Source organism: Sminthopsis crassicaudata, chromosome 1, assembly GCF_048593235.1.
Source record: "Sminthopsis crassicaudata isolate SCR6 chromosome 1, ASM4859323v1, whole genome shotgun sequence".
Classification (NCBI taxonomy): Eukaryota; Metazoa; Chordata; class Mammalia; order Dasyuromorphia; family Dasyuridae; genus Sminthopsis; species Sminthopsis crassicaudata.
In genome coordinates, this window is record NC_133617.1 from 494,602,166 (window position 1) to 494,674,254 (window position 72,089).

The following is a 72,089-nucleotide window of genomic DNA, read 5'->3' on the forward strand; positions in this document are numbered from 1 at the left end:
CATGCCTAGAAATTTAAATCATAGTGGCTTATTTTGATTGCATTTACAAGTACCTGATGAAAATGTGCAAATCAGGCATGTAGGAGTTGAAGACTTCCTGTTGATTGTGTGACAAAGTTTTGGAGCACATAATGCATTTGTTTTACAGCACAATATGATGAACTCAGAGTGCTTTACCTTCAGAACACCAAGTCTTAATTTGTACTTCAAGAAACAGTCTGTTTTCAGCAGGTTAGGAGCTTCTGTCAATCAGGAAATTCTACATAGTGTTATTGAAAGCTGTGGCTGAAAATTTTGTTACTCTGAATCCAATCTTCTGGTTATCAGCCTCTCCATATCAGAATAAGCCAGTATTCAATTGACAGACACATTCTATTATCTTCCCTTATGACTTTATTCATAGTCTTTTCAACTTGGTAGGAAACCTACTAGACTTTGAAGGAAAACTACTAGAATTTATTTGTTAAGAAACATTTGTTAAGAATCTAGGATCACCTCACTAAAATGAAGCAAAACAGGAGAACTTTAATAAGAAGGTTTTGATACAAAAATTATTTTTCCAAGTCATAATTTAGTCATTTTAAAAGTTAATCATTCTTAAGGGCAGAGCCAACATAATGGAGAGTAGAGGCAAATCTATCTGACCTCCTCCAAGCTTTACTCAAATTAACAGCAGATTAAGCCTCTGAACTGGTTTTGGAGTGACAGAACCCACAAATATTTGGAGTACAACATATTTCCAGAAGAAAATACTTTGGAAAACTTCAGAAAAGGTCTGTTTCAATTGGGCAGGGGAGAGGCTGACAAACCCAGACTGCAGTATAGGGATACTAAAGCAAGAAGCTGGAATAGGGAGCCAGGGCATTCCAGCATCCCCCACACTGGAGAATCTACCACAAGGCTCTTGTAACCTCTGTCCTGGTTACAAGACAGTGGATCAGCATATTAGCTGTAAGACACCCAAAGCAACCACAAAAGACAAATTGTGAGCCCCTGAACCCCAGAACATGGGACCTGGCCATGTCTACACAGCACCAGAAGTCAGAGAAAAACTTAAGCAACTGTCGCCCCTTTGCCTTAAGAGCAGCTCTCAACTTTTTAAAAAATGCTCAAAAAAAAAAAAAAAAATTCTGAACACAGAGAGCTTTTATGGAGAAAGAGAATGAACCTCACACCCTGAGGATACGAAAAGGCAAATCATCTCAAGAAGAAGCCCCAAAAGGTGATATGAGTTGGTCCCCATTTCACAAGGCTCTCTTGGAAGAATTCAAAAAGTATATTAAAAAATAGTTAGAGGGGCAGCTAGGTGGTGCAGTGGATAGAGCACCAGCCTTGAATTCAGGAGGGCCCAAGTTCAAATCTGGTCTCACACACTTAACACTTCCTAGCTGGGTGACCCTGGGCAAGTCACTTAACCCCAGCCTCCAAAAAAAAAAAAAAAAAAAGAAAAGAAAAAAGAAAAAAGAGAAAAAGAGTTAGAAGAAAAATGGGAAAAAGAAATGACATCTTTGCAAGAGGAAATGGACAAGGAAAAACAGAAATCATCTGAAGAAAACTTACAAAATAGATTTGATGAAATAGAAAAAACACTTAACTCTTTACAAAGTAGATATGAAAAAGAAACTAATTCATTGAAAAACAAAATTTGTGAAATGGAAAAAATGCAATGAACAAAACACCTCAATTGGCCAAATGCAAAAAAAAAAAAAAAAAAAAAAAAAAAAAAAAAAAAAAAAAAAAAGCCTGACTAAAGAAAATAATTCACTAAAATTTAGAATTGAAAAAATGGAAATGAATGACTCAATGAGACTTCAAGAACCAGTCAGATAAAATGAAAAAAAAAATGAAAAAATAGAAGAAAATGGAAAATATCTATCTCATTGGAAAAACAACTGACCTGGAAAATAGACCTAGGAAAGGCAATCTAAGAATTATTGGACTTCCTGAAATCCATGATGAAAAAAAGAGCCTAGACATCATCATAATTCAGGAAATCATCAAGGAAAACCAGATGTCCTATAACCAGAGTGTAAATTAAACACTGAAAGAATTCACCAATCACCTCCTAAAAGATACCCCAAAATGAAAACTCCAAGGAACATCATAGATAAATTTCAGAATTATCAAATCAAGGAGAAAATATTGCAAGCAGCCAGAAGGAAACAATTCAAATAGTTAAGAGCCACAATCAGGATTACCCAGGACCTAGAAGCTTCTCTCCCCCCCCCCCCCAGGCTGGGGTTAAGTGACTTGCCCAGAGTCACACAGCTAGGAAGTGTTAAGTGTCTGAGGTCCGACTTGAACTCGGGTCCTCCTGAATTCAAGGCTGGTGCTCTATCCACTGCACCACCTAGCTGCCTCCCAATCTAGAAGCTTCTACTTTAAAAGATCAAAGGGCATGGAATCTGATATTCCATAAGGCAAAGGAACTTGGACTGCAGCCAAGAATCAATATCCAGCAAAACTGAGCATTATCTTTCAGGGGGTAAAACAGACATTCAATGAAACAGATAAATTTCATCTATTTCTGATGAAAAGACCAGAGCTGAATAAAAATTTTGATTTTCAAATACAAAACTAAAGAGCAGCATAAAATGGTAAAAAGGAAATAAAAAATAACTTTCTTTTAAAAGTTAAAAAACATATCCCTATATAGTAAGATGATATGTTTAATTCTTGAGATCTGTATCTCTATTATGGGTATATTTTAGAGGGTGCAGATATAATTTGATTTTATTGTGATGATTTAAAAAGGAAAGTAGAGGAGGAAAAGTGATTCTATTGGAAGAAGAGGAAAATGGAGTCAAAATGGGATAAATTACATCTCATGTAATAGAAGAAAGGGAGGTAAGGGGGATGAGCATAGTGTGAATTTTACTCTCATCAGATTTGGCTCAAAGAGAGAATAACAGACACATTTAGCTTCACAGAGAAGCTTGTTTCACTTTATAGGGAAGTAAGAGGGGAAGGGGAAAAGGAACAGAGCAGGCTAACAAAAGGGAGAACAAAAATAGAAAGGGAAAGGTATAAGAAAGGTAGAGAGGTTACAAAAGAGGAGAGTTTTTGAGAGAGGGGTTGATCAGTGACAAAATACTGGGGAGGAGGGAAAGGAGGAAAGGAAAGAGAAAAATATAATTAGGGATAAACAAGATGGCAGGAAATACAAAATTAATAATTTTATCTGGGAATGTGAATGGGATGGACTCTCCCATAAAATGGAAGTGGATAGCAGACTGAATTAAAAGCCAGAATCCAAAATTTGTTATTTACAAAAAACTCATTTACAGTAAAGATAAAAGGCTAAAGTAGAATCTATTATGCTTCAAATGAATAAAAAGCAGGGGTAGCAATCCTGATCTCAGATCAAGCAAAAGCAAAAATAGATCTAATTAAAATAGATAAGGAAGGAAACTACATTCTACTTAAAGGTGCCATAAATAATGAAATAATATCAATACTAAATATATATGCATCAAGTGGTATAGCATCCAAATTCCTAGAGGAGAAGTTAAGAAAACTTCAAGAACAATTACACAGCAAAATTATATTGGTGGGGATCTCAACCTTGCTTTCTCAAGATAAATCAAACCATAAAATAAATAAGAAAGAAGTTAAGGAGTTAAAAGAATTCTAGAAACATTAGGGATGATAGAGCTTTAGAGAAAATTGAATAGAGACAGAAAAGAATATACTTTTTTTTTCTTGGCAGTACATGGAATCTATACAAAAATTGACCATGTATTAGGGCATAAAAACCTCACAATCAAATGCAGAAAGGCAAAAATAGTAAATGCATTTTTCTCAGATCATGATGCAATAAAAATCCCAAAGATCCCAGCTTTGGGGATAAGTACTCACTCTTTGACAAAAACTGCTGGGAAAATTGAAAACTAGTATGGCAGAAATTAGGCACTGATCTATACCATATACCAATACCATACAGCATATACTAACACCATATACCAAGATAAATTAGACATGGATTCATGATTTTGACATAAAAATTTTTGTGCGGACCCAATTAATGCAGACAAGATTAGAAGGGAAGCAATAAACTGGGAAAATATTTTTACATTTAAGGATTCTGATAAAGGCCTCATTTCTAAAATATATAGAGAACTGACTCAAATTTATAAGTATTCAAGCCTTTCTCCAAATGATAAATGGTCAAAGGGTATGATCAGGCAATTTTCAGAAGAAGAAATTGAAATCATTTTAGTCATATGAAAAGGTGCTCCAAATCAGTACTGATCAGAGAAATGCAAATTAAGACAATGCTTGAGATATTACGACACACCTGTCAGATTGGCTAAGATGACAGGAAAAGATAATGATGAATGTTGGAGGAGATGAGATGTGGGAAAACTGGAAAACTAATTCATTGTTGGTGAAGTTGTGAATAGATCTATTTATTTTGAAAAGCAATTTGGAACTATGCTCAAAAAGTTATCAAACTGTACATACCCCTTTGATCCAGCAATGTTTCTACTGGGCTTATATCCCAAACAGATCTTAAAGGAGGGAAGGGGACCCACATGTGCAAAAATGTTTGTGGCAGCCCTTTTTGTAGTGGCAAGAAACTGAAAACTGAGTAAAATGCCCATCAATTAGAGAATGGCTGAAATAAGTTATGGCGTATGAATGTTATGGAATATTATTATTCTACAAGAAACAATCAGCAGGATGATTTCAGAAAGACCAAGAGAGATCTACAAAAACTGATGCTAAGTGAAATGAGCAGAACCAAATCTTTGTACACAAGAAGATTATATGATGATTAATTCTGATGGATGTGGCTCTTTTCAACAATGAGATAATTGAGACCAGCTCCAACGATCTTGTGATGAAGACAGCCATCTACACCCAGAAAGAAGACTGTGGGAACTGAATGTGAATCAAAAGATAGCATTTTCAGTCTTTCTATTGCTGTTTGTTTGCATTTTGTTTTCTTTCTCATTTTTTTTCTTTTTGATTTGATTTTTCTTGTGCAGCAAGATAATTGTATGACTATATGTTCATATAGTGAATTTAACATATATTTTTGCCATGTTTAACATATATTGGATTACTTGCAGTCTAGGAGAGGGAGTTGAGGGGGAAGGAGGGAGAAATTGAAATACAAATTTTGCAAGGGTTAATGTTAAAAAGTTAGCCATGCATATGTTTTGAAAATAAAAAGCTTTAATAACAAAATTAATCATTCTCAAATAGTAAAAATCAAATTGGAAATATATCAATACACAAAGAATTTATCATTTGGTCGACATATAGAATTCCTTGTATGGGAACTCTTTTCTACCACGGCAGATTACAGCCCCTTTCTGAATTAGTGATTAATTCTAGGCAATTGCTTGTGATACAAAGGTTAATTAATTTGTTTTAGTTTAATTGTAATTACTCACTTCAAAATAAAAGAAATTATATTTATATTCCATTGTCTTTGCAGAATTTCACAGTAGGAATTGACTCTAAATTCTGTCTATCCCAACTCAATCATAAGACCTCTCAATACAATCAATCAAATGGATACTATAATGCCTATCATTGATTTTATTGGGTGAGAATACTAAGAACTTGAATTAAATTTCTATAATAAAGTTTTATAAACTCTGAGAAATTGTATGATAAATCCCAAAGGCCCATTATTGCACATTCTTGTGATAGAAAGTTTCAAGCAACCTAACCTCTGTCCCTTACTCACTCTTCTAGCTAAATCGTATACTTAATGAGTATCAGTGTATCCTTGCAATATTTTCTGTTAGTCATGATGTTATATTAAGTTATTAGGCCCTATACATTTTATATTCTTTTTGCAAAACCTCAGTACTCAATTACAATGAGATAAGCTTTTAAACAGTGACCTGAAATTAAGAACTAGCACCAATAAATCTTCATAAGACAAATGAAAAGGAATACTAAGCATTATGCTAAGTGAGTTTTACAAATCTTCACAATTCTGAAGGTAGGTGCGATTTTTATCCCCATTTTAAAGTTGAGGAAAAGATGTTAAATGACTTGCCCAGACTCACACAGCTATTAATTGTTTGAATCCTAATTTGAATTCAGGTCTTCCTGATTTCAGACCCAGAGCTCCATTCATTGCTACAACAGCTTCCTATTCAGTGAAAGACAAATAAACTCTCAAAATGAAGCATGCAGGAGACAAAAGAGGAAAAGAAAATCTACAAGAGATGTTAAGACTTAAAACATAGTTTCCACCATGCTGGGTAATTGCTTTTCATTGGGTTTTTTTAAGCAGAAGTTATGGATCCATAATATGCTAATGAACATTCACATTCACAGCATGTGTTGTAATGACTCTGGTGGAGAACAAACAGAATCTGCTCAATTTTCCACAGGCCCAATGAGATGATACCTGGTCTGAGAGAGTCATGGATTTGGAGGTGTTTTGGTAAGGATGCAGTCATTCTTTTAAAAATATCAATGAAAAGAAAATTAACCAGAGGAAAAAATGTCTTCAGGGTTCATTGTGATACTATCTAGAATTTCAAAAAATGTAAAGGTTAATTTTTTTAAAAAGGATAGATCAGGGGCTAAATGAAAAGAGCAGGCTAAGCTCTGGTTTTATTGTTATTGACAGCTATCAGAAATTTAAAAACAGGTGGTGAATTGTAGGGAAAGCAGTTCAAAATATAGCAACAAAAAACATTATCTTCTTATTTGAAAAATAGCAAATAAAAGGGAAAAGGTTGAAAGAGGTTTCAATCAAGGGTAGTAGAATCATAGAATCACAGAATTTAAGAGTTGAAAGAAATCTTAGTATCCATTTAGTACAATATAAGCAATACTAGAATGCCCAAGATAACACACTTAACAAGTTAGCTAACCACCAACCATCCAAAATTGGTACAAATCTTCCATAAAGAACATAGACTTCTTATATCTCCCAGGCAAAAAAATATAGTGGTCTCTACAATCGCTTCATTTCACATTTTAGGTTTTCCTTTGTCTTTGCTTTGTGACTGTGATATCTTCATTAGGGGGTATTCCAAGAGAAAAAAATCTTTATGATAATGCACATTAGCACCCTGATACCATCTCTCCCCTGAAATCTATGGTATTAAAAAAGGTTGATTGGCTATATTGTTAACAAGGAAATGAAGTAAATAATAATATTTGTAAAACCAAGGCTATAAATATTTAGAAAGCTAATTGCCAACACCAAAAGATTAGGTATCACTTTTTTTTAATTCAGGGTAAAATGGATACCCATGTTGACTGATGGGTGGGAAAAAGGAAGGCAACTGATGCTTTGAGCCTCTTAGAGCTCATTTAGGCAAATGCCCACCCAAAATGGAACCCAAAATAACTTGTTCGCACTTCTTGTGTCCTCACTGGGACAAGGAGTATTTTTGAACTTAAAGAGTATAGGGAGTCAATTATAAGGAGGAATGACCATTGTGTTGGCATAGTAACCATGTTGCCATGGTAGCAACCACTAAAGAGTGACAGCCACCACAGGAGTGACATCATTTCCCTCTTGTTGCTCTCAGTCAATAGCCAACAAGAAAATTCAGTTACCAACACAGAGAGCAGGTGAGAGCATGTTTTAACTCCTGAACAAAGCCACTCATGTTATCTCTCTGAATTGTTGACAGTTTTCTATGCCAGCAGCCTATCAGGGACAAAAAAATTGATGAGGACTGAATTGTGTATGAATCCTTACTACCCACACATAAGTGTACCTTAAATGTCTATGTTTAAAAACATTAAATATCTGTACAAGTTAAAATATTTGTGACAATGAATTCTATTCATAACCATCATTGCCAAAGGCATGGAATATATGTCATTTTAGCAAAGGGAACCCTGTCAAATACACTTTTAATTTCTTTATTTACTGTTAGTAGTGATCTCTTATAAAATAATCATTTTTAAAATCTCTTTTCTCAGACATTTCCTACACTCCATATGCCACACCTAAGAACTAGTAGAATAGCTATTAGATTTCTCCTTCCAAGAATTTGTTAGAAACCAACAATTTCTATAACAACAACAAAAAAAAAAAAAATCAGCAACATCAGCAACAACCAAAAGGATGGGTCTTTATAAGAAAAAAACAAAAATACAATAAAATCTCAAAAGTTTTACATTCCATTTATGGTACTTATAATTCTGCTTTCTGATATATTCATCTGTGGGCTCATCTTAGACAATTTGCTAGGTTGTAAGCTTCCTGAAGGGAAGGAGTAAATCATAACGATTATGTATCTAAAAAGAGAGGACCTTTGAAGTCATCTAGTTCTATCCCACAGATGAAGAAATAAACCTAGGGAAAGGAATTAACTGACCCAAGTTTAGAGAGATACTGTGAGAGATAGAATTTTAATGCAAATCCTTTAACTATGGAGTCTGTGTGCTTTCTGTATTATTATCTCTGTGTTTCACATAAGACAATGGTATAGAAAATAATATTTCAGTAAATATTTGCAAAATTGAATTGACAGTCTAAAGAGTGAAAAAGTCTTAGTAACTAATATTTTTAATAAATAAGTTTTTTAAACACAATAATAATTCAAACAGGGCTAACAAAATTTTACCTCTAAGTGATTAAGGGATTTCTAATGATTTGATAAGAATGATCTGTATAGTATTTCTGTAAATTCATAAAAATGGATTCTTCTAAAAAACAAAAGTCTTTTCATCAGACTAAACATTATATCTAAAAATCTGTTTTCTCTAGTTAATAGTTATAATTCATTGGCAAACAGAACAATGACACAAAACCTTCTACATACTTTTATGGTAAAACATTTCTTCAGAGTAATCACTTCATAATCTATTGGGTTTACTTCCTTATCCCTACATCAGAATTAGCTCTCTTAAATATAGGGAATTATTCCTATTATACAAATTTCATAGCATAGTATAGTCTATTTTTTATGTAGCACTAATTAAGAGCTCTTCATCCCCACCATTCCCATCTTATCTACAGAGGATAATTTATTCACAGTTAGTTTTGCTTCTCCTCACCCAGAAATGTCAGGATCCTGTAATAAGTAAAAGAAAGCATCCATTTGGTTAAACCAATCTAGTAATACTAAGTAAATGGACTTCTCTGAAAAGAACAACATGATTATATACTCACCCCGATCATTTCAATCTTTTTTCCTCCTGCATGGTAATAATTTCAAGTAACACAAAATGGACTAAAATTTTTGACATTATATTTCCCCATCTCACAACCTCTCAAAAAAAAATCTTGCAATTATAGTGATAGGCAAATGTCAATGAATTGATTTCATGGGAAAAATTAAGACAGCACCTTTAAAACCATGATTCTTCTAATCAAAAGTACTAGACAGCAGGCAAATGCCAAGAAATAATAGCCTGATGTCTGCCCTTTCCAGAATACTTCTATTAAAGAGCATGTTAATTTTTAAAAGTAGTCAGACAACAATATCCTTATCAAAGGTCCATGATTCATATTGAGTCTGTTATGAAGATTTTTCTTACTAACACTTAGATTCATAGATTTAAAACTAAAAAGAACTTTAAGGAACACCTAGTTAAAACCTCTGATATTACATTAGAAAAATCTGAAAGGTAAAATAACTTGTTCTATTTCATACATCTAATAATTAATGTAACTGGATTTTGAACTCAGGTTCCTCAGACTAAAACTGGTGCTTTCTCTACTACATTTAAAAAGGTTAAATATTATAAGAGAAAACTTCTCTTCTAGAATCCATCTGAGAAGGACTCTTCTTCCAGAATTATTTTAAGACTTTTATAAACAATAATTATCAATAAATATTTATAGATAAAATACCCAAAAGCATTATATTTGAAAAAAGGGACTTCCATTATGCTTGTTTTTTAAGTATATTAAATTTAACAAAATAATAATAAACTTTTTTCCTCTTTGCATCCTCTTTTTTCTCATATTCTAAAGTTTTGTCATTTCTTTTTTTTTTAATTTCCCTATTCATCCTACCCCTAAATAGAAGCCCTTCTTATAACAAGTAAGTATTAAAAAGCAAAATATTTTGGCTATGATTTAAAATGTATGCCTCATTCTGTACTTGTAATTTATCAACCTTCTTAAAAAAAGACAGGAAAGATACTCAATCCTCACATACTGCCATTGGTTATGATGTTGACTTGAAACACATCAAAGCTGTTCTTTGCATTGTTGTGATCATCATGTAAACAATATTCATTTTACATTATATCGTTTCATAGACGCTTTCCTGAGTTTCTCTGATTTCTTCATAGTCATCCCAGGATAATATAAGATAATATGATATATTAATAAGTAAGTGTTAAGTAATCTTACTAGAAAGCACTCATTTGCTTTTGATTTAAATAAACTATTAACCCTCCATTCTTACCAATAACAATTTAGAAACAATGTGATCTTCAATTAGCACTGAAACCCTATGTTCTTTACTATGAGTCTAAGTAGTGTAGCTTAAAGGCAGAGATTCCTAGAATTTTAGAGATAGAAATTATTTTAAAGGTGGATTTTCTTCTTTTTATATATTATTTTAATGCATATATTTATTTAAAATTTAAATACACTATAGAAAAAAGAAGAAAAATGTTATGTCCATGGCAGAACATAGAGAAGATTTAAAATATGGAAAAAAAAATTTCCATTTCGAGAAAGTGAATAATAGAAGACATTGTATTCAGAATTATCCATCTTTTCTTTGCTTCCTTATAAGTTTTATTTTGTGCTCTTCTGTGTACTTTTTTACTTTATTCTTTTATTCCCTTTCCCTCTCCTCTCTCCTCAAGCAGGCTACAGGTAAGTACAAATATATCTATGTATGCATACATATGCATGCCCCTACAGACATAGTCACACATATACTTATACACATATATCGAATACAATAGATTAATATGACTGATACTGCTCTCCCACCTCCATCAAGCAGGGTACAGTTAAGTATGAGTTGGAGATTGATAGATAGATTGATAGATAGATAGATAGATAGATAGATGATTATTTTTGGGGTTTCAAAATTTATCAATGATGGTCCTGTATGTTTTCCTTATAGGATCTCTTTCAGGTGTTCATCAGTGGATTTTTTTTTTATTTTATTTTACTCTCTTGTTTAATCACTTCAGGACAATTTAATTTTTCTTGTATTATTATATCAAGGTTCTTTTTTTTGTTTTCAGCTTTCAGCTACAACAATTGTTCTTATGTTTTCTCTTCCTGATATTTCTCCAGATTTCTTGTTTTTTTATTAAATATCTCACATTCCTTTTTATTTTTCATTATTTATATTTTGTTTTATTGGTCTCATCACTTCACTGACTTCTCCTTGCCCAATTCTAATTTTCAAAGTATCACTTTCTTCCTTAAGCTCTATATCTCCTTTTCTAGTTGGTTGACTTTCTTTTCATGAGCTTGTTGTTCTTGGATTGTTCTTTTATTTTTAAGGGTTTTCTTTTTAGTTTTTCCTCAAACTCATTTTTGAAGTCTTTTTTAGTTCTTCTATGAATTCTTTTGAGAAAGATGACCATTTAACATTACACTTTGAATAGGAGAGACTTTATTTTTAACTTCAGCATCCTCCTCTGAAGATGACCTCTGGTATTTATTATTCCCATATAACTTTCAATGGTTGGGCTCTTTCTCATTTATCTGGTCATTTTATTTTATGCTTTTAATAAGAGTCTGTTAGTGTAATTCCCTTTTATCCAGGAGTTATGGAGGAAGGGGAGTATGTTTCTGGCTTCAGATCTTCCTTCAGTTCTCCCCGCTAACCTGGAATCTCAAACCCCAAAAGTGCTTAAATCCAGAAGCTTCCTGCCCCACTGCTTTTGCACTCACTCTGTATTAGTTCCTTCTCACATAGTCCACATCTCAGCAACCTGTCATTTCTTATCAGCAGAAATTCCTTCAATATTCTCAGATTCAGACTTCTGACTCCCCATACTGTAAGGATGTTGAAAATTCCTGTGGTTAAAGCTAAGGCTACCTCTGAACTAATTAACTCCAGGACTTTCCACTTGCTGTTTCAATGCCTACTATATTTAAAGTTGTCAAAGTCTACTGGACCTTTTAATCTGAGCTATAATGGCCCTTTCTCCAGATTCTTACTTAATTCCCTCATTCAAAATTTATTTTGCTTCTTCCAACATCAAATGGTGCTTTGTATCATTTCCATCTTTCTAGTCTTCCTACATATTGCTTTCCTCAATGAACTCTCTGATACATCCATTGGACTATTTACTGTTCCTTGCACATTATATTCTATTTCTTGATTCCCTAGCTTAGCATTTGTTGTTCCGCCTATATAGAATGCACTCCTTCCTCATATCCACCTCTCAGTATGTATAATGTCCCTTTAAGCCTCAATATTTTACATGAAAGGGCTTTTTCCCTGATTCCCCCAAATACCAGTATGGTCTTTCCCCAAACTATTTCATATATATTTTGTGAGTATATTCCCTATACATACATATATATACTTGTTATCTTGTTATTTTACTAAGGACATAAGCTCCTTGGGAACAGATTTTTGCTTTCTTTTTTCTTTGACTATTTAAGAACTTGGAAGAAAAGAGACATTTAATAAGTGCTCATTGTTTGATAATGTTTTATTTTGAATCATAGTCACAATGCAGCTAATATATTACTTGGTGACTGTTAGTCCTCTTTCTTGTTTTAAATTCCATTAAATAACTTTTTACTTCCCTCAGTGATAATGACTTGCAATTTCTTAAAGAGCAATTAATTCATCTTTTCCTTGATCCCAGAAGTATCAAAGGTGGGAGCCCACGTTATACAGAATTGGATTAGATAACAATCATTGACTTTCAAGATGAAATAAATTTCCTGATGAGATAGTGTATTTCCTATTTCTTAAAGTATTCAAGTTTAGGCTGGAGGCCCAATGTATTATTCTGTTAGAGTTCCTGACTAAGTATGAATTAAAATACAGAACCCCTGAATGCAATAACTACCCTAAGAATTGAAAGAAGTCACAGTAAATGAAGAAAGTTTAAATAATATAGATAAGTTGACTTACCTTCGCAGCATATTTTCCAGGGATGTTCACATAGATGATGAGGTTGATGCATGCATTTCCAAATCTAGTTTGAAATTTCAGAGATGCTGAGAGTAAGAATGGGAGAAAAGTAATGTTAGGCTGCATACTGCTGACTTCACTTTTTTTTAAAAAATGGAACATTAATTTTTATTTTTTTAAATTTAATAATAGTTTTTTTCCAACATGCATGCAAAGATAGTTTTCAACATTCACCCTTGCATAACCTTGTGTTCCAGATTTTTCTCCCTCCTTTTCCCCCTCCCCTAGACAGCAAGATTGAATATGTGCAATTCTTCTAAATATATTTCCACATTTATCGCGCTGCATAAGAAAAAATCAGATCAAAAAGGGGTGGGGAATGAGAAAGAAAATAAAAGCAGGCAAAAGACAACAAAGGTGAAAAAACTATGTTGTGATCCATATTCAATCCCCATAGTCCTTTTTCTAGATGCAGATGGCTTTCTCTATAACAAGTCCATTGTAATTGTCCTGAATCACCTTATTGTTGAAAGAGTCAAATCCATCAGAGTTGACCATCATATAATCTTGTTCTATTGGTTCTACTAACTTCACTTAGCATCAATTCATGTAAGTTTCTCCAGGCCTTTCTGAAATCACTCCATTGATCATTTCTTACAGAACAATAATATTCCATTACCTTCATATACCATAACTTATTCAACCATTCTGCAACTGAAAGACATCTATTCAGTCTCCAGTTCCTTGCCACCTACAAAAAAGAGCTGCTATAAACATTTTTGCACAAGGGGGACCTTTTCCCTTTTTAATGATCTCTTTGGGATACAGACCCAACTAGAGACACTGTAGGATTAAAGGGTATGCACAAATTCATAACCCTTTGAACATAGTTCCAAATCAATCTCCAGAGTGATTGAATCAGTTCACAATTCCACCAACACTGCATTAGTGTCCCAGCTTTCCCACATCCCTTCCAACATTTATCATTATCTTTTCCTGTTATTTTAGCCAATCTGAAAAGTGTATAGTGATACCTTAGAATTCTGACTTCAGTTAGTTTTGTATGCCTGTGAACCTGGATATTCTGTCATCTCCAAACAAAACAATTAATTGTTTGCATCTGAATTGTCTTAGGAATATTCTGAAGACCTCCTGGCAAGATAAGGTACAGAGCACAAAGACCTTCTCTTAAGTAGAGCTATCATGCATTCATACTTTGCTACAGAAAGCACAACTCCAATGCTTTGGCCACATAGCCCAAATGCCAAAAGTACACATACCTAAAAGTCTATTTTGCAGAGTAAATGTACAAAGCAAGCATTCATACAATGATCAGAATAAGCATACAAGAATATATTCAAGGTCTCTTTAAAAGAGAATTTTAAAAGAACTTTAATATTTATTATGCAATATCATAGATGATTGCACAGGGCCACTCAATATAGCATGCCCATTTCAAAGAATGTTCTTTACTCCAAAAACAAAGCAGAATCATAACAGCACAAAGCAAAAGATGAGGAACACAAATCTAAACAAATCTCCATCTTAAATATTCTAACAGATTACTTTTGTCCAACATGTGGTACAGCCTTTTAAATTCATATTGGACACTATACCCAGACCTCAACATCATAATGTCATTGGTCTGCTTCAAAAAGCAAAACAATAACAAGAAAAATAAGACAGACTGAATTCATTGATTAATTTCAAATCAGCCAAGTATTCTGAGAATATGATGTCTCCTTGATATCAACTGATATCAATTTTGTCTAAGAGAATTAGAGAATAAAAGAACATTAAACCCATTATAAATGTGTATTGCTCTATTCTTCATACATATCTACAAAATTCCCCAGATATCTTTTTTATGCCCTATATACCATTTCATGCATCTTCTCTAGAATATAGCTGCTAAAACAGGTATCACATGCTGAGATCAATTGAAATAAATGTTGGAAAATCCTAAGAAAAAGTCCTTCCATTTTAACAAGCCAGATACTTCCATTATTAAGATTGAACTTTTGGAAGCTACAATCAGTGTTTTAAGTGATTATGTAGCAAGTAAAATGAAAAAGCAATAATTCATCAAACAAAGGTTTAAAATTGTTCCACATAATTAGTTTGCAAACTAAATTTATTTTAATATACATCAATGATGCATGATAAATGGGGAAACTTCTAAAATACAATTTAGGATGATCTCAAAATAAGTGGAAAAGGGGTAATCTATAAAGTGATAATCTAATTTTAACATTTGTATTAATTCTGCTACCCCAGAGTTCTTAATCTTATATATATCCTTGAAAAACAAGATTTGCTAAAACTCATGACAGTTATCCACTATTTATATATTTCTGTTATATGCATAGCATAATAAGAGATAAAGATGTTTAAAAGACCACTTATTCTTGAGTTTACAAACATAATTTAATTTTATTTATAAGATTTGTAATTTTGTAATTATACATTTAGAGAGTTTATAATTTAAAGAGATGCCATACATGGAAACAGTTAAATAATTATGCATAATTGATATATCATTAGTGCATATAATAAGTAATTTAAAGGTTTAAAAAATGTAGAGAACTGTGTGATACATTTATCAAGAAATACCTCATGGAAGTAAGACAAGCTTAATTTAAAAGAATGGATAAAATATTTAAGGAGGTGAAAAGGAAAGAAAAAAAATTAAAGTAGTACTTTAGCAAAAAAAAAAAAAAGTTTTAAGACAGGTTAAAAGACATCATTTAAAGGGCAAAAGATAGTTTCAAGATAGATGGACATAGATTGCTATATAATAAAGATGAAGTGGATAAAGAAAAAGTAATGTATGTCATCAGAGAGGGGCAGAAATTGAAAAACTGTAGAACAACTTTATGAGCAAGAGCTAAATGATGGGTAATCCATATATTCCATTGCTGTCCCTGGTGTCCAAAAGTCACAGCAATTAGAGAAAGCCCCAGAATGCATTGGATCATCATCATAACTAGCAAACTTATGAGAAGAAATGCATGTGTGTCATATAAGATGAATAAGTGTGAATGAAGTGTGATTCACATCATGGAGAAATTTCCATCCTAATTATATTACCTATATATTAAAGGCAGAAATCAGTCCATAAAAGGCCTTAAATTCTATATTAAGGAGTTAGGATGTTATCTTGTAGGAAACTTGGAAGCACTGAAAATTTATAAGGAAATTCAATATGAAGTTTTTATGATAAATCTGATACTAGTATGTAGATCGAACAAAGAAGAAAGACAGGGAAACCAGTTGAAAAACTATTGGGGGAAAATGGGGGAAAAGTAACAAGGATCTAAACCAATATTGGGGTGATGTAATGAAAAACATTATACAGAGAGAATCAACAAAACATAGTTACTGATTGGATATTAAATTGAAAGCATGGGTCATGTAACTCAATCTACCATTTTGACATGCGTCACTGAGGAAATGATGTCATTATAGAAATAAATAAGACGGGGGAGTTTAGAGAAGATAATTCCATTCCATCCACTTAAAATTTTACTTCATCTGCCCTCAGTCAAAGATGATTTGAAGTAGTTTGTAAAACAAAACAACCAAAAGCAGGGAAATTAAGAATAAAAACAATGTGTAAAACCAAGACAATAGATAATAACTGGCAGATAAAATAAACTGAACATTATAATTGGACACTGAATTTGGATCTGTTTCCTAACAGCTAAAGCAAAAGGGACAAAATTGACCAACATAGCTTTTTATCTTGTGTCAAAAGAAAGCCTACAGGTTTAACTGCGGATAAACTTTTTTTCTTCAAATTTATCTTGAGCAGAAACAGATTACATGGGTCATTGTACAAAGAATGTTGTACAGAATAGGAGCTACCTTCAAGTATAGTCTGCAAAGGATTAGCAATATTGTTAAAGTGGACTATTCTTACATAGACTCTTTATAAAGGTTGAAGGGTCTAACATTAAATCATAACTCAATGAAGGCATTTCTGCAGGGGGCTGAAATAATATGGTCCAGGCACTTTGCTTTCTGATGATCTAACTTAGTAGAGGGATAAGACTTATAGAATGTACAAAAATGTATACTTAACACATCCAATAGATTCTCTCACTAAAATATCAGATGCCTAAAAACTGAGATTTTGACAATTACTAAATCAAAGATGATTAATGATTGCATTTTCTAATGAGTACCTGTAGTGCATATCTTCTGTGTTGTTAGTTTAGGTGAAAGCCCATGCTTTAGTTAATAAGAACAAGAGAATTTGATTTTATCAGGAGAGGTTAAGCACAGAATTTGTTCAGTTTCAATGTGACTTGGGCAGCAGAGATTAAAGATCACATATTTAGAGACTGAAGGGAACAGAGTTCACCTACTCTACCATTTCACATTTTTAAAATGAGGAAAAAGAAAATGTTGTCTAAGGTCAATGACTCCAAATCTAGTGATCTTTTTGTTGTACTAGGATACCTCTTCAGATATGATGAGATTAGAAATAGTAACAATATTAAAATAATAATATTTGTAACTTTTTTAGAACAATGAAATTAGGTATTAAAAAGGAAATCAGAGTTTTTTACATTGAGATTTGGTAGTCATCAATCAAAAGGTAATAGTTGAAGTCACAAGGGGGGGGGGTTGATAAACTGTTTAAAGAGAAAAAATGATTGGAGTTCTTAACTTTTTTGTGTGTAATGGATCTTTCAGCAAGTCTGGCTAAGTATATAGCTCAGTTCCCAGAATAATAGTTTTAAATACATAATATGAAATACATAGGATTACAGAGGAAACCAATTATGTTAAAGTATAGTTGTATAGTCCCCACATACATTATAACAAAACTGTGAAAGAAAGTGGAAACAAAGTAGAAGCTCATCCAGTTGTAATAAAATAAGGTTATGGAATTATAAGAAACAATGACTATGATAAATACAGAAATACATGCAAAGACCTATGTTAAATAAGTGAAATAAACAAAGCCAAAAATATACCTAGTGACAATAATAATGCAAAGCATAAGCAGAAAGATAATCTGAAGTGAATAAAACAAAATTGTAAATCACAAGAAGAGATATGAGAAGTCACTTTCATATCTTTGCAGAATTTAGAGGTCCACAAGTGCTACATACTGCATGTATTTCCAGACTTTTTCAGTATGTTGATTATCTATGATGATATTTTTTCCTTTACTATTTCTTTATTTGTGTACTTTTTTTAAAAAGCTGTATTATGTGGAATGATTCTGTAGGCATAAAAGAGGGAAAATTATTAGGGAAAATTGTGGTAATGTTAAAAAAATAAACAAAATAAAGAACTATAAACTGTTTTTAAAAACATTTAAAAATAAATACAATACATATACATGCATGCATATCTATGTATACATGTCACAAGAATCATATGATTTTATGGAGGCCAAGAGAAGAATTAAAAAAAAAAAAAAAAAGGTTCAACAGTGTCACAGAGTTGTTAAGAAAAATTGGAACTGAAAAAGGATGTTGGAGCAAATTCTAGAAACACAATGCTATTTTATCTTAAAATATGCTATCCTGTCTTTGAAATTTTTTCCTAGATTTGAGTAACATTGAACATGAATTTTCTCTTAAACTCCTTCTATTGAATTTTTAGTAATTTCTGTATTTTCCAAAATATATTTAAACTATTTTCATTTGGATACTGACCCACTCAGAAAAGAAAAATACATGTCTTCCTTAAAATTTATACATTCAAGGAAATGTTAGACTCAAGATTCTTGATTTACTGTTGGAAAAGTTAAATTTTAAAACTAAATGGACCTTAAAGTAACACAAAATTCTAGATCCAGTTTTTATATTTAGAAAGAATCTTAAAAATCAAGTCCAACCTATTAATTTTATAGGTAAGAAAAGTGAGACAGTTTGAGATCACATAGGCAATTAATGGAAGAGCCATGATTTGAAACTAATTCCATTGAAGTAAAAAAAAAAAAAAAATTAAAAAGCAATCTCCTCAGAAACTAACAAAAAAAAAAAAACCTCAAACACATAAATAATCTAGTTTTTAAAAACCATGCCAGTGTATGCATATATTGTACTTAACTTATACTTTAACATATTTAACATATATTGGCCAACCTGCCATCTGAGGGAAGGGGTGGGGGGAAGGAGGGGGAAAGTTGGAACAAAAGATTTTACAATTGTCAATGCTGAAAAATTACCCATGCATAGCATATATTTTGTAAATAAAAAACTATAATAAAAAAGAACTAAAAAAATAAAAATCATGTCAGAACATTTGGGAATATTAATAGTTAAAATGTTTTTGTTGTTCTAATCTTGATTGCATTGGTTGAAGATTTGTCTATTATAAAAATGCTTAAGGGGACAGCTAGATGATGCAGTGGATAGAGCACTAGCCCTGAAGTCAGGAAGACCTGAGTTCAAATCAGGTGTCAGACACTTAACACTTCCTAGATGTGTGACCCTGGGCAAGTCACTTAACCCCAACTGCCTCAGGGGGAAAAAAAAGCTTAAGGACACTAAAAAATAAGTAACTTAAAACCATGCAACCAGTCTTGCAAAAATCAGGACTTAAACCTAGATATTTCTAACTAAATGAGTAGCACTCAATTAGAGCAGAAACAAGCAGCATCATACAAATCAATAAACATAGGAGTCTCACTCTGATCCATGTCACTGAATAGCACTGTAGTTGAGGAAGTGTTATCACAAAGACTTCCAGACATAGAACTCCTTGATAAAGACCAAGTTGGTTCTACTTTATCATAGAATTGACATTGTTATATATCTACAGAACAATCCCAGCAATAGAATTTGAAAAAAAATCAAAGAAAATATTTTTTGCTTTATACTAAAATGATTGGGGTCTCAGGAACTCCATCATTGACCCAAAACTGTAAGTCTTTACATACGAGTATCACTGCTGTGTGTGAGCATAAATTATGTATTACATATACATGATACATAATGTGTATGGATGAATTAAAGAAAAAGACCAGTTTAAATACTGGTCTTTCATATATTTCATATAAATACTGGTCTTTCATAATACAAAGGAAATTGACTTTCCTTTGTAGGAGGGTCCTTATCATGGGAGGAAAGTGGAGATAAAAGGAGGATATATGAGAACAGAGAATTGAAACTTAGCCTATTATATCATTGGAAAATATGCATGTGAAAATGTTTTTAACAATGCAGTTCTTCTTCTTCTCTCCAATTTGTAATCTTAGAGATTGGTCCAGAGCTCTGTGATTTGTAATTTGTCCATAGATAGATATAAAGCAAGTATGTGTCAGAGGCAGTACTTAAACACAGAGCTTCTGTGTTTCCCAAAACTAATTCTCTATCAACATATATATATATGTATATATATATACATATATATATATTTTATATATAGGGATATGTGCTGTGTATATGTATGCACATGTGTATGCATGCATTTATATATTAAGTGGGTATTTGAAGGGTGACTAAGTTACAAAATGGGAATATATTCATATGTATTTTGTACCATGAGATGATAAATTTAGAGCTGGAAAATATCTTAGCACTGACCTAGAATTATTATTACATATTACAAATGAAGGAACTGACAAGCAGAGAGACTAGGATGCAAAGAAGAAATAAAGGGTGAGAGAGACAGACAAACAGAGACAGTCAGAAAGAGAAGAGAGAGAGGGAGAAAGGGAGGGAGGCTAAAGGAGAAGGGAGGAAGAGTTTGGCATCTATTTAAGTCATACAGTTGTAGAAGTTGGAAGTTGTTATTTCCTAAACAAATATACTATAAACTGCTTGCAATTTCTCCCAGTTGAAATAATTTCACTATCCTATTTCAAAATTATATAATTTCATATTCACAATGAGTTTATATTTACTTACCAGTGGTCTCAAATCCAATAAGATTTTTAACTAATTTAAGCAATTAGTGGGAGCAATTCCATGTATATACATGTGCATATATATGTATGTATGTATCCATTCAAAACATGTCATGTTTTGAATTAATTATATGCATTAATTACTTGCACAAATATTATGTGCAAAAAAGTCGCCTAGATGATGGCTGAATGAGTCACTTTTTTAAATTTTAAAATCATAGCTGTTCACTTCCTCCATATAGACATTTCCTAAATGTTTCATAAGTTGTTGTTTTTTTGTTTTTGCTGAGGCAATTGGGGTTAAGTGACTTGCCCCCAGGGTCACACAGCTAGGAAGTGTTAAGTCTCTGAGGTCATATTTGAACTCAGGTCTTCCTGACTTCAGGGATAGTTCTCTATCTATTATATCACTTAGCTGCCCCATTAGTTCTTAAATAATATTGCTCCATGTGACATACTGCTTTGATATCTATCTATAACTTTGAATGCTATCCATTTTTTAAAAATTATAGCAATTTTAGAGGAAAGTAGTAATTTCTTAAGTCAGAGTATTGTGATACTACTTCATTTATGAGATTCCACAAAATAATTATTTCTGATTGCTGGTGGATTCATCAGTATTGCTATTGTTCTTAGTTGTTTTCTTCTTCTTTGTTTTGTTTCTTCCTTCTACTTTTCTTTTCCTCTTTCTCTCCCTTCTCTCCTTGCCTCTTTCTGTTTTTCTTTCATTTCCCCTCTTTCACTCCTTTCCTTCCTCCTTTTCTCATAATCTCCCTCATTTCTTTCTGTATATAGACAATCAGTGATAAATTTAATAGTTTGCACAATTATTTATTTACTTCTATGTTTATAAACATGGGGAAATCATTTAGTAAGATCCACTTAGTAATCTATCAATGAATTATTAGATAAATCTTAAAAAGTTGCCTTAGGGAAAATAGTTTTGTTCTTATGCAAAATTCTACCCCAGGTCTCTGAACTCAGCACTCTACCCATACTGCTGCATTGCCTCTACAAAACACTTGTTAGATTGAATAAGAAATATTCTCTGCTCTTTTAATGCCTATGTCATTTTATGACATTTTAGGATGAGATTACATAAATACTAACCTACACAGATAATAAACACATGCATTAAACACGCACACACACACACACACACACATACACACACACACACACACATATATATATATATATATATATATATATATATATATATATATATATATATATATATATATAATTTAAAAGGCTAAGGGAACTAGTACAGAAGAAAATAATCATTCAAGAAGAATAACTTAGGCTTCAGAGATGAGGCATTATTTGAGCTGGGCTTTAAAGGATGTGCTGAGATGCAAAACATAATGTTTATTTTATAGAGAAGAGAAAAGGGTTGTTTTTTTTTTTTTTATTGGGGCTGGAATTCATTCTTCAGATTGTCTCTCAAACAATACCTGACTGATAATACATAACACAATGCTTCTCCATTTCATTCTTTTTGGCTAGCTGGATGGTGCTGTAGATGAATAGAATATTAGGTTTAAAGTCAGGAAGACTCATCTTCCTGAGTGCAAATTCAACCTAAGACACTTACTAGTTGTGTGACTGAGCAAATCACTTAACACTGTGTCACTTAACACTGTTTGCTACAGTTCGTCTGTTAAATAAGCTAGAGAAGGAAATGGCAAACCATGCTAGTATCTCTATCATGAAAACTTCAAGTGTCATGAAGAGTTGGGTTTTGTGTTTCTGAGCTTCTACTTGTTGGTAGAGTGAACGTGTTTAACTAGATGATTTTGATTGTCCCTTCCAGTTCCAAACCTAAGATCCCTTAAGAATCCTTGCCCCTACTCAAGCAATTATTGAATATAACCTGAATAATCAGAAACATACATAATAATAATGATTTATTTTTTGATACTTTATTTTAAAAATTATTGCTATTATTGTTATTAAGACCATTATCTGTAATGGTCTTTTAAGACCATTAAATCTGGAGAGGTAATATTTTGATAAAATGAAGATCTAATTTTTGGAAGCAACACAGAAACAAAAGAGCTTGGAATTAGGGGGCCCTTATGGATCTTTCCATAATGCAGATAAAACTTCTTGATATATTTAAATCCTTTTCTGCAAACATTTCTCTGATTTGTTGCCAAGGAGTCACTGAATTTAGTAATCCAGACAGATTACCATAGCGCTTCTATTTTTAGGGCCCCGTCTGTTCCTGTGGCAGTTGCAGCTGATCGGATTACTGCTATATCCTACCCATGTAAAATGCATTGATGCTACAAGAGATGCTTCACTCCACTTCTGCTATTGCAATGTCAACTAGTCACTGGATATTTACCGCAGGATTTATTTGGATGTTCCATTCCTACTGAATCAGTCCTTAATTTACAATAATGAGTATTATCTTAAATGTGGTGCTTGTCTTCCAAGACTATCAGTTTTCATTTCAGGTGTTAGTACGGGGGATCTATAAAACACCTCAAGTTTCAAGTACTTTAGAAGACTCCTCTCTCTGTCTCTGTCTCTATCTCTCTGTATCTCTGTCACACACACACACACACACACACACACACATTTTTCTACATATATGCATAAGTATGTATATGTATACATACACATATATGTATACATATACATATATACCCTGAGATAACATTTTCTCTAGCAAATGCCAACAGCTACATCTAGTGGGAAGAGAGAATAAAAATTTTTCACAGCTGTCTTATTTCTCAGGAAATCTACAACATACATTCATTTTCTTAAAGCCCTCTATGTTCAGGAAATGAAAGTATCCCTTTAAGAAGGGAAGACACCAGTTTAATCAATTTGGACCTGATCCTGAAACTTTTACGGGGGCAAAAAAAAAAAAAATCCATTGACCTTAGTAGTAGTCTGGGTTGGCAGAGGGAGGTTGTTTCATCCTCTTAACACAAAAAGCTTTCATCGTTGCTTCTTTCATGACCTTGAAAATTATTGAAAATAGGAAATAGAAACATTAAAAAGTGGAAATTAAGTGATTACTTTTTTCTCATAAGTGAGACATAAGCTTGATAAAAGTTTAATGCTCAAAGAAACTAAATACTATGAAATTTAAAAGAAAATATCTTATTCTCCATAAATTTCTTTCTTTTCATTGACAGAAATGATTATATTCATACATGAAATGGCTTATCATATGCATTCCCTCTATTGGGACTTCTTGTTTATCTTGCTTATTGGAAGGAAGTGAGGAAGGGGACAAATATTTATTAAGCATCTATTATATGAGTTTCAAGCACTATGCTAAATGCTTTAAAATATTATCTCATTTGATTTTCAAAACAACCCTATATGGTAAAGTGTTATCATTGTCTCCATTTTAGAGTTGAGGAAACTAAAGCAACCAAATGTTGACTTACCCTGAGTCATAAAGCTAATAAAAGTCTCAAATGGGATTTGAACTCATCTATCTAATGTCTCCTATACTTTATGCATTATATATATATGTGTATATATATATATATATATATATATATATATATATATATATATATATATATATATATATATATAGCCATTTTAGAATTTGAGTTTGACCAGATGGTATTTAAGATCTATCTGGCTCTAAACCTATGATCCAACTTACTGCCTGGATTTTGGCTTTTGTGATATCTCCGTATCTCATTTACTAACCCCCCTTTTTTCAGTTTAAACCCTAATTGATTAGAATTATAATGCACTAGTCAAATAGTCTTGCCAGTATTTGGTAAGTATTAATCATCTAGGGGACTGTCACATATATTTTAAGGCATGATCCCAGACATAAATATACCATTCTTAGTTTCTATTTTCATAACCATCTGTTCACTTCATAAATCTGCTTTTCTTTTCTGTGCCCTTTGCCTTCAGCAGGCATGTGACCAAAAATTACCTCCACATAAGGTCCTCAGTTTTTCAATGAGGACTTTATAATGTTTGGCAATGCTATATAGTTTCCTTTTAGCAGTATCTTTTGATGCCATGTGAATATCCAGGGTAGTTAATACTCACCTGTTTTAACTGTTCTTAGATCATTTTCTGTCACACCCTATAAGCTAAATTCCTCTGAAAAACTGCCTATTGTTATAAGGTCACCAAATAGTTGACACAACAAGGAGAAATCCACCAATTATTCTACTCTTCCTTCTATGACTGTACAGGATGATCAATCATCTGACAACACCTAGGGATCTACTTTATCATTCCTTAGCAGGGCTCCTTAAACATTTCCACTTGTGACCCTTTATCGCTCAAGAAATTTCTTTGTGATCTCAGATATATAGGTATATAAAAATACCTATATACCTATATAGATATATATAGGCAGATAAACATTTACTGATAATAAATCATAATTCTGCAACCTCCACCTTCAATTATGAGACTCCATATGGAATCACAACCTACAGTTTAAGAAGCAGGATCTTAGAGGGTAAACAGTTGCTTTCTTTTATGACCATCTAACTATTTTCTCTTTCAAGAGTCTTAATTTTGGTTTTGGCTTTGTTTGCTTTTAGCTACAAGTTTTCAGTGATCTTGCATTCATTCACTGCTTGACATTTTCCTACTATACACCTTCCTGACCCACAACTTTCCTCAGCTTTTTTAGATCCTTTTACTTCTTTCTTTTAAGATTACATATCTAACACTTCAATGTTGTATGAAGATGTATTCTGATGGAGGTGGATATCTTCAACATGGAGAAGATCCAACTCACTTCCAGTTGATCAATGATGGACAGAGACAACTACACCCAGAGAAGGAACATTGGGAAGTGAATGTAAATTGTTAGCACTACTGTCTACCTCCCCAGGTTACTTACACCTTCAGAATCTAATAACGTGCAACAAGAAAATGGTATTTACACATATATATTGTATCTAGGTTATATTGTAACACATGTAAAATTTATAGGATTGCCTGTCATCAGGGAGACGGGGTGGAGGGAGGAAGGGGATAATTTGGAAAAATGAATACAAGTGATAATTTTATTTTAAAAATTTACTCATGCATATATAATGTCAAAAAAAATTATAAATAAATAAAATTTAAACAAAAAAAAAAAAAAAAACTCTTCACTGGCCTCTACTTCGTAGGTACTCTTCAGGTTCTGTCAACATCTTTTCTAGAAGGAAGATAACCTTTACTTGAAGCATACATCAAAACCACTTAGGAAAGGCAGAAAAAAACAAGCATTGAATAATCAGTGCAATTCCATTGCAAGATTTAATGAGTTCCCCACTATAGCACAGATCTTCAGTTATTATGTTTCAAAATATTTGTGGACAAACTTAAATCACCTCAATGCTACCTTTTGACATTCAAAACATCTTTATCAATTTCTTTTTCAGACATAATTCTTTAAGATCTTATTTGGGGCAAAGATACTGGAGTAATTTAACATCTTCGGCTCATTTTATAAATGAGGAAATTGAGGCAGATAGCGTGAACATAGTTGCCTGGGGTCACACAGCTAGTAAGTGTCTGAGACCTGATTTGAATTCAGGATGAGGAGTCTTCTTGACTCCAGACCTGGTACCTTCTCCATTGCACCACTGAGGACACTTGGTCTTACATTTCCTGCTCCTCTTGCTCTTATTAATCTTTTATTCTGTCTTACCAATTTGTTTTATTAAGATTTTTAAACATCTTTTCTTTTACAATAAGTGTATTTTAAAATTCTTTTCCTCCTTCAGTTAAATTAGTTTTCCTTAAACCTCTCTTTGAGTTCTCCCAAGTTTTTTAAACCTGCAAGTTCTGTCAACTATTTTCTTCAACATTACAAAATTAAAAACCCTCTATATTACCTCTACAATTTCACACACACACACACACACACACACACACACACACACACACACACACACATACACACACACACACACACACACACACACACACACATATACCACGTATGTCACAACTGTTATTGTTAAGTTATTTCAGTTGTGTTGAATTCTCTATGACTCCATTTTGGGGGTATTCTTGGCAAAGATGTTAGAATAGTTTGTAATTTCCTTCCTTAGCTTATTTTACAGATAAATGTCAGACAAACAGGGTTAAGTGACTTGCCCAAGCTAACACAGCTTGTAAGTTTCTGAATCTCAACTTGAAGATCAGTGATTTTGATTCCAAACCTCTTCTTGATTCCAAGCCCAATGCTGTATCTATTGTATCTCCCAGATGCACCTTCTCACATCAGGAAACCTGAATGGAAACTATAGAATTTGGCAGTTGAGTTTGATGATGATTTACAGATTCTTGGGTCAATTGTCAGGAAGTGACTTCATAAATTTTCCAACAGAAGTAAAAAATTACTCCATATAAAAAACCATAACATCAGCCACTAAATAGGAAAAAAATTTGGTTATATTCATATTAGAAGTTCTTCTAGAATTTCTGGATAAGATATACCAATTGATTCTCATGAAAGTAAAGAATTTTTTTTCATTTTACTAAAATTAGCTAGTAAGGCAGTTAGTATAGTCAGGTTAAGCACTGAGTTTGTGTGTGTGTATGTGTGTGTGTGTGTGTGTGTGTATACATACATATATAATTATTTATATATATATATGCACACACATATATATATATATCTGTGGGTGTTTGTTATATATGTAAATGTGTAGATATGAACACATATGTATATGCAAACACACCTCTATATTATACTATTTTATATTATGTATATTGAATTATAACATTTATAGAATTATATATATTATAATTATCTTTATATTTATGAATTACTTAACTTTAATTCATGTTTATATTTCATGAAGAAAATTTCGTGACTATTAATGTAACAAAGACTCCTTTGGCAATTAGTCACAATTAATGAAAAATGAGTGCAATCTATTTTTAATTATTTTATTTGGCTACAAAAGTAATATTATTTTGTAGCCACACCTCAGTTTTTAATATTAAAACAGCCTGATAATGAAGCAATTTCAGAGATGGCTAACAGCAATCCTATTTCCCAGTTCTTTCAGTACTTAAGATATAGTTTGTCTATGTTTAGTGACTTTACCTTATAGGACGTAACCAGCTAGCTTCTTAGTACCTTCTCAGCCATATGATGACATATGTGAAGAGCACCTTAGAGTCATCTACTTAAAAGTAGCTAAGATCTAATTTCAGGAGCCTAGATTTTTTTGAATTAAGTATGGAAATTCTGTGTTGGTCTAACAGATAGTTGGAAACATACTTCTTTCCACTGACCTTGTTGCTTGAACTAACTGCCTCTTTAAAACAGTCTCAATGAGTATGATCAAGAAGCTTTTTCTACATTCTCATTTAAGAGTGAAAGATTTACTCACTGTTCCCCAGTTACTCAAAGTGGTAAGGGAGGAGAAATGAGGAACTCTGTCTTTCACTATCACATATTCTCCCTTACTCCACATGGCCCCACGAAACTGACTTTTGCTATTCTATTCCAGAGTTTCTTAAACTTTTTCTATTCATGACCCATTTTCGCTCGAGAAATTTTTACACAATGCCAGGTATAGAAGTATGTAAAATAGTATATAAATTAAACATTTACTGATAATTGTAAGGAAATTTATCTTAAAACAATTCTTTGGTATACATATGATTTTACCATTTATTCAAGATGAAAACAAATTTGCATACTAAGAAGATGGATATGGTTGTTTCTTTTTACATAAAGAATTACATTTTGGTGGAATATCTGATCTACTGATATAGAGCACTATTGCCAATTTTTTAGGACCTCCACATTCAGTTACATGACCTCATATGGAGTTATGACCAACAATTTAAGTATACATACATATATAACATAAATGTATATGTGCATATACATGTGTATACATATTGATTGTTGGTTGGGTTATTTCGGTAATTTTTTTTCTTCCTGCATTGCACCAAAATGGCATCTCTTTGTTGGAATTAAGGTACAATTATGTCCAACTGGAGCTGATCAGACTAATAGGAATTCAGAAGACTACCATAAGTCAGACACAAATAGTCTATACAAACATTTGGAAAGAAGATGTCTCTAAATTTTTGCATCTCACATTGCTTTTGAGATAGTGCAATTCTGCTTCGCTCATAGAGCATGGTGCCTTCTTTGATGCAGGTGCGCTATGCTGGGCAGTCCTGTGTTAGTGTCTCCCATATCATGCAATCTATTCCAAAGTATACATAAGTGAGTTGATAGACATACAAATCTACCCAATTCTCTTTTTTCTATCTATAATACCAACAAATAGGATTATAGGATTTTAGAGTTAGAAGGTATCTTTACAATCTTAGGATTATAGTATTAGATTCAAAAGGGGCCTTACAGTTTGCCTAGACTAACCCCTTATTTTATAAATAAGGAAATGCAGGTCCTGAAAGAGAAATCACATTTTCTAAGGTTTTTTAAGTATAAAAAAGACTCAGGATCTAAACTCATGTCTTCTAAATCTACTTTTAACATCCTATGTTTCTAAAACTCTTGTTTTTTGTTCTTCAGCAGATAGATATCTATACAATTTTCACTGAGACAATTTCTACTTTTGTGTCTTACTTGGAGGCAGTGTGGCATAATGTCTAAAGAGTTGATCTGGATCTATATCTGGTATTTATCGTTTGACTCAGGGGAAATCACACAACCACTCAGTGCTCTAGGCTACTCTTTAAGGTTATAAATTGCAAAGAAAGTGTCAATCTTCTTTGAAATCCAGAGTTTCTTCATGAGAAATTTCCCTAGTATGAGGAAATAAGTCTATTTCCCTATCCTATATGATAGAGAAGTAATTTTTAATGTACACATAAAATATTTTTCATAAATATTCTGGTAACTGTTTGGGGTAAAAGCATAATGTCATTTATTGAATTTGTATTTCCTAGTACAATCCTTCACACCGTTACTATGCTCAATAAATGTTAAAGATTCATCAAAAAAGTTAATAGAAAATAACTATGAACTCTTTCCACTAGATGGCAGTAAATATCAAAAATTAGATAGCCCTGAAGTATATAACAAATTTTAAAACAAAAAATATGTTAAATAAATTTGCAGTTACAAATAGCAGAAAGAAAAAAGCTATAGTGTCAATTGCTACTTAATCACAAGTAATGAATAATTATATCAATATACTTAAGTGCATGATTTAATTAGATTACCTGACCAAAAAACTATAGCTAGATAAATAGATAGATATCTATCTATAAATAGATAGATAGATAGATAGAAGCATTAATTATGAAAAACAAATGAGTTCCAAAGAATTATCATCACAAAATGTACCCTAATAGTACTGTGAATGATTTTTATGAAAACTTTTCCATAGCTTATCTATAGACTATATCTATATTATCTCTATATGCTTTTTCGGTAATAAGACTATTTTGAATAACTCAAATTAGTCCCAATTATCCTCTTTGTACCTATGATATAGGTATTTCAAATTTAACTCTGAGTAGGGAATGGCCTACTTAATGTTATAATAAATCTACCTACCTTTTGTTCTCTTTTTTTCTTTTGCTGTTAATATATCAATGATTCCCTGCAGCTTTCATTTTTAAATTGTCCAAATAAAAATATATAAACAATTTAAAATAGCACAAAATTATGAAACTAGTATTGGAAGGGACCACACAGGTCATATAATAACCTACCTAAACAGAAATAGTGTCCACATCCATGCAAATAATTATCTAATCTTAAAAACCTCTCATAAGAGAAAACCTCCTACTCACAGAGGCAATACATTCTTTTTTTTCCCATTAGAAAATTCCTCTGTATATTAAGTATAAATCTGTCCATTGAAACTTCTCATCAAGCCAACTTCTACCATCTGAGAGCAAATAGAACTTCTCATTTTCCCTTTGTAACAGCATCCCAAATATCTAAAGACAACTTTAATGCTCTTCACCACCTCCTTCTCAAAGTTAAACCTTCTCAGTTTCTTCAGTAGGATCTCTGACAACCTAGCTAGCTATGCATTATCACATGCCATATTGATTGTGGATATGCTGTGGATTCCTAATGTCCTTCTTAAAATGTGGGACCTGTAACTAATTCTGGAAAACTCAGAACTAATAGAACTAATATTCTGAGAAAAAAATGAATGCCAGTTCCATATTGAAGCAATTTTGAAAACTAGAACTGATATATTCACACATAATGGAAAATTACAAGGATAATTATGAGCCAAAATATTTAAGAAAATACCATAGAAATTACAAATTAATATAATACTCTTGAAATTTTTCCACTATTTTTTATCTATTCACTCCTAAAAAAACAATTAAAATGTAAATTGGTGCCATAGAGAATAGAACCAGTATACACAGAGATCTAACTCTGTTTTTGGTATTTACCTTGATCTGATTTGTTTGGGTTTTTTAACAACATTTATGTATGACCAAGTCAAAGTAAACAGGATATGGCCTCCCTCCTTTCAAAATCTAACATCTCATGAGATTGATTCACTGCCACATTGTACTGTTGATTCATGTTGAGCTTTGGGGATTTGGGGAAGAGAGGTTGAATTTGTTTTGATCTTTGTAAGGAAATGATATACAGGGTATAGCATTTTATTTAATTTTAGAGAGAGTATTTGGGATGTAGATAGGTCATAAGATCATAGATTTGTTCCTACACCTGAGAGGATTTCTAGAACAACCCCTCACTTTACACTTAGAGAAACTGAGGCACAGGGAGGTTAATCAATTTACCCAGACTCCCACTGTTAATAAGCCTCAGAGCGTAATGATCTGCTCCATATGCCACATTTCCCCTGAAGAGCATAGGAAGAAAGATCAGTTTGATCATGGATAAGTAATTAAACCTTGTCGATTTGTATAGTTTGTACATGGTCTGCATGTCTGTTACCTCCTTTCATTGTAAATTCCTTGAAAGTGAGAGGTTTTTTGTTTGTTTTGTCTTTCTTTACATACCTTGAACTTAATATAGTGGCTGGCATATAGTAGGATATTAATAAATGCTGCTAACTGAGTAAATGCAACTTCTCATATTTAAAAGGAGAAGATAGAATTCAGCAGTATGATCTTATGAGGAAGAAAAGAGGTGGAGCCCAAAGATTCAGACTAACAGGAAATTTATTAAAAATTTATAAAAGCATACATAGAATATGGCCCTTATAAGTCTTAACAGTAAGATGGTATAGGGTCCATAATGAAAGGAGTCACTGTATGCTTCTTGTAAATTAGAACAATTAATATAAGAAATAGAGTTTAACTTCCAGAAACATTTTTATTCTGAAATATTCTATAAATTAAGTTGACTGTCATGAATGAAAAATCCTAAAGAAAAAGGTATTTATCCTTTCAGACATATGTGTGTATATGTATAAATGTTAATATATTTCACTTAATATTTCTCAATTACATGTAAAAATTGTTTGTTTGTTTTGTGTTGTTTTTTTTTTTTTTTTTTTTTGAGGTCCAAATTCTCCATCTCCTTGAGAGGGCAAGCAATTTGATATAACTGTGAAGTCATGCAAAATATATTTCCATATATGCAAAGGAAAAGATATTTAAAAAAAAAAAAAAAAGAATAAAGTAGAAAAAGTTTGCTTCAATCTTCACTCAGAATTCAATGGTTACCTCTTTGGAAGTAGATATCATGGATACTTTGGTAGTGTGTTGGGTAATTGTCTTAATCAGAATAGTTCTTTCATAGTTGATCATCCTTATACTTTTGCTTTTACTTTTATACAAACATTTTTGTTACTGTGGAATTTTATATTCAGAGAGGACAAGGTTTTTTGAAAGGCAGTGTAGTTTTAAGCTGTTATTCCATTAATCATTTAATATTCATTATAGGTAGAAGTAATCTAATCTTTAAAGATATTGAAAATTTCACCAGAAAATGTCAATTAGAAAGAATTTTATTAATTGAGAAATGAAACTTCATGTCTTAGAAATTAATTGCCAATTTATACTTAGGAATAGTCTTCCCACTGGATTACTCTGTCTATAATCCAATTCAGCATTTTGTATAGACTCTCTGAGTCATGTTTTGCAAGGTTAAAAGGTAAATAATGAATAACATCACAATTTATACAACAGTGTAAAGTAAGGATTTGGAAGGGTGGGTCAATTTGAATTCTCAGATATACTATTCAGTGCTTACTTTTAAAATGAATGTCAACCTATCCCAAAGCTAAGAAAGGTCTTTCTTTTCCACATGGCTGACTTTCAAGTATCTGTGTGTTAAGAGTTTCTTTCTTCTAGTGTTTCCAGCCAAACTAGAAACAAGAATACTCTTAATCCCATGGGTAACTTTCTTCTTATAGAACTGAATTTTAATAAAGAAATCAAGAGAACTAAAAGGAAAAATATATAATTTCTCCAATTTGTGGTAGCTTTGATTTTACTATTAATTAATTGTTCATCTTCTATAAGAAAATTGTATCATAGAATTTAAAATTCTAAAATAAATAAGCATTTATATAAGCTTACTATATGCTAAACATTCTATAAATATTAACTCATTTGACCTTTACAGCTGCACTTTTGGGCAAAAAGAATGTTAAATGATTTTTCCAGAGTCATACTGCTAATAAGCTCCTGTAGACAGAGTTGAACTCTGACTCCAGGTTTATGCTCTATTAATTCTGCCATGTAGCTGTATTGTCTTAAAGGTTATCTAGTCAGAATTCTTCTATTCAGTAAGGTTCAGAAAAGTTAATTAATTTGTCTACAGTTGTACAAATACTAAGTACTACACTAGGACTTGATCTGGGTTTCTCTGATCTTAAATATAATTCTCTCTGTACTACCCTATAGTTTAATGAGCTCCAACCAAGCTAAATCATAACTGCATGACACAAAGATCTCCATGACACAAAGATCTCTGGATGCAAATGAAAATAGTGTCAGTTTCCTAAATATTTGGACATCCAATACCAAAATTTGAATATTTAGAAATCTACACATTAACAAAATATTTCTCATTCTTTCAGGAAATTTGAAACCAAAGGAAGAGAGAGGGAAATCAAAGCTGCGATTTCATTGGCAAAGAAACCACTAGATGAAGAAATTCACTCTACCAATGAAGTGTCATCACCTTATAATCTAAAAAAAATGGCAAGATCATTGAGGGGTTTAATGATTTGCCCAGTGTTCTACAGTAGATGTTAGAGATGCATAAATATCCAAGAAATGTTTTAACAAGGTTACCAATACTTCTTCCTTTCTCAATAGAGAAATGGGAGTGTTTGACACACTTTAAATAGCACATTTGATATGAATGTACAATGAAATGGTATAGTGTCCGTAATGAAAGGAGTTACTGTATGCTTCTGAACAATTAATATAAGAAACAGAGTTTTACTTCCAGAAACATTTTTATTCAGAAATATTCTATAAATTTAGATGACTATCATGAATGAAAAATCCTAAAGAAAAAGTTATTTATCCTTACAGACAGAAAAGAGGAAAGAAACAATATACAATATATTATGTTGTTTCTTTCCTCTTTTTTGCTTTCAATATGCTTTCATTTTCATAGAGCTAGAAATAGCAATGGTATTCATTTCATAAATTGCTTGACTTTCAGATTTTGTATTAATTTGGAGGTATCTCTTTTTTTCTTTATAAGTTGTAGAATTCCCAAAATTGTCAGATAAAGAAAATTGGATAGATCTTAACAGTTCAAGAAAATATTATCAGGGGCAGCTAGATGGCACACTAGATAGAACCCTGGCCCTGAAGTTAGGAAGACCTGAGTTCAAATTTGACCTCAGACACTTAATAGTTTCTAGCTGTGTGACCTTGGGCAGTCATTTTACCCCAATTCCTTCAACAAAAAAGAAAAGAAAAGAAAGAAAAGGAAAATATTATCAGAGGTAAAATATTTAAATGATTTTTATCTCTTTTTGGAATTAAACTGCATGAAAATGAAAAAGGTATTTAGAAGTGAACTATATATTCATTGGGTGTAGACCATCATACTGAATGCTGTGAAAAAAGAAAAGAAAATCTCATATTTTACCATCACTGCCAATAGAAGTGAAAGAAAAAAAAATGAACTAAGGTGGTATTAACTTTAAAGGAAATATTGTTCATTCCTTTGAACTACTATCTAAGACTGCTATTTTTAATAAGGTTATGTTAAGCAACTGCCTTATTACTTCAATCATTTTTCCTCCTGTCTTCTACATCCAAAATATTCTTCCAAAACATTATTCTCTTCTATTTATCCTTTTTCCTAATAGAATATAAGAATGTAAGATCCTAAAGATCAATTTTGCTTGCTTGAACATTTATCAGCAGTATTTAGCATTATCCTTTACCTATAGCAAATACTTAATGCTTTATCATTCATCCGCCCATTCATTTTAACAAATGATATCACTATTAAAGTACAACATGCACATAATCGAGCTCAAAAGTCCTATGAGTTTGTTGTCATGAACTATAAAAATTATTTAACCTAGATCAATTTTGGTCAGCGATTTTTTTAAAATTCTTGTAAGTTTTGGTCAATAACTGATAGACACATGTGAAATCGAATGAAAATGTCTTATAATTAAATAATTAAAAGAGCTATTCAAAATGGAATGGGCTATTTTGGTAATGAATTTCTATCACCAGTGAGCTTCGATCAAAAACTTCTTAGGAATGTTGTCAAAGCAATTTATTTTCAGCTACAGAATAGAATAGATGACTTCTGAAATTGCTTACAATTCTGACAATATATGATACAATAATCTTTTTCAGCAGCAAAGTTATTTGTTTCTTTTCAAAACTTCAGAAACATCTTTGTTCCTATCTCTCATTTCCTGGTTGTTTTATCTTATACTTTCTGGATTTAAATTAATTCTGAATCTATAGTGGTCAATCACATTCTTTTCATATTGCTATATTCCAGTCCATTTACCAACCTCAGGAATTAAAGCTAAAAAGGGATCTTAGTGATCATCTAATCAAACTTCTTATTCTATTTATTTTTTTAAATTTTCCAAAAACTTCTTCAAATGACATAGTTGGTAAGCAGAAAAGGTAAGATTCAAACTCAAGCCATCTGCTTTTATATTCAATTCTTTTTTATTCTATTATGCAATCTTTGTCTTTTATTCTTGTCATGGGCCAATACCATGATTAAATTGCCTGTGAGCTTTTTATTGGTAGCTAAAACAACTTGGCAATTGAAATCACAAGATCATGCTTTTTTTAGTTTTCCTCATTCAATAATAATGCTATGATAGTTTCCTTAAGCAGAATATAGAAATTCTCATGACTGCAGGCTATTAGACATATTTTCCAGAAAGCATCATGTCCATGACTTTTATGTCATCAAATCCATCTCCACTCCAGAAAAATTCAAGAAGTATAGGACACATGAAAGGTCATGTGGAAAAAATATTCTTCTAATGTAGTATGATAAGAAAGTCTAGAAAGTTTTCATTACTTAAGACTTTACACTACTGGGGCAGCCAGGTGATGCAGTGGATAGAGCACCAGCCCTGAAGTCAGGAGGACCTGAGTTCAAATCTGGTCTCACATAACACTTTTAAGCTATGTGACCCTGGGCAAGTCATTTAACCCCAATTTCCTCAGCAAAAAAAAAAAGAGAGAGAGAGAGAGAGAGAGAGAGAGAGAGAGAGAGAGAGAAAGACTTTACATTGCTGTTATTCCCTATTTCCTTGGCTATCTTAGTCTCTGTCCAACAAAAACTATTTTTCTATGTATATATAAAAATGGGAATATCTATATTTATTATCAAAAGTCTTCACTGTCTTAAGTTATTCATAGTTAAGTAAATTAATTAAGGCTAAAATCAACTGCTTCTAGGATAAGAGTGGCTATTTTTAACTTGTGTGTATGATAATATCTCAAAATCAAAATATCATTACTTATATTTCTAGGATTTAGTATATGAGATCAACTAGTCACATTTGGCAGAAGGCTACAAAAAGAATCTAGATGAGATAAAGTTGATGGCATAGACTTAACAATAATTCTTTACTTTTTATTTTGGAGGGCTGCTAGGTGGAATAGTAGATAGAGTACTATCCCTGAAGACCTGAGTTCAAAATTAGACTTGGTATGTGACCTTTGGTTAATCATCCTTAGTTCCTCATTAGGAAAAAGAAATGGCAAATCATTTCAGGTTTTTCCCAACAAAATTGCAAACACTTCACAGAGAATCAGACACAGTTGAAATGGTTCAATAACTCTTTCCTTTGTTAAATATTTAAGATATGTGTATATATACATATATACAAAAATGTGCACATATATACATAAATATGTATATAAACATATACGTGTATGTACATATGTGTATATGTATATGGAGAAAGTGAGGAGAAATAGAGACAAGAAACAGAGAGATAGAGAGACACACAGAGAGGGGGAGAGAGAAAGAAAGTTTTAAAGTGGTTTAGAGTTGGAGAATAAGTATAGAGTCCCATGTGAGACTAGATTCGTGATAAAGACTTGATTTGAATAGAAAGATGCTTGTTCTGTATATGCCACTGGAACCCAATTCAGCAAGGCTGAGTCCAGAATTTAAGAGTGAATACCATATGGAGGATGTTCCATAAGTTGTTTTTTTTGTTTTTGTTTTTGTTTTTTTTTAGCAAGACCAATATGTTCAAATAATGGTTTCCAGGAACAAAACAGAGGTCTATCACAGTACACCTTCAATGCTAATATATCTGAGACAAAGTTACCTAGTGTGGAACATGAAAAAAAAAAAATTCAAGGAGTAGTTTACTAGAATAACGAACAATCAGAAAGTAAAAACATGTTCATAAACTAATCTCAATTTGCAAATTTTTAATACTACCTAAGACCTCATCAGAGCAAGTAGGTGGCACTATAGCACATGGAATACTGGGCCTAAAGTCAGGAAGACATCTTTCTGAGTTTAAATTCTGACTGAGACACTATCTATGTGATCTGAGCAAGTACCTTAACCTGTTAGTCTCAGTTTCCTCATCTACAAAATATTCTGGATATTCATTCAAGTATCTTTACCAAGAAAACTCCAAATTGGTATCACGAAGAGTCGAACATAATTAAAATGACAGAACAACAACAAAGACCTCATCACATTAATAGCACTCATTAAGTCTCTTCAGCCTGTTAATCTCTTGATTTATTTCGGTCTCTGCCAATTCTGACTTGTTTTGCTCTCTATTTAACTAAACACACTCCATGCTTCAAGAAATTGTTCTCTCCATTTTTCTAAACTGGTATCTTTAGCTCATTAGCTCTCTTTCCCTGTCTGACTTGCTAGATAAAAACTTATGAGTCATTTATCCACAGAAAGTGATAACCAAAGCAAAATGTGTCTTCCATTCAAGTTTAAAATAATATTTCAAAAAACTTCTCTGCCCCTGAACATATAAGGCAGCAGCACTCTCAGTTTAGATTTTCTCAGAAAAGAAAGTGGGGAAGAATAAGGAAAACAATAATGAGTATAAATTGATAGTTTCTACTGTTCTAAAAGACATGCTAAATGCTGCAGAAGGAATCCTAAATATTAGAAAATCAAGTTAGAAAATGCAAATAATTTTGGTCTCTGATTATAGACACTTATCTTCAAGGAGGCTGATAAGACGTGGAGTTTTCCCTATGTTCATCAGGAAAGTAGAAGCTTCCTGAAATGTGGTAGAAAATATCCCCTATACCTTCTCATTCTGCTCAGGTTCAAAGAAAAGTGCTTTACATTTCCAAAAGTTCACTACTGTTGACCTCTTCTTTGGAGAGATCAAAAATCTATGTACTTCTGCCTTCCATCAATCTTAAATAGCCCTACCTCCTTTCAGACTGAGGAAAAATTTCACTGCTCCCTTACTCATAAATAGCAACATTCTTTCAGATCTGTATTCTGGGGAACATGCCTCAGACCCATCTCCACTTTTGTCATAATCAGATAAATAGTTTTTCTTTTTAAAGACAAGCTTAATGGAGTGTGTAGTTTATGGAATTGGTATCCAATTCTACCAGAAAGTAGACAGCTACTATTGCTTCTATGAGTCAACAGGCATTTAGTATCTACCTGGCATTATATTAGACACTGAGGAATACAAGAATAATCTGATCAAATTGATGGACATTATTAGTATAGCATTGTTTTATTTAAGGTTATACCACACACTCTTCCTTCACAAGAAGATAAGCTTGCATCAATATATACTAGTCTCAATTTCTCTTTGGTATTTTGCAGGTCCCATAGTGTGCATGTAGTTGGTTTAGTCTTGTTTTCTGTGTGAAAAATAAACTTGTTAAATAAAAAAAATTGCTCATTATATTTGTACACTGTTTTCTAATTTAAAAATATGATTTTCCTGACTATTTTTTTTTGCTTTGGCACTAATTTCTGAAAAAGATTTGATTGTAAAGTGTTTATAATACTTATACATTGGCCAAATTCATTAGGATGGAAACAGTTTACCTGGTATGGAGTTACTACAGAATACTAAGATCTGAGTGGTTGTTTTCTAAAATATAAGCCAATTCTATTCAATCTGAGAATGCACAATATCAATGTCTATTCCCTTAAAGCACTGTAATTTAGATTTATGTCCAATGTCTTCAATTAATACCTGTATGAATCTATTCATATTTGGTGCAAAAGTTAAAACAGCATAAAGGAGCCACTGACACATCAATCCTTTTTATATATTTCCTTTATTTTTCATGTTATATAAAGTCCTTAGGCAAAAGTTGTACCTTTTAATGTTGTTAAATGTAAACATTTTGGGTACATGGTTTTTGGATAAATATTTTTTAAAATCAGCATTATTATACAGTATTGAGATAAAAAAAGAATGTTTTCCAGAAAGCAAATGACTGAATGGATAATCCAAGCTTTAAAAACAAACAAATTTTAAAAAAAACTTCTTTCTTTGAATCTATGCTATGTATTGTAAGTAGAAGGTAAAAATGTGATATCTTCTAATGATAAAGCTGGAGTATATCAGAATAACACCAGTTAATTTCCTCCACACAGGGCAACCAGGATTTTTTCATAATCTCCCTTGGTTTCATCCTGTAGATTTAAGGAAAAAAAATATTTATGTAACTTGAAAACTATGATCAATTCTTTGAGTTCATCAGTAATTATAAGATAATTCATTTCAAATACTCTTAACATAGACATACAACAAATCATTTTAATTGCTTATTTCCTAGAATGAGCAAAATTAACTGGATTCAGATTTTAAAGTGGGTGAAATAGATAATGTTTTGTAATACTATCATATGATGGAATAGAAAGCCATGTATTATGACTAGATGTAATATGACATCAAGCTATCACATGTTAGAGTGGCTCATAATAACTCATTAGAAACAGATCTAGTTATAGTTTTTTGGTCACTCTTTTCTATTAGATAGATCTTTGTCACCTAATAAAAACATAACTTGAATTAAAATAATGTCATTTTAAGGAGCTCTGAAATTTATTCTCTCATATTCCTTTTTCTTTCTATTGATAAAATCATGTAGTTTTTGATTTTTGAGAGGGCCTTTAATATGATTAATTATATTCATGATCAATTATGTTCCCTAACATTGAACTATCTTTGGATCTCTGGTCTAAATACACCTTGACCATAGTGAATAACTATAGGTTTTTTTTCCTGCCGATTTTATTGATCAATATTTTTATATAATATCTTAGTATATTTTTATTTATATTTTATTGAATCAATATTTATTAATTATATTGGTTCATCCTCTTTCTTTGTTTTAATCTTCCCTCAAATATAAAATAGTTACAAGTCTGAGTTTGGTAAGATGTTTTCTTTCTCAGTTTTTGAGAATACTTTCTATAATTTAGTATTAAGGGGTTTTTAAGTTTAATAGAATTCATCTATAAATATAATTTTCATTCATTTATTCTTGAAACATCCTAGTTATATAAATTAAAAGAAATTACAATTATACCTCTTTTATATTCCTTTTAAGATCACAAATTGAAACATATTTTAATAATTCATTGGCAAATGCTTAGTAAATGAATTCATTTTTAGATCCAAATACTATTTCCCCAAATTAAGGCTCCAAAGCATGCTATTTGAAGGATGGTTCAAACTGAACAGATAACCAACAACTGCTAAATCCATAAGTTCTCTTTATAGTCAAAAGGAATTGATTATAACATTGAGAAATAATTGAATAGCAAAAAGGGTTTTACATCAAATTTAATTATTATTTGTTCTTTAATTTTATTTGAGACAGAGTGGTTCAGTGGAAAGGAGTGTTTGCTCAATATTCGTAGTTCTGAATTTTAGTTCTCATTGCACCACTAAAAAGATATATGATAATTTAATTTATTTTTTTTAAATTTTTTTTCAAAATTAAGGATTTAGATCTAGATATTCTAAAGAGTCTTCTTACTCTAACTTATGATCAAATATCTCCTAACTCAAAGACTAACATTGGCCAAAGGAAAAATTATATAATTCCTTCCTGAAAACTATAATTAGAACTGCATTTTCTTAAATGAGCCTCAGTCCAAAAAATCATTAAGAACATGAAATATTTCTTCCCAGAATGAAAATCATCCTAGTTTTCCATTAAATTAAAAAAAAAAGCAATTTTCCAAACAGCAAATGAATGAAAATCACAATCCTTAGGCAGAATATTTGCCTCTCTCCTTAGAAGAAATAATACATTAAGCCATAAAAAGAACTCTTGATTATCATATAATGTTGTAACAAGAAATAAAACGTACCAGGATGGCTTGACACAGAGAAATGCCATACATCTTTTGATAGTATGCCTTGATCTCATTCATGTCAACTTCAGAACGAGAAACCATGATCCTGATAAGATCCTTATGACGAGTTCCAGCACCCTGTTCAAAACAAGTGTTACTAGTAATTCTTTCGTATGACATTCTCACAAAATTGTCCTTGATGTACATCTCTATCATTTCATTTCTTAAAGAATTTGTGGTATTGTGTGTGTATGTGTATGTATACATGTAGCATAATAGATAATAATATGCAGCATAATAGAGTGCTAGTCTTAGGGCTTGGAAGAAAAAAGTTCAGATTTTACGTTTGATGCCAGTTGCATGACCTTGAATATATCTCTATGCACCAATGGCAACAATTTAGGAGTTCTCATAGAATAATAGAGTGAACTCAGTGTTTTAGTTAAGAAAATAGGAGTTCACATTCAATGACAAAAGAATTTAAGATTTTTTTTAAGTTTATTTGGTTTTATATTTCAAATCATCATTACCTTTTTTTATTCTGAAGTCCTGCACTGTATGAAGGAATTGCTTCTTAGAAAATATTCATGTATTCACATAATTTAAAGGTTATAAGGGAACTTGGAAATCATCTAGTCCAGTGGTTCTCAATGTATTACCTAGAAATCCATAGGGATCTCTAAATCCTTTTGGGAGTCTGTGAGGTCAAAACTATATTAATAATAATATTAAGACATTTTGATTCTAATTTGTTAAACATTGATAGATATAACTCACTCAAATAAAAGCTCTTTGGAGGGTCCACAATAATTTTTAAGAATACTGAGACCAAAAAGTTTGTGAAACACTAATCTAGTCCAACCACTTCATTTTGGAAATAATGAATACTTATTATCATGAGGTAAATGGTAGTTGGCTCATGATCACATCTGTTATTCACTATTTTCCTTCATGTTTTCCTATTTTTAAAAAACTGAGAATTTATATTAATATGTATAAACTAATATATATGTAAATACATATATAGATGTGCATGTTTATATACATGAATGGATACAAATAAATAATATGTATACCTTGTCATTTTGTACTGTTTTCTGATTAACAAGCTTTAGAAATGAAGAAAAATACCATTATTTTGTACTATAAGAGGATGATGTTTGAAGTCAACAATCTTTGTGAGGAGAATTATACAAAATGCAGAAAATTATATTCTGAGGCAGAAATACCAATAGAAACAAATATAATTATTTTATCCCAACTAGTCATAAAAATAATGGTGAGAAATGTGTATTTATTTTTTCTGATCCAATTACTGTATAATAAAACATAGAAATAATTTCAAAGATTTTTCCCCTCTATTTTTTTCATGGGGGGAAGAGGGGAAAATGAATGGAAACTAAAAGATGAAACCACTGAACATTTGTTAAACATTCACTGATTTCCATTCTACTAGTGGCTTTTGATAATTAATAGAATAGATTAATATAAAACAAATATAACGGATATTCTGAAGTTATTATTCCAGCAAAAATCACTTAAGTCAAAGTACCTTTCTCCCCCACTCCCTCTTTTCCTCCCTTCCTCTCTCTCTCTTTCTCACCAGAAATAATTTTTAAAGAATTCTGGAAATAATCACTATTAAAATCAAAGCAAAGGTTAAAATATTTGTTGCTCTCTGTGTTTCTTAAATTCAACCACTGCTGTGTGAACAGTAGAAATACATAATAAAAAAGATGAAATTTAAACATAGGAACATCAGAAAGCCTGGTTTTTCATTAAGTTGAAAAATAAGCAGTTTCCAAATAGCCTCAATGGTTCTAGTTAAACACCAAGGGCCAAGAAGAAGAATAAAATGTCACAATTTTCACTTATGTTTGGATTTTATGCAATGTTCAAAGTAAACCAAAGATTCTCTTAAAGTGTTTTAATTACAAATTCAAGTGTATGCTCAAAAATAACCTCAAACATGCCAAATCCAATTACAGCTCTTTGAAAATATGAAATAAGTTTGTCTTTATCATTGAAGGCACTGTTTCAGCCTAATGAAAATTGCTCAATTAAATCTATTTTTCTCCCAGCTAGCACAGACATATCATTTTTTTACTTGTAAATAGTGAGACTCCCCCAAGAGAAAGTACTTTAGGTAAACTGTACCTTCATGGCTTTGTGAAGCTTCTCTGCAAAGAAAGCTGGTTTGCTTGTAGCACATTTCACTGTGAGAGAGGAAAAGAAGGAAAGAAGGGAGGCAGAAAGAGAGAGGAAGAGAATGAGTGAATGAATGATAATGAATATTGGATAGCTGGTATTCTTATTACAGAAAAAAAATTGATGCTGAAATTATGGCGTGATAATAAATGAGGATCTGCTTCTTCACATATATTGACTTACAGGATGACAGAGTCTTGGAATTTAAAAGGATCTCAGCAATGATTTAATCCAACCTGTTAAGTATTATAGCATTCCTCAAAGGGTTCCTTCTACTTCTCGTATTTTATATTTACTTACTTTTATATATGTTATCCTTCTCTGTGAGAACTTACATCCACTTACATCCCTAGGACTTAACACAGTATCTAGCACACTATAAATACATTTAAAATATTTGCTCATTGATAAATGATAAGTCAAATGGTCTATATGGCTTTTTGTTCTGAAGCTTTGTGTAGTACTACACCCATTGTAGTATAGGGAGACAAAACTGTCCTGTCTTCTTACAGACATGTGAAGGAGTCTGTGGCATGATTTTTATTGGGCAGCAAATAAAACTATCTCCAATTAAAACTCCTCAATGATGAGGAGGAAAGAGGAAAATTCATCTCTGGTATAGTGTTATTGCTGGGCATGTTTTTGTTTTAATTTACGTTTGTTATGATGTTTCAAAATATGCTTTTTTGAAACTCCTTCATTCCTTTTTGTGCCACAATGAGAATCCTTACTTTCCTTAAAGGGAAAATTAGTAGGTTTTAAAGATTTTTTTAGCACTTAGCTGAACCAATTTCCATTTGTTCTAGCTGGAGAAAGCCAAGAGCATTGAAAAACATGAGGAGCGAACAAACAAGACAATATTTAGTGATAAACATGAAAAACAACATGAGGATAAAAATCTCAACTGTACAAAAATAGGAAAGGGAAAGAAAGTACATGGTGGGGGATGGAAGGTAAACAATAAACTCAATATGAGTAAATGTAATATATAGAAAAGGTAATTAATAAATAAATAAATGGTGAAAAGCTATATTGTTAGAAAGATTACTTCCAAAACAAGGGAATAATAAATTTCACTGGTCACCAGATGACATAGGTAGTATAGTGTTCATTCAGTTCTAGGTGTCCTGTTACAAGGACATTGAAAATTGAGAACATATTTACAAAAAGGTATTGAAATAATGCAATAGGAAGAACAGTCAAAGGTGCCTAGATTGTGTAAAAAAGCAAGATTTAAAGAGGATATGATCCCTGACTTCAAATAGAGGAGGAGTTGCCAGCTAAAAAAAGAGATTAAATAGATTGTAGTTTGTAGAAGTAGAATCAATTGGGAAGTAGATTCAGGAAGATGGATTGTAAATCACAAAGTATGGAAGTGTTTCTGTCCAATGGAATGTATTGCCTAATAAATTAGTAGTTGTCCATCATCAATAATTTAAAAGTGAAAGTCAGGTGAACATCAGTCAAAAATATTAACTAGTGAAGGGGTCTAAATGGTATGATGAATGAAGAATTGAGTTTGAATCCTCCCTCAGGATCACTTAGGTGACCTCTGGCAAGTTATGTAATTTCTTTCTCCTTCAGTTTGCAATGGGGATAATAACACCTATAACCCAAGATTATTGTGAAAATTAAATGAGTTAATATTTGTAAATATCTTTTCAAATCTATGTAAATGCTAGTTACTATTATTTACTGGTTGGATTATTTACTCTAAGATTACTTTAAACTCTTAAGATTCTGTGATTTTAGGTATGCATTATGTCACTGTTTTCTACAGAACCTGTCCTTTCTCAAATGGGAAGAAATTCTGTAGCAACTTTTAAGTCTTAAAATCAACCTGATTCTCAGAGTCATTAATATACTATTTCCACAAATCATTATGTAATTTTTTTGTATGTATCATTTAAATACTATCTGTGATCATGCTATATGTTTTGGTAAAGTTCAAACTCTTGAGAATAAAAACTGTCTCACTTTTGTGGTGGTATGTCCAGTGTCCAGCACATACTAGGAGCTAAATAATTGCTAACTGATCTAACTGAAGCATTTCCCCCTCTTTGATCTAATTGTCCACCTTAAATTATCCTTGAGATAAGAGGGCAATATTGCAATTCTTTTAAAGGCATTTCTTGTCAGAGAAAAAGAGGAAAACTCTTTACCAAGAATGTAGGCCATATTTACTCAAGCACAATTTAAATAAAATAAAAAGATAATTTCTATGTAGGAAGAAAAACATTTTCAGACTTCAAATTATAGCTTATTTCAATTGCAGAGTCACATACCAATAGCAGTTAAGCAGTTCTCGATATCACCTTTCAGTTCCAGGTCCAATACCTTGTTCATGTCATGTTGGCTGTATTTGGTATATTTCTGAAACACTAAAAAGGAAAAATGAAATCAAGCTGAATGTTCTATCTCCTCACTCCCAGAGCCAAACTTAAGGTCAAGAAAAGCAACAATCTCTTAGAGGAAACTGCTAGGAACTAAGCTTGAGGGAATTTAGATCATAAGGTATTTTATTAATTATTCAGAACAATACAGATAGTTCACTTTCATTTATGACCCTACATCCTTAATGCAAATCAAACATCAAAATTATGAAATGGATTACATTTGTGCATTTAAAAATGCTACTTTTTTTTTTAAGTAGTCAGAAAATACATGGGAAAGAAAACTCTATACTTGGAGTTCCATGAAATATAGAAAGAATTTTGAAAATAATTTATTTCCTTTCAGTTGAGAACAAAAATGAATTAAGAAGTCATTTAAGAATTTCATTTGCAAAATGGCACAAGCTTCATAATTTATATTTCTCAATATGGTCACTCTGTTTCCAGGGAAGTTTTTTTTTTTTTTTTTCCCCTATATCTAACTCTAAAAATGAATATATCTCATGTCTTATCCCACCCCCTCCAAAAAAAAAAAAAAAACAAAATCAGTGTCTTCCACTTACCACGGCGAAGATGAGAGAAACTTCTTGTGGTAAGGATAGTATTGAACACATTCACATCTGTTCCTTTTCTTCTCTCTCCTGCCTCATATAAGGCCTATTGGAAAGTAGAAAATAAACAATAAACCCTCCTTAAATGTGTCCACATAAAAATTTCAGACAAAAACAATCCAAACCAGAAATTGGATTTTTATTCACTTGGAGAAGAAGAAAGTATGGTATTCTTCCTGAGGAATTACTTAATAAATATCTGTGGAGTAACTACTGTGTACCCAGCCTTATTGTTAAGAGCTACAGAAGAATATCCTTTAATTGATGGCAACAAAAGGACATAACCTGAAGCTTCATTGTTACTGATAATTCGGAACCACCCTTATGTCTGGTTTCACTAATCTCTCCTCCTTAAATTCACATCTCCTATCACAGGTATCAATAAATTTGAAACAACAAAAGCCAACATTATGTGACCAATAAAAATCTTTCTGATTAGGAAATTTATTCTAAAGTTAAATATTTTATAAACTAATATAAAGAACAAAATAAATGCCTACTTTTATTGACTTATTTATTTACTATAAAAACACAATGTATATTGAAAAGAATACTGACTGGGATAAGAGGACTTGACCTTATATATCCTTCAAAATTTATTACTTCTATAACTTTGAGGAAGTACTCTGTGAAATGAGGAGATTAGACTAGCTCGCCTCTGAGATCCTTTCCAGCACCAGATTTATGATTCTATTCTTTCCCCTGGAATCCTGGACTCTGATTGGTGACCTTCCACTTTATCTTGAACAATCTCAGGATTACACTACTTTTTGACTATCTCCAAGATTTGTCTTTTCAATTCTATATATATACATATACATAAATATATATATATGTATATGTATATATATAGAATTATATGCATATATATATAGAATTATATACATATATGTATAGAATTATATACATATATATATATATTCTGTTTTTCTTTATCAAAATGTAGAGGACAGGTCTCTCTTGCTTGCTTATATTTTTATTAATAATGATTAGCACAGAGCCTCACATGCAGTAAGTGTTTAACCTTTTTTCCCTCATTAATTCCTTCTTTATTCAAAATGCAAGAAGAATAAAGATGGAGAGGGGGAAAGCATCAAGTTTTAATTCATCTTTATTGTTAGTCAACTATTGACCTACAAAAGAAAGTCACAAGACAACATTCACACATAAAGAAAATTCTAATCAGAAAAGGTAGCTACAGCAACAGCAGGACATTAGAAAAGAAAATTCACTGTGATAAGCACATCCTTACCCTGGCGTCATTATCAGCTAGATCATCATTCACACCAGTCTCCTCACTTCGGTCACCCTGGTGGGGAGTGGGGGGTGAGAGAGGGAGAAATTCCATTATTCTTCTTTTAAAACTTATTTTCACCAGCATAACCCAAAGCATTTTTATAACATTTTTTCATAAAAGTCTTCAAAGCATTCACAAAGGAAATAAGACAAATTTCTTGAAAAATCTCAAAATTATATTTTTCAAAAGGTGACATTAAATGAAGTTGCTTAAATAAATCACATACCTTAGCCAAAGAAAGCAAAGCCTTCTGAAAATCTCCAGATGTATCTGAGGTGATATCTTTGGCCAAATCTCTCTTAAGTTCTATATTAAAGGATTGAAAAATAAAAGAATTTGTTCTTTAAGAAAAATTATATCCTTCTCCACATAATAGTAGAATCAAAGTAAGTAAGGCTTTGTATCATCCCTCAGCAATAATTGAGGGAGTACCACATTGCTTCATCACCATCAGAAACATTCAAGGGCTTATTTACATTGCTAGGAGAAAAAACTCTATAGATTTCCTTTAAATGAATAATTCATTAAGCAATATATGTGTTTCTGAAACCTACACAGGCAAAGTGAGAAAGAAAAAGAGATATTTTCCTATTATAAAGTGAGATGCTAGGATAAAACTCAGTTTGTATTCATTGTTTTGGGTTACATTAAAAACATATAAAAAGAAACAACAAAAGCAATATGAAGCTAGAAAATACATAGAGGTTACAAAACATAAGAAAATGTAGAATCTTAATGGAAACTAGAGAAAGACATTTTTTTCCATTTTTGAACAGCTGAATAATAATTTTTTTCTGTTCCTTATCGATATCACTATTTATTCATTGAAAGAAAATCTTTATTATGTGCAACATTAGGTACCAGATGAGATACAAAAATAAATGTGATATTGGTCCTGCTCTTGGATTATGATCAAGTAGTGATAATAAAATATATGTGTACATAAATGTGGATTCAAATTATTTTCAAGTGTCCAAAGAATAAAATGTTAGGATAAAAGTTCATATCCTACTTCAGACAGTTACTAACTGTGTGACCCTCTGCAACTCAATTAGCCTCTATGAGTCTCAATTTCCTCATCTATAAAATGGAGATAACCATAGCACCATCAGAGGCTTGGTGTAAGGATCAAATAAGATAATATATGCAGTGTGATTTATGAACTTTAAAGTGCTATATAAATGTTAACTATTGTTATTGTTGTTGTTAAATATGAAAGTGTTTCATAGAATTCCAAAAGCTTAAATGGCTCAAGTAAGTTTTTAAACTCCCTAGCACAGGATGCCACTGCCTTATTTGTTGGGCTCAAAAAGGTCCAAGGGACTAGGTTTCACATAAAATCTCAAAACACAAAGTTCTAAACTTCCTTTATTAAATTATACTATAAGCCTATTATTTGAGGAGTAATTATATTCTATTTCCTTCAAGATGTGCCACTCCAGTGTGCTGTGTTAAGTGTAGTCTTTAGACTGCTGTGCATTGCTTATAAGGCTGAGAGAAAAAAGATGTTGACTAATACAAAGTACTGCCAGAGAATGCCTCATTACAACTCTGCTCTGCACAGTACCTAGCATATCATTAACAGAATATAGTAAAATAAAACTAAAAATTAAAACAAACAAACAAACAAAAAAAGAAACATCTCTGTTCTTAGAGCCTCTAAGTAGCTAAACAATTATTTCTATTGCTCTTGGTCAACCTTACAAATGTAGGAAAAGCCAAAATTAGCAATAATGTCAGTTATAACCTGCTGTCTTGTGATTTTTGTAAAGGAAAAAGGAAAGATGAAACATTTTCAGGCTCTTTTCAAAGAAAAAGCTCTCTTTCAGAAACCAGCCTCAAAATAATGGAATAGAGTAGAATTCAAATACCCAACTGATAGATACATATATTTGGTACATTTCTTGTCTGAATTCTATTTAATGACCAATTATTTGTCATCAGTTTTGATTTCATTTGACTTGTAGATTTGGGTTGTAAAAATTGTATTTTTTGTTTTCTTCAATTTGCCTATCCTGGTGCTCTGTTGCTTAACCAGTTTAAACTTTTAGGAAACATAATATTCTCCTCATCTATTTCATTATGTTTGTAAAAGCCATTGTTGGCCTACCTTCTCTGTACACTCTATTGATTTCTCTGATTTCCTTGTTATTTCTTGATGTAAGAATTTCAATTAAGGTGTCTTCATCTGTTCCCAGACCCTGCACAAAATATAAGAAAAATGGTGTTATTAAAATTAAAATAACACTTTACTTTGAAATTCTGGAAGTATATTCATTTTAACTCTATCCGCCCTCCCCTGCTATGAGAGAAATCTTAAGAGAAAGCATTTAAAGATAGGCATTACCATTAGATATACTCTCAAAGACCAACTGTACAATATCATTTACTAATATCTGACTTGTGTGGCTGGATTTCTTCCATTATTTCATAATAATGAGTTTAATCATTATTTTCAATTTGTACTATTTAAAGAGCAAGGACCATGTTTTTTTTCTTCTTTTGTATACCCAGCATTTAATATAGAGCCGGGCACATAATAAACACTTACAAAATGTCTGTTGATCGAATTACTGATAGCCACAGTCTGTACATTAGGTCCTTTGGGACTGGCCATAAGGAGATCTGACTAGTGAGCACATCAGTTAGATATTTTGCAATCAAAAATTACCTTCATAGCAGCCCTCAACTGCTCAGCATCATACTGTGCTGGGGTTTTCAACAGAGCCACAGCAACATCTTCCAGGTGCCCTGTAAGGCCCTTCTTCAGAGCATCCTCCAGAGACTATAGAAGAGAACAGTAATGTTAGTTAGTTGTTAAGAAACACATTTAATAATTTTAAGGCTTTTACTAGGATAAGCTTAGGGGAAGACTGCAACAAAAACAAAGTCATCCTCCACAAACATGGCCTACATCTTGAGCAATCAGATCAAACATTCTAAAGGAGTTAAAACATTTAAGAAATTGATTATTTTAATGTCTAAATAGTGATATGCTTCTTGCTAAAGTTTACCATGATCACCAACCTATGCTATCTAAATCATTTTAGTTGACTTTTGAACTTTGCAATTACTTTTATCAGATGATGCTTAGAGACTTAAAAGAAATACACTTGTAACCTTAGCCTTAACATCACCCCAAAAAATGAAGTCCTGATGCATACATGATGGTTTTGACATGAAAGAAAAGTGCTCATAGAAACAGATCAAATAACTGAGGTGATTAAGCAAGAGGACTCTTCTACTGATTCACTAGTCTGAAAAAGTATCATCCAGAAATTTCTACAGTCAGTAATGCAGAATGCACTGTTGTGTTAAAATTAAAATAAGAATTTATGATTCTAAATGTACAAAACAAATATGAATAAGTATTTTAAATAAACTTAATTTATAATTTTATAGATTTGCAACATTTATATTTCTAGTTAAATTATTAAAGCTGCACTAAGGCTTTTGGGACATCCTGAATATTAAGCAAACTATTCCTTCTGGTTCAGATGTTATTCCTTCACCTTTAAGTTGTGACCAACTCTTTATGATATCATTTGGGATTTTCTTGGCAAAGATACTAGATTGGTTTGCCATTTCATTCTCCAGTTCATTTTATATATGAGGCGAATAGGGTTTAGTGACTTGCCCAGAGTCCCACAACTAGTAAGTAACTGAAGATGTCTTCCTGATCCCAAGCCCAGAACTCTATCCACTGTACCACCCAGCTGCCTTGAGCTCAAATAGTACCTTTCAAACAATGCTGGTAATATCTTTTTTAATTTAACCTCTTCATTTATTACTAACCAGAGTCTGGCTGGGGAAGATGTCATAAGTGGTTTCTCTAGTTTTTGCTTTTGAACTTCTTACCTAAGATTGTGTTAGAATATGAATGTGCTTAATATGTTACAGATAACTTCAAAAGTCATCTACCCCAACCACACCATTGTATAGATGAGGAAACTGAGATCTAGACATATTAGTTTATTGTCCAAGGCAATGCAGGCAGTAAGTAGCAGAAGTAGGATCCTCTCATATAATAGGTAGTTCTCTTCCATTGTGTCTTCTTATTTCAGAATTTCTCAAAAACAGGGCTAAATTCGAATCTTAAATTCAATAAAATTTTTTTTAGAAAGTTGAAGCTTACCTTTCCTTTGGCCTGCTGGTATGCTTCTTTGATCTGCTGACGTTGAGCATTGCTTCTCTTTGTTAAGATATCAATGATGGTTGCTTCATCTACCCCTAAATATTGATGGAGAGTCACACTTTCAAAATTATGTTTTTATTTTTGATGTTTTTAGTTAGGTTTTATTTGCTATAATGTCAAAGTGGCAGATAATCGATCTATTATGTCTTCCCCTGATGAAAAGCTCTGCTAAACATTAAAAAATGAATTCGATTGCCTTGTGAAATCAATTCACCCACTGAGATTTGTGAGTTTAAATTATGCTCAAGAAAATATGAACTATTTTTATATTGTGTTTTAGCTTAACATTTACTTCCAAAAAGCCACAGAACTGAATTTCCAACTATATTTATCAAAGGAGTAGGTTAAATAATAGATAGCTTCAAAATTATTTCTTTTAATCTTGAAGGCATGCTATGGGAATAACTTTCTAGAGTCAACAGAAACATTTTATCCATTCTGCCTGTTAGAAGAGCAAAGATAGAGGATAGGGACTGGACTCGTGATTTCATAGGTACACCCTGGTGAGGAATTTCTCTCTACTAATGCAGGTTGCTCTCTCTCTTCAACTCATAGTGTCAAAATTCTGTCTAGAGCCCTGACATATTATAAGTGACTTATTGACATCACATAAACATATATTTATAAGAGTCAGAATTCAAACTTAGATTTTCATATCTTTGAGGCCAGTTCTTTATGTCAAACAATCTCTCATTAGTAAGGATAGGGGGGAAATAGTGCTCCCTCTCCCTCTCCCTTTCTCTCTTCTTAAATTTATAATTCTCAGACAAAACTGTAGCTAGAGAGCAAAGAAAAGAAACTTCAACTCTGACTCTTTGGATCTCTACTCTGAACTTAGATAACAGGTAGAAAAGAAGAATAATGTTATTCTTTCTCATGATGTTCCTTAAGATAATAACATCCAGGGGCAGCTAGGTGGTACAGTGGATAGAGCATCAGCCCTGAATTCAGGAGGACCCGAGTTCAAATCTGGTCTCAGACACTTAACACTTCCTAGCTGTGTGACCCTGGGCAAGTCACTTAACCCCAGCCTCAGGGAAAAAAAAAAAAAAAAAAAAGACAAAACATCAAGATAATAACATCCTCTCCAACTTTAGAACCTATAATTCTACAAATCTGAAATCACTGATTAAAAAAAAAAAACACTTCCTAACTATTAACAAACTGCAACTTCCTTTCATCTAGAAATAGTTTGAAATGTAAGTAGAATTTTTTCCCCATTTGTTTCAATTAAAACAGATACTTATTTATAACCACCTTGCTACTGGGCACTGAGAATGAAAAACCTGATGATTTCTACCCTCATAGACAATTGTTTAAATGTTATGTATTCACACTTTTTCTAAAGGGAAATGTTATATGACATAATTACCTTTTACAGTTAGAGCTTTATCCAATGCAGCAACATCAGAAGATGCATTGAAGCTAGGGTAGGTATTATCTGTTGGCCTTGATCCTCCTTTTGACCCCTTCACAGTTTCCTAAAGGGAAAAGAAAAAAATGAATTTTTTATCTAAAATCCAGCTTTGGATGAAATGTTGAAAGATAAGCACAACATTTCTTAACTATGATCACTCTATAAGTACTTTGTTAAGCCATTGTACTAAACACTATGGGCAGGGGGAAGCAAATATGACAATATAAGACAGCCTCTCATTTCAGTGAGCTTCCATTCTAATTCTAATTTGTGGAAATACAAAATATAAGAAGAGAGAGAACAGAAGGTGGCAGAAGATGCCAGTCTTAATAAACCATTAATATCTATACTTACAATATATTTCTGTTCTTCATTTTCCATAAACCAGGCCTGTTTGAGGAATTCTGCTACCATAGCCATTTTTAAAGAAGTGGCTGAAAAGAAAACAAAAGTCAAAGTTAAAATGAAGGGGGAAGGAAATGAGCCTTAGAAAGCATTTTAATGCTTATTTTCCTGGAGTATTTTGTCACAGACCCACTGAAACTGTTAATTGAGGCAAACTGTACACCACTAATCACATGTAACTTTTATAGAGGTGAGTTGTTATAATAGAAGACAAAGCTAAGAACCTGAAGGAGAAAAAAATGACTGATACTATCTCTAAAACAAAGCTCATGTACTTTTTTCAGAGGCCCTTAGAAGTGCACTCAGTATACTTCATTGACTCACCATTCTAATTATCATGAATATCTACTTTTAAAGCCTGCAGAGAATTATAAGTAGAATTAGAAATGGTGTGGTAATCAGTCAATTAGAGGCAAGTCCTCTCAGTGACACTTCAAAGCTAACCTTCATGAAAAAGTCAGAAAATTCAGTTTTATAAGAGCAAATAACCTTGAGGGCAACAATGTACATCCCTAAACACCTCTCCATGAACACATATACATACATATATTTTATGTGTACACCTATGAAACACATATTCCCTTGGAGGTAACAATGTATAATTCTAACGTGACACACTCACTCTGTGTGTATGTCTGTGTGTGTGTCTCTCTCTGTCTTTCTCTGTCTCTCGCTATACACACACACACACACACATACAACCATACACACATATACATATATTGTATACACATGCGAGTATTGTGTGGTTACATATGTATTCATGAATGTTTGTGTACAATGTATAGAGTATATCTTTATATTATATATTATACTAAAAATCCTATATAATATATAAATATATTACATACTTATAATAATTAGGCAAAAATATATCCCAAGAAGGCAGAAATACTTTTTGTTTTCTTTCTTTTTTTCTCTCTCTCTCTCTTTTTTTTTTTTCTTTCTTTTTTGGCTGTTGTTTGAAACTGTCTCTGGAACTTTTTTTTTTTTTTTTTTTTTTTTTTTGGCTGAGGCAGTTGCTGTTAAGTGACTTGCCCAGGGTCACACAGCTAGATGTGTTAAGTGTCTGAGAACATATTTGAACTCAGGTCCTCCTGACTTCAAGGCTGGTGCTCTATCCACTGCGCCACCTAGCTGCCCCTGAGAATTTTGTTTTCTTAGGAGAAAATGACACTGCTCACTCACTTTGCATAGCCCTTCCTCATTTAAATCTAATTCACTCACATGTCATAGCATCATTTCCTTTATATCATGATCCTCTTAGAGAACAAAGACAAGAATAACGACAATCAAATAACTAGATTTTTTTTAAGTTAAATATTTAGACTTATTTGTAAAATAAAAAAATATCTTTCATTGCCTGCAATATTCATTCATGGAGAGTGTCTTATGCCTTGAAAAATATCTTATGATTGTTGTAATTTTGTGGGGTGGGGGGAGAGGGAAGGGAGTCCTCCACCCTCCTAACATCATTAACATCTTAGCTTTTGAGAGTTTGGGAGTATTGAACTGATAAATGCCTACCCAGAGAAATAGTCAGTATGTCAAAGGACAATAGATTTAAAAGTTGGAAGAAACTAAAAGTTATTTTTTCTACCTCTCCCATTTTATAGACATGACATCTAATAGGTCAAGTGATTTTCCCAGAATGACAATGACAGAGCCAAAATCTGAACCCCAAATTGACAAAACCTTAACTTCTTGTTATAAATTGGAAATAAAGCTACTCTGTACTTCATCAATATTCCTATGAAGATAAGCTAGCACCTTTCCAGATTGACTATTTTCAGTGTAAAAATCTGAAGTCTCTTTTTCACATAAGCAGAAGTAATACTGTCTCTTTCTTTAATGTGTGTTACTAAATGATCACTATCTATTAATCCTAGGATGTCTGTTACAGAATGTCTATTTCTACAGATTAACCATGTTTCTGTATTTGCATGTCCAGAGAGACTTTTGTTCAGTTTTTGCAAGGAGAAATATTTGAACAAGGTAAATCATTGTTTTATTAAGCAACATTTAAGCTAATTAAAAAAACAAAATACACCTTTTAATTACAATTTGAGATAAAGGTATTCTAGAAGAAACATTAATAATACTGCACAACTCACCTAAATGTAACAGACCTTGGAATTTTTCAATATTTTTTAATATTAATTATTTTCTTTCTAAGCACTCACTCTCAATCCCTCACAATTTACTGAAAGTATGCCACTTAAGCTTGAGAAGACAAACTTCTGGTGAAACTAAGGAATCATCCTAAAGACAGCCAAGATTAGAAAATAATTCAAATATAGCAACCTATCAAAATTCCAGGACTCAGGGCATTTTGCCACTCAATCGTTCATGAAATTTTTCCACTTGCAATCAAAATCATTTAAAAATGAAAGCATATGCTCATTGGAGACTGATTCAGTAAATGGCAAGTTTCTAAAATGACTCTGGAATAGATTTAAAAATCTCTCAGTCTCTCTGCCTAGTTATTTCTTGCTTACAAAAATCTCCCAAGTTTACCTATGTAAATGAGAAACACAATCAGTCTACCTTTCTACAAATACCAAGCTATGGTAGATTTACCCCTGAAAATATGAATGACATTCATATATTTTTGGAGAATCATATTTTTCTTGCACAGGGAACCACAAAACAGCTTAGCTAATTTAATTTTGTTCCATCCCTCCCAAAACTAATCAGCATTTAGTCCAACTCCTATCACATAGAAGGAACAAAAGTTGTAAAACACATTGAGGTTTGTTTTATAAATATGATCTCATTTTATCTTCACAGTAATCCTGGACAGCAAGTGCCATTATCATCTTATTTTGCAGACAAGGAAACAGAGGTTTAAATAACTTGAGCAAGGTCACTTGGCTAATAAGTGTCTGAGGCCAGATTTGAATTCAAGTCTTCCTTGTTCCAGGAGCACAGTACTATTAACTTACTATACCTCTTAGCTACCTTCACATAGTAAGTATTTTAGTGCTTGTTAATAAATTGATGTAGTGAAAAAACTACTGTATTAATTGCGAAGATTTTTTTTTTGAGTAGGTAATCTCAAGGGAAGGAAATGCACAATAATTTCAGTCAAATGGGCCCAATCACTTGGGCCTCAGTTTCCTAGAATTACTTATACAGAATTATTTAGCCAGTGGCACAACTGAAACTCAGGCTTCTGCATTCTCAGACTAGTGTCCTTTGGAAGAAAATTACTACCTATGTTTCAGTTTATTTCAAACACAAATTTTGTTTTGAAGATACAAACAGCTGACAAAGTAAACTTATCAAAGTTTATGATTATGTCAGCCCCCTTTTCAAAACTCTTCAGTGATTTCCAATTGCTGCCAGGAGAAAATATGACTTTTTTTTAAAGCTCTATTCTATCTTTCAAGACTTCTTTCACATAATTCTTCTTCAAATACTCTGTGTTCTAGTCAAATTGATCTAATTGTTCTTGACTAAATTTTGCCTTCCCTTGGCATACCTCTAGCATTTGTGTGTACTGTCCCCAATCCTAGGGGATAGAGGAGAGGAAAGGGAGAGGAGAAAAAGAAAGGGAAAGAGGGAGAGAGAGAGAGAAGGAACAAGAGGGAGGGAAATAGGGAAAGAGAGGGAAAGAAGAATAGAGAAAGGAAAAGGAAGAAGGTGAGAAGAAGAGAGAGCAAGAAATAAAGACAGAGAAAGAGAAGAAAGAAGGAGAGGAAAAAGAGGGGGGAGAGGAGAGAGGGAAAAAGAGATAGTTCTAATCTCTAATTCCTTTAGAAAGCTTCTCTTGTGGAAATTTCATCCATGCAAATCAGCAACTTACCTTTAATTTATATAGTCTTAGAATTTACTTCTTGGGAACACTGAGAGAAGTGAGCAATTTAAATGAGATGGTCAGACAGATGGCATGTATCTGAGAAGGGACTTCAGGTCAGGTCTTTCTGACTTTAATTGCAGTCCTCTTTCCACTAAGTCAAGTTGGTCCTTATGTTAACCTTATGTAATCACTCATCTCATTGTAGGCCTTAATAAATGCTTATTGAAGGAAATAATGGAGCTGGGAGGTACTCAGTCCATTTGATCTAAATTTCTAACAACTTAACTCTTCTTTAAGAAGCTCTTAAATAAATATGCACTTTAATGTTTAGCAAAATCATTATTAGATTAGACAATGAAGTCATTACTAATTACCTGCTACATGTCAATTTAACCAGGTTTTAATTCTCCACCTTCCGAATGAGGTAGCACCTGTGGCTAAGCTATAATTAAACTATTAAGAATATGACTGAATCAGAATTTCACCACATTAAAATTATTTTCAAGATGCATCTCCCAAAAGTGAAAGTAGAACTTTTTATAAGCATTGTAAATTTAAACTAAATAAGTGCTTAATTATGCCCATGGTATTTAACTATTAGAAACCTGATTACTAAAACTTTATAAGCTTAACATTCACAAAAGGATTTTAGCAATAATCTTTGAAGGATAGTTTGAGATAATGAATATTACCCACTGTAATGAAGCCTCAATACTTCTAAATCTCAAAATATAAGTTTCATTAAGATCATACATTTTTAACTGGAAGACACAGGAGAGCTCATGTAATTTAAATATTCTTTTCTGGGAAGAGGAGATTTGTTTAGGGGATTTGGGGAACTTTCCATAGTACCAGTACCAGTACCAGTAAATTAGTGCTTTGGAATCTTAAGGAATTGCAGGCACCACTAAGAAGGGTGGGTCACACAGTTAATATGTAGCTGTCACAATCTCAACTCAGATTGATTCTTGAACCACTATTCCAGGCTGCCTCTGAGAAGATAAGAAAACTGAGGCACAGACCATTTAAACAACTTGCCCACAATCACAAGGGTAGTAAATAATAATGATGATGCTGCTGCTGCTGCTGCTGCTGATGATGATGATGATGATAACTATAATTTAAATTCCTCTAAATTCTAATTAAGTTGTAAGAAAGTTAACTCCATAATGACTCTTTTCTTACTGCTTGTCCCACCCATTAATTTCTTCTGTGACAGTGGTCCCAAGAAGAAGGAAGGCCTTAGAGGCCCAGGCTCCCATTTCCGAAAGATACATCCTTACTGTACACCACCCAGGAAATCAACTGTTTTCTTTCCCCTCTAGTAATGACATATAGCAATTAAGAAACAGGTTAGCACAGGAACTACCTAGAAAAGGAATGTGACCACACCCTTGTAAAAGAAAAGTGCTGAGAAGCTTATCTGTAAGTAAAACAAAATCAAGAATTTCAAAATGCCTTAATTAAACAATTTAATTACCACAATTGTGAATTCAAACTTAGTTAATTTTTAGCTTCCAGTTACAATAAACAAAACTATGAATTGCCTTCTCTTTTCTAGGAGACTCAAAGAAAACCACAAGCTCTCTGTTCCCTTCCCCCTCCCTTTCCTGTCCATATAAGGCATGCATAGTTTGGTGGAAACTCATAACTTGCAGGGAAAGGGAGGAAAAACACCCTTTTCCATGGTAACCGAGCAGAAATTAAATGCCAAGTAAGGGGCCCCATATCAATTTTTTTCTGTTTTCTTCTTTAATCCATACATAGATGGTAAAATATGATTTCATAAAAACTTTTGCAAAAAAAAAAAAAACTTTTAGAAAAAACCACAAGTCACACCCAACTTCATTTGTAAATTCCAGAGTTAGCTGCTTTCAAGAAGTAAATTTTAGGGGTTAGGGGATTTAGGAAAGTTTTTAAAACCAGACAGCTGCTAAGGAGGAAATAAAACTCACCTTTTTCTTTCTCTTCCAAACAGCTAATGAAAGAACCTTCAGGGAAAGTTTCAAGCTGGAAGTGCAAAACGAGAGCTTGAATTTTTTATATATTTGGGAGGACAGACCACACCTAGCAACCAGAGTTATAGTACAAACTTCAGTGATTGGCTGCCTTTTGTCTAGAGTATATGACTAAGTCCTCCCCCTAAACAAAATGCAACCAAGCTAGTAAAGCTAGCCAGCTCATAACTGACTTCTAAAAAAAAAAAAAAAAAAAAAAAAAAAAAAAGGGAAGGGGAACAGTGAATATGTGGTTTAACTTTTTTTTTCTTTTTATTTCTGTTTGACTATAAAAAAAGAAAAAAGATTTCTAAATGTGAAATACTATAGAGGAAAATCAGAGACAATCCAATTCAAAAAATATTTATTATTTGACTACAATAAACAAAGCACTATAATATAGATTGGGGATACCATGGGAAAAAAGTAAAAAGTTCATTTTCAGTTGCTTATATTCTACTAAGTTTCAGTTCCAAAATTCAACAGCTGATTCTAAATCAGTGGTTTTCAAACTTTTCCATAGTATAGATCCCTTCAGTTGAAATAAAATTTTGGCATAATTCTCATAGTAAAATTCTCTGAAATTATTACTTTAATGCTGTTTAACAAATTACTCAAAGTACACCGAACACATCTACACAAATGCATACTTGAGGTATTTCAGGGCTCCTTGAGGCACAATTTGAGAAACATTGCTCTTAAGTTTTATTGGCACCCAGTATCCTGACTTAGAAGTAAGACAATTAACAAATTGATTTTCTCCCAGCCATTTCCACACCATAAGTAGAAAGCTTAGAAAAAAGAAAGTGGTTTGTTGTCCAGTGTCTCCTCTTCCTCCCCTTCAATCTCCCTTCCTCCACCCACCCATGATCAGTTGAAATTTGAACAATTTTAACAATATTTGAAGTTTAATATGAAATCCATCCCCAGAAGGAAAAAAAAAAATCTAGGAATATAGGGGGGGGGGAGGTTATTGTTCTTTTTTTCTTTTTTGTTTTGTTTTTTGCCAATAGTATTTAAGAAAGAAAAGTTGGCCTATAGGACAGTTCAAGTGTGTTCATGCCAAAACTTTTAAATTCGTAAATTATTCTGGAAAATAATTTTGGTAAAATTGTATAATGTTACATGACTAAATTGGTCCCACTGTTTCAAATACGGTTTTTGTTTTTGTTTTTAATGCATAAATTCTGTAAAACACTGCTCATGATATCATCTTTTGGGATCTTGCTTGCTTTTTTTTTTTTTTTTTTTTTTTTTTTTTTTTGGCCAAGCTAATATTTTGCTAATATAAATTTGAACCTTTGATTCATGAGAAATTTACTATCCACTGAAAATAGTTTTCACCAGATTGCCTCTCCACCTGAAAAAGCTTAATAGGGTGATCTATAATGCCATGATGTAATTCTTATCTGGGAGAGGACTTCTGTTAACCCTAAAACAAATGAATTCTTGGCAATTTTGTAAATGTTCAAATAAATGTGAAACAAGGAAGTAGGATTATAAGGTATATGAAAGGACTATGAAGTATCACAGAACAGGTATTCTAAAAAGTTTCCTGTATGATGTAAGAGTGGAAATTTTGTTCTAACATTAATAGTGATTCAGGATTTTTTCTTTGAATGAACACCTTGAAATATAAATGATTACTAATTAAAATGCAATTACACAATTATGAATTATATTTATGTTGTACTAGAAGCAGCTAGGTAGTGTAGTGAACACATTGTCATGTCAGGAGTCACGAAGACTTGTACAAATGTGACCTCAGGCATTTACTAGCTGTGTAACCCCTAGACAAGTCATTTAACCAGTGTGCATCCATTTCCTCAAATGTAAAGATGGGAATGATAATAACATCAGATATCCACCATTATTGCAAGGATGAAATGAAATGAAACAACATTTGGAGCACAAATTAGCAGAGTTCTAAGAACATAGTAGGCCCTTTTTTAAATGTTTATTTCGAAAAATATATTTTTTTCTTCCTACTTTAAAACCTGCACTACATTTTACATATATATCTTCTTTGACCTTTGAAAACAACTCTAGAAAGAAAATACTACAGCATTACCACTTTACAGATGAGGAAACTATGACTGAGAAATAGTAAGTGAGTTAGTATCCCATGTCTGAGGCAGGATTTAAAGACAGGTCTTCCCAGTAACAATCCAGTACTCTATTCAATAAGATTCACTGCCTCATTATCTTATTTCACTAATGATCCTTCAGGTAAACATCAATCTATACTATAGTGAACATTTCCTGGCCTACTTGTTCCTTGAAACAATTTCTTCTCATATACAGATGTCAGAGTTGTCAATGTTTGAAATATCTTCAAAAAGGTATAAGTTTGTGCACCTCTCTCAACTGCTGATATAGCATAGTCCAGTAAATGGAGCATCAGCTCTGGAGTAAGAGGTGCTTAATTCAAATCCTTTGTAACTGACTGCCTGTGTGACTGTGTGTGACAATTTTCAGATCTTTGGTTTCTGCATCTCTTAGATGAGGAGGTTGAACTATGTGGCTTCTAGCATCCCTTTCACTCCTTGATCTATGATACTTTAATTATGCCAATACTACAAATATCCATGATTTTATTGGCAAGAGTCTTCCTTCCAGGAACATAAAAAAACCATCCTTTGCCTTAATAACCAGCCTTCAGTTACTGTAACTGAAAACAGTAACAATAGGAATAGAACCAGCAGCATCAGTAACAATGGCAAAAATATCACTTTGTGGCCAAACTTCTGTTAATGAACTTCCTAAGAAGTTAGCTATGCTGATATTTTGAAAAGTAAACATTACTGAGTTCATATTTTTAGCTTTTCCAGGGTGGCATAATGTACCAGATTCATGTTCTGCTGGCCTACCCTTTGAATCCCCAGAATCACCTCCAAACCATAGAGGAACACTTTGTTACACAGACATAAATTATTTCTATACATAGATGTATGTATATGTATATGTGTATCTATACATATATATATAAATATATATATGTGTATATATATATATATACATATATATATGTATATGTATATGTATGTGTGTATGTGTGTGTGTGTGTGTATATATATATATATATATATATATATATACTATAAACATGTGTATGTGTGTATAATCAGTACATTTCAACTGGATGAAAATTTACCAGGAAAAAAAATCTCCAGAATATTTAAGTAGCATTAATCCAAATACTTGAATATGTCTTGTAGTCTTGTAAATTGATTTGTAACTTCTTATTTGTGATGTACTTAGTGGCAATAGGACTGGGCTGGAAATCCCCAAGCCTGAATTTTGAGTGCTGACTTAGCCACTTGGCTAAGGCATATAAAATCGGGCTCCACCTCTCTGTGCTTTAGCCCCTATCTAAATAAAATGAACAAATTGTACAAGAAGATTGCTCAGACCCCTTTCATCTCTAACAAAATAGACTGTGATTCTAGATTTTTCTTTCAAACATCCATATTTGTCATTGAACAAAGAGGAGAAAAGGCAGTATTTACCAGATTTGCCTCTGCCTCTCTTAGCAAATATAATTTTGGTGCTTGAGAATTTTGAAACAACAGTTTTATCACTGCTGTATAACAATAAAACCCCTCTCTCTAGTGATGCACATAGAGAAAGTGACAAAAACATAAAACAAACAAAAATGCTCTTTATTCTTCTTAAGCAAATGCACCAATCACATAACTATTATTGTTACTGCTATTCTGAGAAGATAGGCACAAGAAACTCTAAAGTGTGTACTTTATACTTTTGGATTCAAATTGTACTGGAAAATTTGAAAGAATATAATACTTCAAATTAAACATAAGGTTGAAAGACTTTATTTTCTAGACAACTAGATATAATTGCAAGATAAAGTCACACTTGTCAAATGAAACTCCTACTCTTAAAGGAAGAAAAAAAAAAAAGACCTGCTAATTATCATGGTGATAGGTTATTAGCATACTTTAAAACAAGAAAAAATAACAAGTATGTTGGCAGAAATGGATGAAAACACAATTAATGCCAATATACACACTTATAGACCAATCATGACCTCTATATTGCTAGTGTCAATACCTCAGGATAGTGATTCATCCCTATTCTGGTTTCTAAATGATGATGATTCAATTATAATTACATGCACTTAAAAAAGAATACTCTAACAGTCACTAACAGAGTGACACATTTTCATAACATTTCCTTTGTAGTACTTCTATGTATTCCATATATTTTAAAAAATCTGATAATATAGATTAACCTAGTAGTTCATTGACATTTATTTAAAACCTATAGCGTAGGAAAACCAAATATCCAGGGAAGAGATTTGCCAAAATCCAACTGTCCTCTGCCAAATTATTCCAAATAATCTATTTTCTTTAGATGAAATACTGGGAATCATTCTAGGATTATTTCTGGGTAAGGTGTTATTCAGATATTTCTGCAATGCCCCAGCTATTCTAATGGTACAAAGGAATGGTGATACAAAATCCTATGGTCAAAAATATCAGATTTACTGACTCAACCTAGTAAATGTGGTTGGGGGAAGGGGGGAGAATAACCCCAATACAGAAGATTACAACCTCCTTTTAAAAACATTTGGTGGAATTACATGAAGACTATTGGAGGGAAAAAAAGTAATTTAGGCCAAACTGAATTTAGTGGCAAACAATAAAAGGATATAACTTGAAACTAATTGCAGCATAATATTTAGCACACAGTTCCATTCATTTGTTAACACTACTGAGCAGTGTTCATATTTAATTGGGGATAATGCATTATTAAAGTAGACAATTTCAACTTGATATCAAAGAGAGGTCAGGACTATGATTAACTTACTTTTAATAGCACTCAGCAATAACCCCTGAGTATGTTCTCTACTCTAGAACTCTTAGAAGTCAGTTTATTAATATTAATGTTTTCCAGGAATTTCTATAAAAATCTAAAAGTATTTTGTCCAACTTTTCCACATTTCCATCCTTGAGTTCTTTTAAACTTGTGAGGCTATCATGAGGTCCTGGGTACTTTATATAAATTCAGCAAACATTACTAAGGAGAACAGCTGAGTTGTCTAAAGAAGGAAGAGTTTGTCACTATTTAACTAGACCAAAAAAAAAAAATTCCAAAAGTGGCTTTAGCCATGGCTACCAACCAAACTGTTAATAAATTTTTAAATGTTCCTTTATCCTGTATACCCTTGCTCAGTCTTCACTTTCTTTTTTTGTTTCCCCAAACTGTGGGATTTGTGGGAATAGTTGCTATCCCTGTAATAAGATCACATCCTGCCATTCCTCAAAAAGGTATATATATATATATATATATATATATATATATATATATATATATATATATATATATATATATATATATATATATATGATTAGAAAAGCAATAATCCATATTATAGCAGTATCTCTGCACCTAAGTCCTTTTATGAGTTTGAATAAATCACCCAATCCTCCTGGTGATTCATAAAAGACACTTCCCAAAGAATGGATGATGTGAGGATTAACAAGATAATATTACAAAAATCCTTTGTTAGTCTTGATTAGAGTATCTATTTTCCTCTACAGCTAAGTCAAAGATCAGAAAACATAAAATTATAGCATCCCTTTGTTAGTCATTATGATTAATTTCATTCCAAATCTCTCCTTTCAAAAACTGTCACAAAAGCAAAGATGAGGTGTGGCCTGATGTTTTCACTCTCAAGTTCAGTAAGAAAATTTTTTTCACTTACAAACATTGTGAAATATCATGCTTCATAATTATAACTTCAATGAGTTTTTTGTTTGTTTGTTTTTCATACAAATTATTCACTTATAACAGTTCATCATTCTTGGCACCCAACTTAGTTTCATCATGTTCTGGCTAAAGTGCAGTAAAATTTTTTATTTATAGAACATACAGTGTAATTTTTTCATAGGAAATTGCACTGGAAAGGCCATTTAGAGAACTAGAACCTGATTGGATATTAGAAGGGGGAAGGGAGAGAAATAATTAAAATTGCCTTAGTTAAAAATATATTTAAGTGAATAGAAAGACACTGGTGTCTGAAACAGGAAAAGGGAAATTTGAAGAGGAAGCTTTGGGTGCAAAGGATGCATTGCCTTTTGGACATATTTTATATAAGATTCTGATAGAACATCTAGGTAAAGCTATCCAAAAGTAAGTGGGATGAGGCAACTAAGAGGTATAGTAGAGGGAGTACCTGACCTAAAGACAGGAGAACCTGAGTTCAAATATCGCCTCAGATAATAGCTTTGTGATCTTGGGCAAGTCACAACCCCAATTGCTTCTAAAACAACAATAACAAAAAAGTAAATGGGTAGTGTGAGTCTTATGTTCAGGATTAATATTAGATAGGAATATGTAGTTATGACTCATTTTTATAAAGATGATCATTAAATCCATGGAAGTGCACAAGCTCATAAAGGAAGAGTGCATCAAGAATGCCAAGAAGAGGTTCAGACTAGGGCCTTGAAGCACACTCAAGAAAAGTAGATAGTATATAAATGATAATATAGTAAATAAGAATAAGGGTTGACAAAAAAATAGAGAAAGAATCTGGAAAATGCAGTTTCATATAAGCCAAGGAAGGAGAGAGTGTCTAGAAAGAGAAGGTAGTCAACAATTTTAAAAACTGCCAATAGGAAAGAATAAAAACATGGTGGGGTAGGAGAAATCAATGCAACTATTTTCTATAACTAATCCAACAATGACATAAAAAGAACTCTAAAATGAGTAGTATTTAATCACTTTACACAGGTTAAGGAAAAGTCAGAATACTGTTACTCTTCATTTTTCTTTCCATACTATCTTGTTACTTAAGTTTACATTCTACTCTCTGAGATTCAGGTCTAGATCAGGTTGTCCAGAATCACTCTATATGTACTTCTAGATCATTCTTAGAGGGAGTCTTTCTATCCTCTATATGCACAGTTAGTGACTTTATATCTTGGCTCCTTTATCATCCATTTTCTCAATTCCTATGATCTTTGTCTTCTTTCTGACTCAACCACCTACAGTGATGAATATGATTTTATTCTCCTTGCCATAACCTCTTATTGTACTAACTCCACAATTGTAAATTCTGAAATTTCTTTCATCAAAGACAACACAAATTTAAAGTGATAAGGGCCTTTAAAGGCCCTTTCTTTTACATATAAGGAATATGCTCCTTCTTCTACTTCCTCTTGAAAATGTTCTTCAATTTAAATGCTACATCTTAAATGAAAGCTTTACTGACTTCCCTAGCTATTAGTACCAGCCTCTCTATTTCATCTCACATATATATTGTAGGATTTTTATACATGGAAGGTCCATCTTCTCCAATAGAATATAAGCTTTTTGGCTTCAGACATGTTTCATTTTTGTCTCTAATAAAGTATCTGGGCATAATATAATATTATATTATATAGTTTTATATTTAATATAATAAAGGTAGTTAACAAATGTTTGGTTGCTGAATTCCCCAAAAGATACAAGTATTTCAAGTAGTTCTCCCTAAGGCTTTAAGTAAACAAATATATTTTAATATTTTCACTAATTCTAGTATTGAGCCATAAATGCTTCCAGATTCAGAAAATGAAGGAAGGAAGACAAAAAGAAAGAAAACCAAGGCAAGAAGAAAGGATGAAAGGAAGTAGGGAAGAAGGGAGAAAGGTGAAGAAAGATAAAGAAGATAGGAAGGAAAGATGGGGAAAAGGGAGAAAGAGAGGAAGGAAGGAAGGAAGGAAGGAAGGAAGGAAGGAAGGAAGGAAGGAAGGAAGGAAGGAAGGAAAGAAGGAAGGAAGGAAGGAAGGAAGGAAGGAAGGAAGGAAGGAAGGAAGGAAGGAAGGAAGGAAGGAAGGAAGGAAGGAAGGAAGGAAGGAAGGAAGGAAAAGTTTTTTTTTCCTTTTTCTTTTTTTCTTTTTTTTTATTATTATAACTTTTTATTTACAAGATATATGCATGGGTAATTTTACAACACTGACAATTGCCAAATCTTTTGTTCCAATTTTTCCCCTCCTTTCCCACACCCTCCTTCCCCAGATGGCAGGTTGACCAATACATGTTAAATATGTTAAAGCATAAATTAAATATAATATACGTATACATGTCCAAACAGTTATTTTGCTGTACAAAAAGAATCAGACTCTGAAATAGTGTACAATTAGCCTGTGAAGGAAATAAAAAATGCAGGCGGACAAAAATAGAGGGATCGGGAATTCTATGTAGTGGTTCATGGTCATCTCCCAGAGTTCTTTTGCTGGGTGTAACTGGTTCAGTTTATTACTGCTCTACTGGAACTGATTGGTTCATCTCATTGTTGAAGAGGGCCACATGCATCAGAATTGATCATCATATAGTACTGTTGTTGAAGAATATAATGATCTCCTGGTCCTGCTCATTTCACTCAGCATCAGTTCATGGAAGTCTCTCCAGGCTTTTCTGAAATCATCCTGTTGGTCATTTCTTACAGAACAATAATATTCCATAACATTCATATACCACAATTTATTCAGCCATTCTCCAGTTGATGGGCATCCATGTAATTTCCAGTTTCTGGCCACTACAAAGAGGGCTGCCACAAACATTCTTGCACATACAGCATACAGGTCCCTTTCTGGAAGGAAGGAAAAGTTAAAAAAAAAATTACAATTATTGGAATTCCAGATGAAGTCTCCATGTGGGAAGAGGACAAAACAATTCAATTAGTGGCATGGCATTTGATAGCTTAGAGAGTGAACCCTATGACTCTTCATCGGCTTTTCTCTCCATTTGAAATAGGACCCTGTTACCTTGTTAAGGTCTTGCATTTTTAAGAAGACTGTGGCAGATGCCTGCATTATCCACATTTCAGTTTGATTTCCATCTGGGTGAACAAGAAGTCAGCTGCTGTGTGCTGTGGCTTGTTTACTATGAACACAGGTAAATTTACTCAAAATACTCTGCCTGAAAGGGATAAAAGATTAGTCTGGATAGGGAGGGGGGAACGGGTAGGTGATGCAGCAGGAGAGCATGTAAAACATCCTGGGATTGGAAAGATGGGATGTACAAATATTGCCAAAAGCATTTGCTATTTGCAATATGGAAATTAAATGCAGAGCAAGAGAACAATCTCATGGACTCTGCCAAGGGAAAAGTTTCACCCCACTTCCTCTCAACTCTAAGATTTAGCTTGCTACATTTATATGTGGATATTCTATACTGAGTTAATGAAGCTATGGGGCATTTATTACTTTAAAGTCTTTATATAAGTGGTGCCTTAAGTTCAAGGATGAGAGAAAAGGTTTAAATATAGATACTACAACAGAAAGAAATTGATCAAGGGAGGAAACAAGTTTTGTGAGCTGAGTTACTTTGCTTAAGAAAGTTCAAGAAGTCTGGCTTTGATTTGATGACTCAAGGCTTTGTTATTGCTGGGGAACAGGGGAAGAGGAAGATTTGAATCACTTTGGCCAGAACTGAATAGTGGGAGTATCTCTAAATAGATCAAGTTATTAGTTTAACCTCTCTTTGCTGGGTGGGGCCTTTTTTTTTCTTTCTTTCTTTTTTAGTTTAGCTGATCCCAGCTCAAAATAGGAAACTGGAGTGCAACCTAAAGTCTATAGTACTCAGAGCTAAGTTATACTAACTTTTAAAATGACTCATTTTGTAGAAGGAAGAAGGCATTAACACCACATTTCACAAGACCCATTCCATTCCTTACATTTCAAAAGTTCTTCAGAGATTTCAACAAATCAGTTGTTTAAACTGCAAAGAAATTATCACACACACACACACACACACACACACACACTCTCCCATCGGTGCCTGGTCTTTTTAAGGATTACATTGTCTTATAAAGAAAGACAAATTTTAAGAGACTTTCCCCATGCATATTTGATATATTATTTCCCTTCTGTGGCATGATTGCAATTTTCAGTTCAGAAATCCTAGACTTTTCTGCTTGAACGAACTCCCCTTTTATTTTTTGTGATTACAGAGAGTAGCATAATCCTTCTGTGGAAAATAATATTAATCAAGTCATTTGAGTCATAGAAACCCTGGGGATGGGAGAAGTTCACTTTAATTAAAGCTACTCTAAAACTGCAAACTGGCATGGTAAGCAAAATAAATAGGGGCATCTATGTGTTCCTTTAAAGGATGTCAAAGACCTCCTACCTTAAAATATGTTTCTCACTAGTCTTCTTGAGAGACTGAAATTTTTACCATCAGAAATGCACTCCATTTAAGGCATTTGAGAATTATTTTGTCCATTTTATGGATGAGCAGTAGAATCTCAGAAAAGGTAATTGCTTGGCTTGAAATCACCCAGTTAAAAAAAAATAGAAGATATAGAATGAGAAGTCGGGTTTTCTGAATTCATGACTAGTGCTATTTCTACTATAAAATGCTGAATTGAAATCAATGAATTGTGTGTTGAGGGAATAAGAATCTTAAATTTCTTCCCATTATTTCCTTTGATTTTAGATAAGATTTCCAAGTGTATGGTTGTGCAAAGGTATTCTCTCATTTTATCTTTATAGCTTTTTCCTTCTGGCTACTTATCATCACTCAATATTTTGAACTACCCCGATATGCCCTTGCTGTCACAGATACTACATCTATGTATCAACTTTTATGTTTATCAAAATATACCTGCCCAACATCTTATTCCCTCAACACATAATTCATAAGATTTATATGCTATGGAATATTATAAGATTTATATGCACAAGGTATAATATAGATAAGAACATTAGTCATTCATTAATTAATAAATGTTCAAAAGATTTAAATAGATCTGTATCCAGAGAAAAAACTTATAAATAGAAGTATATATGATGACTTTACATACATGTATATATACATGTGAGTATAGATAAATATATTTTATTTAATATTTTATATGCATTACATTTATCTATAAATGTAAACATTTTATATTTAGAGATATATAAAAGGGGTAGAAAATTATACACAATAGATTTATAGTTTCACAAGTTATCTTTTTATTATGTTATAGAAATACTTCTTTTATTTCATAAATTAAAAATGAAAGACTTTTTTTAATGTCTGTTTTGGGAAATAAAGCTATTGGGTTTAAATAAATTATTTAGGGTCACACAGCAAGTAAGTACCAAGTGTCATTGTCTGGATTTAAACTCTGGTCTTCCTGATTTCAGGGTCAGTGTTCTATCCATTGCACCATCTAGCTGCCCCAAAAGAATTAAAAAAAAAAAAAAAAAGAAAGAAAAGAAAAGAAAAGAAATTAAATTGATTTCAATATATAATCACCCAATCTACTTCTTTTTTATATTAAAGTTTTCAGAAAATATATTTCCCTATGGAATACTCATTGTCATCATAATGAAATGCCTTATTTAGTTACTTTTCTTCTTCAGTATGAGTCTTTTTTCTTATTTTCTAGGTCAGAGAACTTATTTGATCCAATTATCTTAAAGATTCAAAAAAATGAAACAAAGAGAGGAAATAACTTATGAAATATCAAACAGTAAACAAAACTGGAAATATTTAATGTTAGGATTACAAGGTGAGAACTCAGGTTGACTTGACAGTTCTCTGGCTCAGACCTTTGGTTCTGGCCTTTAAAGGGAGTTTACACCTTAGGAATTCTAAGAGGAGCAAGTTCATTGGTGGAAGTATTTCCCCATGCCCCATTGAGTTCTCACATGCCTATTCTCTGGGAGGATAAAAGAAGGGCAGCATTGGGTCTGAGAGAATTGACTCTGGGCTGAAAGGACAAGAGCTGGAGGAGATTCAGAGCTCCCAAAAAGGAAAAGCTTACAGAAGGAAAAGATTTTACAGATCTCCTCCCAGAGAAGGATTATAATTGAGCAGACGGACCCTCACAATTCAAGAACTTTACAATTTAAATTAATTTTTAAAATTTAAAATACATCTATTTTATCTTTTCATTCATGTCCCATTGAAAACAAAACAAAGTAAAATTTTAAAAACTTTCACAAAAATGCATAGTAAAGGGGTAGCTAGGTTGCCCAGTAGATAGAGTACCAACCTGGAAGTCAGAACCTGAGTTCAAATCTGACCTCAAACATTTAACACTTTCTAGCTATGTGACCTGGGCAAGTCACTTAACCCCAATTGCCTCAGAAGAAAAAAAAAAAGCATAATAAAGCAAAATGAATTTATAACCAAAATAAATATATAATCCCAGTTCTGCAACCTGAGTCTTTCTCTCTCTGA

General features: G+C 32.3%; 1 protein-coding gene across 2 annotated transcripts; it reads right to left on the reverse strand.

Annotated features, from left to right (window-relative positions):
• Nucleotides 1-39,530: 39,530 nt before the first annotated feature.
• On the reverse strand, nt 39,531-59,995 carry ANXA1 (annexin A1). Of its 2 annotated transcripts, none has more exons than XM_074281421.1 (13): nt 59,865-59,995; nt 54,057-54,136; nt 53,658-53,766; nt 52,226-52,320; nt 50,762-50,875; nt 50,201-50,291; nt 48,317-48,396; nt 48,046-48,102; nt 46,746-46,839; nt 46,075-46,170; nt 43,739-43,797; nt 41,597-41,719; nt 39,531-39,907 (listed from the first exon to the last, which is right to left on the reverse strand). In XM_074281421.1, the coding sequence occupies exons 2-13, from the start codon at nt 54,120-54,122 to the stop codon at nt 39,851-39,853; spliced, it is 1,041 nt and encodes a 346-aa protein (XP_074137522.1). In that variant the 5' UTR covers nt 54,123-54,136; nt 59,865-59,995; the 3' UTR covers nt 39,531-39,850. The 2 variants fall into 2 exon arrangements, with proteins under 2 accessions (XP_074137522.1, XP_074137523.1); XM_074281422.1 differs by having other exon boundaries at nt 39,531-39,948; nt 41,536-41,719.
• Between the last annotated feature and the right edge of the window lie 12,094 nt (nt 59,996-72,089).

What these genes read in the sequence shown, in the direction of transcription:
- ANXA1 (XM_074281421.1), bottom strand. Translation starts at nt 54,122, where the DNA reads ATGGCTATGGTAGCAGAATTCCTCAAACAGGCCTGGTTTATGGAAAAT. An exon ending in ACCAGCAGGCCAAAGGAAAG is followed by an intron (nt 50,876 to 52,225) that starts GTAAGCTTCAAC and finishes TCTCTTCTATAG; the next exon opens with TCTCTGGAGGATGCTCTGAA. An exon ending in CAATAGAGTGTACAGAGAAG is followed by an intron (nt 48,397 to 50,200) that starts GTAGGCCAACAA and finishes CCTTTAATATAG; the next exon opens with AACTTAAGAGAGATTTGGCC.